The sequence below is a fragment of the Chrysemys picta genome, chromosome 16 (genome assembly GCF_011386835.1).
Source record: "Chrysemys picta bellii isolate R12L10 chromosome 16, ASM1138683v2, whole genome shotgun sequence".
NCBI classification, from domain to species: Eukaryota; Metazoa; Chordata; order Testudines; family Emydidae; genus Chrysemys; species Chrysemys picta.
In genome coordinates, this window is record NC_088806.1 from 9,140,439 (window position 1) to 9,211,789 (window position 71,351).

At 48.8% G+C, this 71,351-nt stretch overlaps 1 protein-coding gene and 2 non-coding genes across 9 annotated transcripts; 1 reads left to right on the forward strand and 2 right to left on the reverse strand.

The window, feature by feature from the left end:
• Positions 1-12,023: 12,023 nt before the first annotated feature.
• Positions 12,024-46,435, reverse strand: LOC103307133 (zinc finger protein 436-like). 7 transcript variants are annotated; one of them, XM_024113869.3, is made up of 5 exons: positions 45,936-46,422; positions 42,402-42,491; positions 41,585-41,711; positions 17,840-17,983; positions 12,024-17,556 (listed from the first exon to the last, which is right to left on the reverse strand). In XM_024113869.3, the coding sequence occupies exons 2-5, from the start codon at positions 42,480-42,482 to the stop codon at positions 15,860-15,862; spliced, it is 2,049 nt and encodes a 682-aa protein (XP_023969637.3). In that variant the 5' UTR covers positions 42,483-42,491; positions 45,936-46,422; the 3' UTR covers positions 12,024-15,859. The 7 variants fall into 7 exon arrangements, 6 of the variants coding, with proteins under 6 accessions (XP_023969637.3, XP_065425717.1, XP_065425719.1 ...); XM_065569645.1 differs by having other exon boundaries at positions 12,024-17,553; positions 45,910-46,422; XM_065569649.1 differs by lacking the exons at positions 12,024-17,556; positions 17,840-17,983 and adding exons at positions 29,459-30,080; positions 30,965-31,552 and having other exon boundaries at positions 45,936-46,435.
• A 17,780-nt stretch (positions 46,436-64,215) lies between these two features.
• TRNAC-GCA (transfer RNA cysteine (anticodon GCA)) lies at positions 64,216-64,287 on the reverse strand. Its single transcript has one exon. It is a non-coding gene; the product is annotated as a tRNA-Cys (tRNA).
• Positions 64,288-69,695: 5,408 nt separating this feature from the next.
• On the forward strand, positions 69,696-69,769 carry TRNAT-CGU (transfer RNA threonine (anticodon CGU)). The gene has a single exon. It is a non-coding gene; the product is annotated as a tRNA-Thr (tRNA).
• The last annotated feature ends 1,582 nt before the right edge of the window (positions 69,770-71,351 follow it).

A 71,351-nucleotide genomic window follows, 5' to 3' on the forward strand; every position in this document is an offset into this window, starting at 1 on the left:
AGCAGAGGAGGTGAGCAGTGGGTGGGGGAGAGGGCAGAGAGGGTCAAGCAGTGGACAGAGGGGAGTGAACAGGAGGCATGAGGTGGAGAGGGGGCAGAGAGGCACAAGCAGGACAGAGAGGAGTGAGTGGGGGGTGAGGCGAGATGGAGGCAGAGAGGAGCGAGCAGGGGCAGGGCCTCAGGGTGGAACACAGGTGGAGTGGGGGGGCAAGGGTTCCGTCCAGGTGCTGGGACTCCTTCTGAATGTAGCACCACAGTGTCATTGTAAACCCAGTACTAGTCACCGGCTCTGATCTGTCTGGATGGGAAGCATGGGTGGCAGGTACCATAGGCTGGGGGAGGCTGTGCCTCCCCAAACACCCAGGCATGGCCCTGCCCACACCCCGCCCCCAGTTTCCCCCCTTCCCACCCGCACTATGTGTGGCAGTGTGCAGCTCCAGTCCCCCTGTGTAGTGTCCCCGGCTCAGGCTGAGGGCATGCTGACCATCCTCCTGGCACTCCAGGGCTAAGGAGGCTGCGAACATGTGCTGCCCACCTCCCCGACACTCTGGGGCTGAGGAGGCTGGGGCCACTCTGCCTGCCCTCCTAATGCTCTGGGGCTGGGGGAAGCTGCAGACACATACTGCCCGCCCTCCCGGTGCTCCACAACTAGGGGTCTAGCCTGGTGCAGGGGCTGGTGGCTGCAGTGGGGGTGTGTGCTTTGGCCTCCAGCGGCGTATGTGTGCATGGAAGAGGTGGGGCCTCAGGTGTAAGGGGCATGGCTGGGGGCTAGCCTCCCTCAACCTGCTGTTCATGTGCCACCCATGATGGGAAGGTTGGAGGCAAGGGATTCTGCTGAACAGATGCTAGGGACTCATCTGCATAGAAGTGCTACATGCTCTCTCCCATTGGCATAATATATCCACCTCCATGAGTGGCGGTATCTATGCTGGTGAGGGAAGTTCTCCCTCCAACATAGTGCTGTCCACTCTGGGTCACTGTAACTTACGTTGCTTGGGGGGGGGGCAGGGGTTATTCACACCCCTGAGCGATGTAAGTTATACCGTAGTAAGTGGCAATGTAGATGAAGGTTCAATTTCCAGGTGGGAATTCTTCAGAAACTCATAGCATTGAATGTGAGATCTGGATTCTGGCTGATTTCTGGGGTTCCCTTTGTCCACTTCCTCCCCCCATCCTACCACCTCTCAACCTGCTGATTTCCCTTGTGGTAAAAGTTCTGTATATGGACTGCAAATGGCAACTCCGCCTAGGAGTCCCACTGCGGTAACACCAGGATCCCTGACACCACCAGCCAGGTGACGGAGACACAGCCAGGCCATTAGCTTCTCCACCCGCTGCTCTCACTCTCAATTCAGGGCCACAAAAGAGGAGGAATCACAACCCTAATTCACTTTACTTCAGAATCCCAGTCACTCTTCTTTAGCAGGGAGTGGGCAGGAAACTGACAGACCTCCCAGATGTGAATCCCCAATTACTGAGGGACTTTGGAAGAAGGACCCCCCCAATCTAGGGGTCTTAGGGGCCTCTGAGAGCTGTACAGAGATCTGAGACATCACAAGAACCATCCCACCCCCCAGCATCCTTGCCCCTCACTATATGCTCCAAACCCTCAGCAGGGCAGCCCCAAGCTGAACTTTGGCTCTGGAGGCTGAACTTCACTCTCCCCGAAGAGCTCCTGGCCTCTTTCCACAGGAATTGTTATTATTGGGGCTGTCAATTAATCGCAGTTAACTCAAGCGATTAACTCAAAAAAATGAACTCAATTAAAAAAATGAATTGTGATTCATTGCAGTTTTCATCGCACTGTTAAAGAATAATAGAATACCAATTTAAATGTATTTTTGGATATTTTTCTGCATTTTCAAATATATTGATTTCAATTACAACACAGAATACAAAGTGTACACTGCTCAAATTATTATTTGTTAGTACAAATATTTGCACTGTAAAAATGATAAACAAAAGAAACAAAAGTATTTTTCAGTTCACCTCATACTAGTACTGTAGTGCAATCTCTTTATCATGAAAGTGAAACTTACAAATGTAAGATTTTTTTGTTACATAACTGCACTCAAAATGAAAATAATGTAAAACTTTAGAGCCTACAAGTCTACTCAGTCCTACTTCTTGTTCAGCCAATCGCTAAGACAAACAAGTTTGTTTACTTTTATGAGAGATAATGTCACCCACTTCTTATTTACAATGTCACCTTTAGGGCCAGATTAACTTTTTGTGGGCCCAGCGCCAAACATATTTGTGGGCCCCCATTGGGGAAATAGGGCAGGTGATGGGGGGCGGTCCGCAGAGCGAGGGGCCGGTTGGGGGCAATGAGACGCAGCACAGGAGTGGCCCCACTCAGCCCAGCACAAGGGCACTATTTACAAACCCCAAACTACTAAACGCACACTGGCCTGCCTAGCCCTGCGCTGCCATTGTGCCCCTTCCACATTGCCACCTGCCCAGTGCCCTGCTCTTATGCCAGTGCCCCATCACCCACAGACTTCCCCCACAGATCCTTATGCCCAGCACCCCCTGCCTAGAGACCCCTCCCACTGACATCCCACCACAACTACACAGCACCCTGCACACCATACCCTCTGCCCAGCTCCCCCACCCACAGATCCCCTACTGTCCAGCACCCCCTTCACAGTCCCACCATCACAGCTGTACAGCACCCCATATTCCTGAGGGAATTCTGCATCAAATTCTGTGCATAATATTTTAAAATTCTGATTTTTTTATAATAAATAAATGTGAAAGCTCCACCATGGCAGTGGGGAGCACAGGCCACCGGCTGCATGGAGGTGGGAGATCACCCTGCAGCCTTCCCACTCCCCTGGGACAGGGACTTGGCAGTGAGGCTGAAGCTGACCCTGACACAGCACAAGGGCCAGGCCTGCCACAGAAACACCCTGGGGCCCTGCCCCTTTTGTGCCAGGCACATCAGATGTGGGCAGGGAGGCTCAGCCCAGCATCAGGATCCAAGTGCAGAGGGACTTAGTGTGGGGGTAGCCAGATGGGAGTAAGAGGGTTCTGTGGGGGGGTAAGAGGGTTCTGTGGAGGGCAGTCTGGGTGCAGGCAGCTCAGTGGGGGATCTGGATGCACAGGGAGGTGGCAGGTGCAGGGGCAATGGAAATCTGCAGGGGGGACCAAGTGAAAGTGGTTGGAGCTCAGCGGGGTGAGGGAGGAAGTCTGGGTGCAGGGGAGGTGGGGTTGTTGTACTTAAAGTACTGCACAGGATCTTTTCAGGGGGAATAAGGCAAATGCCACATTCATTGGTAATACATGCATCAATCAACACTGTATCATATGCATATGATCTATATTACACTCATGCACTCACATACACACACACAAACACACTCTGTCTTGTTTTTGTTACCAACTAGTTGCTCCCCTTAACTTCACTGGCCAGGTGAGTTAGATAGGTGGAGCCGGGCTTCTGCTGATCTGGATCAATGCTCCGATGTTGACAAGACCCAGGGTCCTCTGCAAGACACCTCATATTTATAGCAGCTTCCATCTCATGCAAATCTATGCCAGATTCAAAATCTGTGTCTGTTGGTCCTTTGTGCTGCTTCCTTCTGGGTGTTGTCCCAATACTGTTCAAAGAGGTTGTTTCCAAAAGAAGGTGCTGTTCAAAGAGAGTGTTTCCAAAAGAAGGTGCTTGACTCTAACTCCCCCCCCCCCCGAGGCTGTCAATATGTCTGCTCTTCTTTAGTGAGCCCACGTGACAAGTTTGATTGTCCTTGGATCTGGCTTCCATCCCCTCTCCAACTAGCTGTCTGGAGGTGCTTGCCTTCCACGCCTGCTCATTCACAACTCATTCATTCAACATGCCAATTGATTAAGGGAGTGTGGGGAGGGGGAATCTTATTCTACTCCTAGCAAAAATACATTTTTCTTCTACTTTAACTATCCTTAGGGGCTATAACATTATACCAAGGCTTAATACAAAGTATTCTATAAGTTTTTCTACATAGGGTCTGATACAAAGTTCCTATATCAAAGGACCTGATACAAAGTTGTATGAAAATAGCTTAATACAGAGTTATATGAAGAGGCATAATACAAAGTCATATGAAAGTTAGAGGTTATATATGGATAGACTTAATACAAGGTTATATAGAGAGGCATAATACAAAGTCATATGAAAGTTATGTGAAGATGCTTAATACAGAGATTTATCTACAGGCTGGGGTCCAGGTGCAGGTGGTTAGGGCTCAGTGGGGAGGGTGTCTGTGGGGGATAATCGGGGTGGTACAGATGCAGGGGAGGTGGGGCCTGTCAGGGTGAGGGTTTGATTGGCCTGCTTAACAAGGGAGCCCCAGCTGCTGCCAAGGGGATCCGCATGCTGGGACCCCGTTTTCCCTATCCCAGGGATTGGTAACCTTTTGCACGTGGCCCACCAGGGTAAGCCCCCTGACGTCCACAGGTTTGGCTGATTACACTGCTCTGCAGCCAAAATGCTTCTGAAATAAATGTAGTCAAACTTTACTAATTCTGGGTCACTGAGAATGAAAATGATGCTTAAAATTGTTGACTGTCTCTAGTTTTCAAGATATGCTATTGGGTCAGTATATACGACCCTTGACTTGGGAATGGCGGAGGATAAATGAGTTATAAAGGGAAGGGATCTCAATTTAAACCAGAAATGACTAAAATACATCTTTGACTGGATCTATGAATAAATCTATGACTGGGTTTGGACAGTACTTGCTTTTTAGGCAAAACAATGAATGATGCAATCTGAAGCTGGTATTGCGTCATACATGATATGAATTGCATCATGTTATTCCTAGAAGTCATGGATGATACAATCATAACGAAGCTTACATCACTCTGCTGAACAAATTGCCCTATATCAGCTCTAGAAATCATACAGTGTCGTGCTCTCTTATTTGTCAGTATTTGATTTTGCAAAGGGACACATTTCTGTTTAGCCAAAGTGAGCAGAGATGCCTCGTACTTGTGTGAACAGTGCAGATAACTTCTGCTATGTTTGTGGTGAAGTGACTTTTGCATCACAAAAGTGCAGTAAAACCACTATGGTTAAGAAATCCTATCACCTTTATTTTGCCTGTAAAATGGAGATCAGGACAAGAGGTGGGTCCCACACATATGCTGCAACACTTGTGCAACAAATCTTTGCCAGTGGTTGAACAGGAAAAGGAAATCTATGCCTTTTGCAGTGCCAATGATTTGGAGAGAGCCAACAGATCATACCAGCAATTGTTACTTCTGCATGGTGCCTCCAGTTGGGAAAGGTGTGTCAAAGAAGAAAAAGTGGACTGTGCATTATCCAAACATTCCATCAGCTATACGCCCAGTACCCCACGGAGAAGGAGTGCCAGTTCCTGATGCTCCAGAATCATTCTCACTTGAGTCAGACGAGGAAGAGGATGAAACTTCTGGTCCTGAACCATCAATGTCACAGGACCCACATTTTCTCCCATCCTCCTCCTCTGAACCACACCTCATAACACAAGGTGAATTGAATGACCCATTCTTCTTCATGGAAGGTGATCTTGTAGCCTGCAACAACATCGATGGTGTGATGGCAGCCCTCAACATCGTTCACGATCCAGATGAGTGGAGACTATTCACTGATTCATCGAAGACGAGTCTTAAAGCTGTTTTACTGCATAATGGCAATGTTTTGCCATCAATTCCAGTTGGTCATGCAGTCCATATGAAGGAAACCTATGACAACATGAAACAACTTTTGAGGTGCATAAACTATGACCAACATCAGTGGCAGCTTTGTGGCGATTTGAAGGTTGTTGCTCTCTTGCTTGGTCTGCAGACTGTATACACAAAGTACTGCTGTTTTCTCTGAGAATGGGATAGTCGTGCAAGAGATTCCCACTACATCAAGAAAGATTGGCCACTCTGACAGTCATTGGAGCTTGGGAGGAAAAGTGTTCAGCATCCACCACTTGTTGAATCAAGGAAGATTTTGTTACCACCCTTACACATCAAGCTGGGTCTGATGAAGAACTTTGTCAAGGCCATTGACAAAACACAAGCAGCTTTCAACTACCTCCATGGAAAATTTCCAAGGTTAAGTGAAGCTAAGATAAAGGAAGGTGTCTTTGTTGGTCCTCAGATTTGTGAACTTCTTCGAGATGATGCATTTGACCATGCACTGCGTGGCAAGGAAAAGAAGGCATGGAAAGCCTTCCAGTTAGTGGCAATAAATTTTCTCGGAAACAACAAGGCAGACAACTACAGGTTGTTGGTGGAAAACCTCCTCGAGGCATACAAAAGCCTTGGTTGCAACATGTCACTAAAGATACATTTTTGCACTCTCATCTAGATTTTTTTCCACCGAACTGCGGAGCAGTGAGCGACGAGCACGGCGAGCGATTTCACCAGGACATTGCAACAATGGAGAAATGCTATCAGGGAAAATGGAGCCCATCAGTGCTTGCAGACTATTGCTGGACAGTGACAAGAGATGCTCCATTTAATGAATACAAGAGACAAGCCAAGAAGTGCCGAGTAGACACTGAATAGGACTAAACTATGTACATAATAGTTTTTTGCCTTTTGTTTCATAAATTTTTTTATTTATATAACCCTTTTGCTGATTTTTAAAGTGTTACATAAACAGGACAGGTGAAATATTATCATGTAAAGCAACCATAAACACATGAAAATACCTAGGTTTACAATTTATGATTAAAACTCTACTATCTACACAATATACATAGACATAAAATGTAAAAACTTAAATATCTTAGAAACAGTAGCCAATCAGTTGTTTTAATTGTCATATTTGAATTCAGCACATTAAAATACATAATAAATAGCACATTTTATCTCTGAAGCAGATGACTTCTCAAAAATTGTAGACCCGTGTTATGGCTCCCACTGGCTGCGGTTTGCTGCTCCAGGCCAATGAGGGCTGTGAGAAGCCACTGCCAGCACATCCCTCGGCCTGCAGCCCCTCATTTGCCTGGAGCTGCGATCGGCCAAACCTGCGGACACAGCAGGTAAACAAACTGGCCCGGCCCACGAGGGGGCTTACCCTGACGGGCCACGTGCTGAAGGTTGACGATCCCTGCCCTATCCCCTTCTCTTCCCCATCCCATGCTCCTTCCTTCCCCACTGCCTCTGTCCCCCTGCCCTGCCTGCCCCACCATGGGCACTCACTGTTGTACAAGATGAAGGATGGCTCCCAGCACACAGAAGGGAGCTCAACCAGCACTAGAACCCAGAAGGTGGTGTCCAGCTGCAAAGTCCTGGGAGCTGAGCAGTACCTTCTTTTTTCAGCCTGGTTGTGCAGCTCTGCAGTCAGAGTAGGTATGCTCGTTCCACCCCCCTCCCCAAGACCCCACCTCCACCTCTTCTCTGCCTCCTCTCCCCTGGTGAACATGCTGCGGCTGTGCTCATCCCCCACCCTCCTGCCAGCAAACAGCTGATCGGCGGCAGGGAGGGGGAGGCCGGGAAGGGAGCAAGCTGTGAGAAGAGGCAGGGGAGGGGAGCTTGGCTGCCCTACTGCAGCAGGAGCCTTAGTGCCAGGAGCACCAAGCTTCTGCCCCCCGCAGGAGAGAGCGGGGGGCAGAGAAGAGTGAGCCTGGTCGGGGCCCCCCTGGAGTGTGGGCCCGGCTCCATGGAGCCAGTGTCTCCATGGTAAATTTGCTACTAGTCACCTGAAAGTGAGAACAGGCATCCACGTGGCACTTTTGTAGTCAATGTTGCAAGGAATTTATGTGCCAGATACGTTAAACATTTGTATGCCCCTACATGCTTCAACCACCATCCAGAGAACATGATTCCATGCTGATGATACTCATTAACAAAATAATGTGTTAATTAAATTTGTGATTGGACTCCTTGGGAGAGAATTGTATGCTTCCTGCTCCTTGGTTTTACCCACCTTCTGTCATATATTTTGTGTTATGGCAGTCTTAGATGGCAACCCAGCATAGAATATCAGGGTTAGAAGGAACCTCAGGAGGTCATCTAGTCTAACTCCCTGCTCAAAGCAGGACCAACCTCCAACTATTTTTTTTACCCCAGATCCCTTAATGGCCCCCTCAAAGATTGAGCTCACAACCCCGGATTTAGCAGGCCAATGCTCAAACCACTGAGCTATCCCCCCCAAGTGTTGTCTGATTTAAGAACACTTTCATCAAAGATACGACAAAATGCAAAGAAGGTACTAAAATGAGATGTCTAAAGATAGCTACAGCATTGGACCCAAGGTTTAAGCATCTGAAATGCCTTCCAAAATCTGACAGGGATGAGGTGTGGAACATGCTGTCAGAAGCGTTAAAAGAGAAACACTCTGATTCAGAAAATACAGAACCTGAACCACCAAAAAAACCCACAACCTTATATTGGTGGCATCTGAGGATGAAAATGAATGTGCGTTGGTCTCTACTGCTGTGGATCATTATTGAGTGGAACCTGTCATTGACATTGGTAGTGTAGCAGGGCTGTCTTTATGATTTATGGGGCCCTACACAGTACTATTAAACTGGTGCCCCTATACCTGACTTGCTCTTAGCAACACAAAAATAAGCTTACCGTATTGGAAAACTTGCCACATGCCCTTTATTAAAAACAATTTAATTGTGCTGCCTTCACCCCAACTTCTGCACAGTGCCACCTTCACCCCAACACCTGCATTTCCTCCCACCTGTGACCCTAAACCGGGCCCTGCACTGCCAGCATGCCCCACCACACCTCCCCAGTATCCCACGTTCCTTTATGCCCAGCAACTCCTATGCCCAGTGGCCCCTCACCCAGAGATCTCCACCACAGAGCCCTATGCCCAGCGATCTCCCCCCACAGACCCTGCCCAGTGCTCCTCTCACAGCCCCCCCCAACTGCCTTGCACCCCATATTTCTGAGGGAATTCAGCACCAAAAAATTAAATTCTGTGCACAGTATTTTAAAATTCTGCAAATTTTGTCAATAAATAAATGTGGAGGCTCCAGCGTGGCAGTGGCAAGCATAGGCCACTGGCTGCATGGAGGTGGGAGATAACCCTGCAGCCTTCCCCCTCCCCTCCTAGGATAGGGACTTGGCAGTGAGATACCACTGTGTTCATAGGCGCCAACTTTGTGGGTTCTCTGGGGCCGGAGCTCCCACAGAAAAAAATTGGTGGGTGCTGAGCACCCACTGGCAGCTCCCCATGGCCCTGCCCCACCCCCCTGCTCCAACTTGCCTCCGCCTCCACTGCAAGCGCGCCGCCGCATCCTGCTTCTCCTCCCTCCCAGCCCTTGTGCCATGACACAGCTGATTCATGGGGCAGGCAGGGAGTGGGAGGAGGGAGAATGCCACACACTGGGGGAAGAGGTGAGGCTGGGACGAGGATTTGGGGATGGGATCCAATAGGGGCAGGGAGGGGGAAGAGTTAGGGCGGGGACTTTGGGGCTGGGGTTGGAATGGGGGCGGGGCCAGGGGTGGGGATGGGGTGGAGTAGGGACAGGGCCAGGGGCGGGTGGGCACGGGCACCCACCGGTGTCAGAGAAAGTTGGCGCCAGTGGCTGTGTGGATGGCAAAAGGCCATAGGGAAATATTTTGCATGATGGCTGGGATGTCAGCCATGACACAAAATCCATTTGAATGACAAAAAAGAAATAGCTGATACCAATGGCTGAATCCAGCCCTCATCAAGGCCCTTGCCTGCCACTGCTCTGGGCCATCAACTCCCAAACGGCCTTTCCTTCTCCCTAAAATAGAGCATTTCCCTCTAATCCTGACAAGTGAAGAGGTGCTTGGGATTTGCAGTTTAATAAGAAAGAAATTATATTTAGGCACCAGTCTTTTTTTTCTGCTCTGATTCATACTCCTGGTTGCCACACATGGCTCAGTGGGTATAACTCAGCATGCAGTTTCAACAATGCTTCAAGAGTGGGCCTGGAGCCATAAGCAGCAAAGTCTCATTTGAGACTGCCAACAGAGGGAGTGTTATGTGAACATGCAATAGTGATAAACTTATAGTGCTTTTTGATCATTGACATAAATTTTGTTGAAAAAGTAGACAAGATCTTAGAGTTCTTTAGATTCTGGAAATATGCTATTGAGTGCCTTCCATGTGTGGATTTGACAGGTGATCAACACAGATATATATTGGGACACTTCTTGGAGTGCACAGGCTAGTAGTCACCTGCCACCAGCAAAGGGGAGTGTTGTCTGTGCCAGCTGGATGTTAGCATCAAAATTGAACCAGCCAGTCAGGCATTCAAACACCCTTCTCTGAGCTACACCAGCCCTGCTGGTTGATAAGAAATGCACCCCAGCCCTTGAGTCCATTCAATGCACCCCCTTCTGGTGATGAGCCCCTGTTCACCAGAGACCTAGAAAAAACCCAGATCCTCTGTTCCCAAAGCAATGGTGTATCCCAGGTAACTAATTTTATTGTAAACCAGTGCTCCTGTTTCACACATAGCACTTGAGTGCAGTTATAAAACAAAAGGAAATTTATTTAAGAAGGGATAGAGATTTAAACAGGAACAAATGTGAATGATAGAAAAAAATGGGTACAGACAAAACAAAATCACAAAATGTGACCTAGACTTACTGGTAGTTTACCTTTTATATCTAATAAAGTAGATTCTCACCCCTCACATTTCATTCTATTGCAGAAATTGCTGGTCCCTAGGAGCCATGGCCTTATCTTTCATGAAGCACCATTGCTTCTCAGGGATCTCATTGGTGAATGGACCCAGAGTGTTTTTCTCCATCATGTTATATACTGAATTAGTGTTTTTTCTTTATTCACAGAAAGGGCAATCCCCTCACTGTCATATCATCCTTTTCACTTCCAAATGGTTTCAATGTCTATAGTTTGTCTTTGATGGTTTCCATTGGCTTTTCTGGGTTGGTGCAAAGGTTGACAATTGAGCACCGCATCACATAATTGGCTAGCAACGGAGGGGTGACAATTTCCTCCCACTTGAATGGGCTGTCCTCACTGAAACATGATTGGGATGACTCACTTTCACTCCAAGACCAAATAAGCATAATTTTCAAAATAGTTGCATTATTCCTTATATATTACCCATACATACATCCTGTAGTGATCATGAGTATCAATAATTTACAAGCTTTCAGTAGATATCTCACATGCTCTCCTTCCTGGATAAATATTATGAAAGCAGTGTATTAGGTGTGATGAGTTTGTCAAGTCTGAGACATGATTTGCTTATGAAGAACAGAGACTCCTTTGCCAGTTGGCACCCGTGTTTCATCACACATGCACTGAGCCACACTGTCACACCCTGATATAATAGAAAGGTAGGACACCTCCCAGTTAATGAAAATAAAATATAGAGAAAGGATCAATAAGGTGCGAAAATGACAAAGGTTGGAACTCTCCTTTTCTCTTAGTCTTTGGATTCATGGGTAATAAGAGCTAAAGTTGCAGCTCAGGAACCAGAGGATCGGGTATGTCGCTCTGCACACCACTCTAGCACCTTTCTCACATATAGGGAGACAGGTCAAAGCTGGTGTTGACGTTATGACTTCCTTCCCAGAGGGGATAAATCTCTCAATGGTTATGTCACCACTTTAAATATTGGGAGTATTCTTCCAATGACCTAGCACTGTCTACACTGGGGCTCAGATCAATTTAACTACTTCTCTTAGGGAAGTGGATTTTCACACCCCTGAGACATGGCTATCTATTATAACTTTTCAGCATAGACCCTGCCAACTGATGTGCCAAGATTACTTCTGCCCCTGCTTTCCTTCTGCCAGCCTGGGAATCCAGCACCCTGTCTTGCTGAGCCAGACACACCCATCTGCTCCAACACAGACCCAGGGTCTGAACCAAGTGCCCAAAAGCTGCAGGCTTAACTGAAAGCAGCTCACAGAAGTGTTCTTGTCTTTAACACTCAGATGCCCAACTTCCAATGGGATCTAAACCCAAATAAATCCATTTTACCCTCTATAAAGCTTGTACAGGGTAAACTCATAAATTGTTCACCTTCTATAACACTGATAGAGAGATATGCACAGCTGTTTGTCATCCCCCCTCAGGTATTAACACATACTCTGAGCTAATTAATGAATAAAAAGTGATTTTATTAAATACAGAAAGTAGGATTTAAGTGGTTCCAAGTAGTAACAGACAGAACAAAGTGAATTACCCAGTAAAATAACATAAAACATGTAAATCTAAACCTAATACAGTAATATAACTGAATACAGGTAAAATCTCATGCTTAGAGATGTTTCAATAAGTTTCTTTTCTCAGACTGGATGCCTTCCTTGCCTGGGCACACTCCTTTCCCCGGTACAGCTCTTGTTCCAGCTCAGGTGGTAGCTAGGGGATTTCTTATGATGGCTCCCCCTTTGTTCTATTCCACCCGCTTATATATCTTTTGCATAAGGCGGGAATCCTTTGTCCCTCTGGGTTCCCACCCCCACCCCTCCTCACTGGAAAAGCACCAGGTTAAAGATGGATTCCAGTTCAGGTGACATGATCACATATCACTGTAAGACCCCAAGCCTTCATTCCTCCCAGCCTGACTCACAGCAAGGCCTGCCTGCAATCACAGCCATCTACAGTCAGTCGTCCTGGTTAATGGGAGTCTTCAAGATTCCAAACCACTATTAATGGCCCACACTTTGCATAATTATAATAGGCCCTCAGAGTTATATTTCATATTTCTAGGTTCAGATACAAGAGTGGTACATTTATACAAATAGGATGATCCCACTCAGTAGATTATAAGCTTTTAATGATACCTTACAAGAGACCTTTTGCATGAAGCATATTCCAGTTACATTATATTCACTCATTAGAATATTTTTATAAAATCATATTGACTGCAACATCACAATGGCTATTCCATTATAGCTTTTCAGCATAGATCAGCCCATAGATGGCTTGTTGATCTGAAAGGCAATGGACTCCAGCCTTTTCCTTGACATTGACGGTTGATGATTCCAGCTTACCTACTTAACAGTGCCTTCCCTGAGATCTGTGGGCAAATCAGGTTTGAAGTGTGCCTTGGATACAGACAATGTGGCCCAATCAAATTGGAATAAGGCAAAATTTGGCCTAAAGTCAGCTGTTTTACCCCAGAAGTTTTCTTAAAATATCTGGTATTTCAAACCACATTCAGTGTGGATGTGTGAACCCCCAAACTATCAAAATATCAAGAAAATATCAAAAATGAAAGAAAAAAACATGGCCAGTTTTGAGGAGGTTTCCATAGCCTGTCCTAATGGTTAAATGGCCATGTTCTAAGAGCTGGCCTCCTCAAAAATGAAAAGGCATCTCAGCACCCGTTAAAATAACTGGACACAAAAATTTGTGACAGAAAAACTGCATCATGCATCCATCACTATTCTTAAAAGTAAGTGGAGGCATCTTGTGACAGATGTCACATCTCTTGTTCGCAAAAAAGAAAAGAAAAGAAAAGAAGTAGAAGAAGAAGTGGGGAACTCAGTGACTTTGCAGTCCAACTGGGTAAAAGGTTATATGACTCATCTCCTCAAGTAGATTTCTTCTTAATAAAAATTGACTTTGAAGCTAATCAAAATAAGTTCCATTTGAAAAAGATAAAAATTAAATCTATACTGGGTCAGTATTCTCATATACACAATTTCTCACACACATTCCCCCACCCCAACCTTTGGAGTGAGGTTTTACATCAGGACATTTTAGGCCAAAGGGGGTAAATTACATCAAATTATCTTTTAAGGATTAGTCACCATTTCCTATATTACTAACTAACTTTAAAAAAGCAAAACTAAAAAACAATACAAGTTTTGTTCCAGTATCGTTCAGTTTATCACACAATTAGTCTCTCACTCTTTCATCCATAACTTCATGTTTAATTTCATTTTCATTGGTAAGAATAATCTACCCAAAGATTAAAAAAAAATCTTCTCATATATGTTAGTTTTCTTTTAATCCCCCCCCTTCCACCAGTGAACGCTTGAGAATAGTTGTGTTTAGGGATTAAATACAATCCTAGATCTAAATATCTGTAAGATAACAGACATAATGTTTCTATTTAAAAATAGCTATTTTTCTGCAGACATCTCAAATTCAACACTGATTTCATCTTACACACAATTATAGCACCTAAAAATGGTGAGATCAACCAAAACATCACTTCTATTTCCTCCACATCAGAATGGTTAAGGACACCATTTCTCAAATTTTAGGATTATTTTAAGAGACCTCTTGACTTCAAGGGTAGTGAAGCACTGGAATGGGTTACCTAGGGAGGTGGTGGAATCTCCTTCCTTGGAGGTTTTTAAGGTAAGGCTTGACAAAGCCCTGGCTGAGATGATTTAATTGGTGTTGGTCCTGCTTTGAGCAGGGAGTTGGACTAGATGACCTCCTGAGGTCCCTTCCAACCCTGATATTCTGTGATTCTATGAATTGAAGTATAGTGTGATCATTTGCACTTCCTTCAGTTAGTTGCACAGTTTGGGGTCTGCTGCTGTTCACCATTTCAAGTGGAAATTTAGAAACACAACTTTTTCTTTGATAATATGTCCAATAGCTTGGACTATTCGCTCCTGTTAATTGAACTGCACTTTAGTTTTTTTCATGTCATCATGTAAGGATAGGGGGAAAAACAAAACTAAAGTAAGAAATTATGATTGTAACAAATGGTGATTTGTCTGAACATTCCTAATAAATCTGAGCTACATTCTGTCAAACAAAACTAATATCCAGTTATACGACCAAACAGCTGTCATGAAAGATAGAAAAGCCATATCACAGTGAGGTAGAAGACACATTCATTTTCAAGTAAAGTGAAATTCCAGCGCCAGTTACACCTGATGACTCAGAATCAGGATGAGAGATTCCCCCATTGCAGTCTCCTCTGATCCATTGAAACCTGCTTCACTCAGTGCTGTCTCATTAGTGTTACTTACAAAAGTTTTAGCGTCTTCATAATGGGGGGGAGGGGAACAGCCAACCTTCACAGAAATGGCTTTGCCAATAGAGGGAAACTGGAATTTAAACTCTAAATGATCACACAGTGCTTGGGATCAATTTGAAATCCCCTTCCAGGTCTGTGACACTTCCATCTCCCACCCTAATGATTCTGATTTAGGATCAAAGACATTCAATCACCATTCCCAAGCACAGAGAGCTAAGAACACTACCTCATCAGACACTTTGGGAAGTGAAGGAAGGTAACAGTTATTGGGTGTGGGGAAGGAGTGAATCCCTCCAACACAATCTCTCTCTTTGCAGCACCACAGAGGTTGAAATGCCATTTATTTTCCCATCCCTGTCCTGATCTTGATATTTAAATGTAAAAAACCCTCAAAAACCTGCTGTTCAGCACAATCCAGGATAACACGAGAACAATTGGGAATGAGTCAATCTGTCCTCAAAGAGGAACTTGGTGACTCTAACAATAACTTTGCAGTGGGAGAAAGAGTATAAATGTGATGCTCCAGGTTTGTTTAGACTAGGAAATATGATGGAGTTGAGGTCAGATCAGGAGGAAATGTGCTAGATAAACCCAGCCACTATACAGGGCCCATGTCTTTACTGCAAGAATAGTTTTATTTTTACATCAGGAAAGTGAACTTAAGCTAGCTAACTCCATGGAAACCACAGTGATGAGGCCCAGGTAGATTTTACCTCGATGTAGATCGTTGAAGATATGCCCTATCTCCCCCACCTGGAATGATGGACAGTCCTGGTAGAGAGGACACATACACTGATGACTCATAGGAAAATGGAGTTGATAGAAGGGATCACAGGAGTCACACCAAAGAAGGGTAAGATTCAAAAGGCAAAAGTGGGCAACTCATCTGTGGGAGTTGAGGGACTACAGTGTGCAAAAGATGCAAAAAGTCTTAAAAGCCACTTACCTGGGAATTGTCAAAAGAAAGACTTAAAAAAATTGACAGCTCTAAACAAGGTTTTTATGGTATTTAGCTCCGTTACAAATTCTCTGATGATAGATAAGGCATGAGCTCTGAGTGAAGCTTTTCCCACTCACAGCATTCATAGGGCCTCTCTCCAGTGTGGATTCTCTGATGTGCAGTAGGGTTTGATCACTGAGTGAAGCTTTTCCCATGTTTACTGCATCCATAGGGTCTCTCCCCTCTGTGTATTCTCCAATGTCTAGTAAGGGCTGAGGTATGATTGAAACTTTCCCCACACACTCGGCATTCATAGGGTCTCTCTCCTGTGTGGATTCTCTGATGCGCAATAAGGACTGAGCGCTGAGTGAACCTTTTCCCACAGTCACTGCATTATAGGGTCTCTCACCTGTGTGGATTCTCTGATGTACAATAAGGTTTGAATTGTGAGTGAAACTTTTCCCACACTCACTGCATTTATAGGGCCTCTCTCCTGTGTGGATTCTCTGATGTGCAGTGAGGTTTGAGTTCTGAGTGAAGCTTTTCCCACACACACAGCATGCATAGCGTTTCTCACCTGTGTGGATTCTCTGATGCGTAGTAAGGTCTGAGCGCTGAGTGAACCTTTTCCCGCACTCACCACATTCATAAGGTCTCTCTCCTCTGTGTATTTTCTGATGTGTAGTAAAGTGTGAATGCTGAGTGAAACTTTTCCCACACTGACCGCATTTATAGGGCCTCTCTCCTGTGTGGATTCTCTGATGTGTAGTAAGGTTTGAGCTCTGAGTGAAGCTTTTCCCACACACATAGCATGCATAGCGTTTCTCACCTGTGTGGATTGTCTGATGCATAGTAAGTTCTGAGCAGTGAGTGAACCTTTTCCCACACTCATCACATTTATAGGGTCTCTCTCTGTGTATTTTCTGATGTGTAGTAAGGTGTGAACGCTGAGTGAACCTTTTCCCACAGTCACTGCATTCATAGGGTCTCTCTTTCATGTGGATTTTCTGATGTATAGCAAGGTGTGAGCTACGAGTGAATCTTTTCCCACATTCACAGCATTGATAGGGTTTCTCACCTGTGTGTATTCTCTGATGAGTAATAAGCGTTGAGCTGTTAGTGAAGCTTTTCCCACATTTACAGCATTGATAGGGTTTCTCACCTGTGTGGATTCTCTGGTGGATAATAAGCACTGAGCGCCGAGAGAACCTTTTCCCACAGTCACTGCATTCATAGGGTTTCTCGCCTGTGTGGATTCTCTGATGGATTATAAGCGCTGAGCTGTTAGTGAAGCTTTTCCCACACTCATAGCATTGATAGGGTTTCTCTCCTCTGTGTATTTTCTGATGCGTAATAAGGACTGTGCTCTGAGTGAAGCATTCATAGGGTCTGTCTTTTGTGTGCATGATCTTATGTCGAATGAGAGCTGAGTGGTATTTGAAGTTATTCCCACACTCGCTGCATGTATTCTCTCTCTCTCCCCTGAAGATTTTTGCCTGGAATGTGGTTTCTTTGAGTTCCCTGTGAGTTCCTTGAAAACTAATGGGTTCATCCACTTTTTCCTGTGTCTGGTTTCCCTGATATCTCTCTGGCCTGTGGTGACTTTCACAAGCTTTCTCCCATTCATGACTACTGGAAACATTCCCTTTGGAACTTTGTGATAATGCCCCACATGCTTCCACTTGCTCAGCATCTTCCTGCTGAGGAATCTGCACTTTGTTCTTGTCCACCATCCCATAACCTGCTAGAATAGAAAAGAAATCTCAGAATTAGGGATGAAAGGGCAGAGAGCAAACTAAAATAAGTATTGGAGAGACAGAAAATAAAAATAAAAAATAAAAAGGGTAGGGGAGAGGGGAGGGGATGAATTTTGCCTCCAAATCCCATCCAAGCACTCAGTAGGAAAGGAGAACTAATGCCAGGTGTCAGTCATGATCTGTAGGAAGACATGAATGATATCTGCTGGGGACTCACAGAGCTCACAAAGTCTGTGCGGGTAATCCCAGCTGTTTCCCTTGGGCACTTACAGATTCTGGGTTGGTTTAATGTTTCCTCATCTGTGCAGGGATCTCTTAGGATCTCTTTTTCATCTGAACTCTGGAGATCTAGGACCCACAACTCTTCCCCTTCTTCCAGCTGGGAGACCACATCAGGTTTGGAAACAGGAAACCCTGTTCAGGGGTAAGAAAACAAGGGAGATCAGGGGAGTTAATGGGAAATATGTAATAAAAAGCATTCTATTAGTTTAAGCCCAGTTCGTTTTCAACAAGTAAAATTGCAAGGCTACCTCCCCTGATGCTCAAACGTGATGGACATAAGCTCTGCTTATGAAGCATTTAACTATGCACATCTCTGCTAGGAAAATACACAGCCAGACACTCATTATCAAAGAGGTGCCTAAAACACAGAGAATGGAACTGCATATCCCAGAAATTGAAGACTCCAGAGAGAGGACAAGTCCCCCTGGAATTGCACAACTGACAGAGAGGTTCAGGGACAATGAGAGAATCCTATGGAAGCTGATAACAGTAAGCATGGGCTGGTGGGGTTCAGTGAAAAAAGGAACAGGAGAGGTAAGGATATCACAGAATGCTGAGCTCGGTGTGGTACAGCAGGGCCAGAGAGCACCAGGAGAGTGGTCCTATTGGGTTGTGGGAAGTGGGTGGGCACAGGCATGGGCTAAAGGACACTCCCCCAGCCTTCGGGGAGGATCCACAAGATCCATGAACTCAAATAACTATGGGGGACAACCAAAAATATAACAGGGACAGGTGTGAAGGTCAAAGGGCCAAAACTAGGGAACCACAAGGGGACACTGAGTAGAGAACCCTGGACAGCACCCACTGCTCCTCAAAAGCATTGAAGGAGCCAGAGGATGCCAGGGGAACTCTGCCCGGATGTGTGAATGGATAAGGAATGAAAACAGGCCCCACAGTCACAGTGCCCCCATCCTCAGCCAACCTCCTTTCCCTGGTGTTGTAAATGGCCACCTTGGCCATAGCTAGGAGGAGGTCGATTTTGTGGTGCCACAGATAGGGTGTGCATTAATAAAAAGGGGCGGGGAAAAGTGCAGCCAGAACCTCAATAAGAGGTTCTGGAGCAGCCAGAAGAGTGGCTGCAAGATGGCTGCAGATAAACATGTGCCAGGGTCTCCCTCACACTGCAAAAAGGGCAGGCATCAGGAATGGGATGAGCCATGCCAGGTACATGCCCATGATCATGGCTCCATGAAGGAGCCACCAGCTAATATCCCCAGCAGGCCGTGGAATCAAAATGGAGTAGAGGCTGGCACACTGGGGTCCTCACCCTTTACAGCTGGAAGAAGGTCCCACCACTTGGTGTCGGAGCAGGACACGAGGGTGGTGAAGTGAAGAGTGTGGAGCATGAGTGTGTAAAGATGGTCCCATGGCACGGTTCAGAAGCAAACCAGCCGCAAATCACACAGCCAGCTCAGGGTACAAAGGTGTGGGGGCTGAGAGGGCTCACAGGGGCAGGGGACCAATGCAGAGATCCGGAGGGCCTGGGGTAAGGGACAGGCAGGGATACCCTCTCATAGGACCTGCTCGAGGAAAGACCAAGAAGTGCGCATTAAGGCTGCCTCCACCTCCTGAATTACATGCCGGGGGGTACCAAGGGCGGAGAACCTCATGTGCCAGCCAAGTGCATAGGGATCCACTCAGTCCCCCCAGTCGTAGCCCAGGAGGTCTCAGATTCTGGTAACTTCTGCCAGGACCAACCTCTGGTGCACCAAAGGTGACTCTGCCACCTGCACATGAAGATGAGGATTGTGTAGCAGGGGCTCCTCAAGGAGATCTACCCCCATCTGTGGCCACCATGGACGTGGTTGCCGAAACCAGCTTCCAGGTCTGGAGAAGGTCCTAGTAGAAGACTGGGAGCTCAGAGAGGTCTTGTAGAAGACCTCTCAGATGGAGATGAAAAAGCTGCCAGTCATATCAAAGCCCTGGGAGCCGGTGGAGGAAGACATAAGCCAACATACTCCATGCCAAGCTACCTGAACCATAAAGGAGTCTCTGCAGGGCCTGGAGGTGGAAGACATGGACCTGAGCATGCAGGCACACCAGACCCTGTCCTCCTTCCTCCAGGGGAAGATGCAGAACCCCCACAGAGACCCAGTGCAGCCCTGGCCAAAAGAACTCCAGAACCAGCTTCTGGAGCCGGGCCAGGAACCCCAGGGCTGGGCACAGGGTGTTGAGCCAGTGCCCTCCCCTGAAGGGAGAGGCACCAGAGGAGTCCTGCCCACTGCCATAGCTGCTCAACTGTCATACCCTCATGGCCCCCTCCCTCAGGGGGAGATACATCAGCACTGCCTCTGGCTAACGCTGTTGCAGGCATCGCAAAGCATTTTGGGGAGGGTCAAAGGTGTGAGTGTGCAGTGGAAGGTTCCTTTACAGGCTGCGAGAGGCCAAAGGGGGAGGGAGGAGCAAAGCAGAGAACGGGTTAACTCAACACTTCAGCTAGTTCAGCCCGAAGATAAGACACTGGCCCCAGTCCAAAGTCACAATGCCCAATGAGAAGTCTGCAGCTGTGCTCATATCTTACCCTATGCCAGCAAGCCATGAGAAAAGGAGAACTAAGCTGAACAGGACTGCCGAGATTGCAAAAACAAGCAATATGGCAAAGGCCAGCAGATGGGGGGGGGGGGAGTTTTGCGTCCCTGGAACTGGTGTGTTTTGTGAAAGCTGAGGAGGCCACAAGACCCAGTTTGTACTGGTACAAAGGGCATGGGGAACAGAGGTCCCTGAACAAAATGCCCCTAAAGAACCCGGGACTTAAAAACCCTCCTGGGAGCTGGAGTAAGTTGGAGATCAACAGCAGATCCTGGACGACCTATGCACAGGACCCATCCACCCCTCCCCGTCTTCTTCTTACGTTACACCCAGGCTTGGCCAGCCTTGAGTAGTGTGGGTGTAAGTATGAAAGTGGGTTAGGGCTTTGGGCACTAACGCTTTCTTCCTTCCTCTGAGTGATGTGGGGAACCCCAGCACTCTCCGCTGTTATTTTATTATTTTATTAGTAAAGCTTTAAAACTTAGATACTTGGTGTGCTCCGTCATCTCCTCCCCTAATGATCCTGCAGCCTCAGCCTCATCACCTGATGCCTCAGGCAGATTGGTAACAGAAATCTACCACACAACCACCCTGCCCTCCAAATCGTGCCAAATCCAGCAGAGAAGGATGCGTGGCAGAAAGATAGATGCCAAGATAGAGCAGTGGACCCACGCCCCACCAAATGGCCCGAAGGGCGGGTGGGAGGGAGCTGGCCTGCCATCCATCCTCGACCACCAAGCCAGAGCTCTTGACCCAGCTGACCCGGGCAGAGGAGGCTGCCAAATAGATCACTTGGCAGGCCTCCACCTGCACCAGATCACCTGGGTCCTGGACCACGAGAAGCATGTCATCGGCATATGCCGACAGCAAAAGCCGCATCTCCAGCTCATGGACCACCATTTCCATCAACCTCCAATAGAGGAGACAAAGGAAGGGCTCAATGGCCACAGTATACAGCTGGCTTGACAGCAGACAGCCCTGTGATACCCCTCACCCAAAGTTGACAGGTGCGGTCAGGGTCCAGTTGAGCCTGATTAAACACTCTGTGGAGGCGTACAGCACCTGGCAAAAACCCATGAACTGGGGCCGGAGGCTGAAAGCCCGCAGTGTGCCCAGGAGATACCTGTGGTCCATCTGGTCATACGCCTTTTCCTGATCCAGAGACAGGAGGGCGAACAACAGACCATCCCCACACCCAAGCTCAAGGAGATCCCAAACCAAATAGAAGTTGCCAAAGATGGTCCAGCCCAGGATGATGTAGGTCTGGTCAGGATGGACCATGTCCTCCAGCATGGACCCCAGTCATAGCGAGATGACCTTCACCCTGACCTTATAGTCCGTGCTGAAGAGCGAGATAGGACACCAATTCTGGAGGTCCCTCTTCTTCAGAAGCAAGGTGAGAACAACTCACCAGCATGACAGAAGAAGGACCCTGCTCCCCAAGGACTTGGCCCAGATGATGGCAAGGTCCGGGCCAAGAACATCCCAGAACAGGCACTTATTGGTGGCCATGAGATGGAGGGCTTCCGAGAACTCAGCCAGAGTGAGAGGCAGCTTCAGACAGTCCTGGTCGCCCACGCTGACCATTGGGAGTTCATTCCAGAGCACCTTACAAGTGTCACTGTCATTCAGATCCGGGGAGAAGAGGTTTGGTGTAGAAGGCCCTGGCCCTTCCATGCAACTCTTCTAGATCCGTGATGGGGATGACGTCCTCTGCCAAAAGGCAGATGACATGGTTCTTAGCCCCCCTCCTTTTCTCCAGGGTATAGAAGAAATGGGAGCCGCAATCCATCTCCCGGAGGAGACAGATGCGGGATCCAACAAATGCATCCAGGGCCCGCCGGTCCTCAAGGGCTCGGAGCTCCTTCCCCTTCTCCCAGCATGCTCCACAGAGGGATGGATCCCCGGGGCTGGTGACCAGATGCCTCTCCAGCACCAAGACCTCCCGCTCCAACTGCTTTATTGCCGCATCCCTCCACTGGCTAGCACCCCAGGAGTAGTCATGGCAGAAGATCTGGGTGCGCACCTTCCACACATCCCACCATCATCACACTGAGGGAAAGACACACCTCTGCCTCTGCCAGGCCAGCCAGAAGTCCTGGAAGGACACTATAAAGCCCACATCCTCCAGCAGGTTATTATTGAAGTGCCAGTAGGCCAGCCCCGGCCTCTCAGAGGTAAGAGAGGCTGTCACAGCCACCAGATGGTGGTCCAAGAATGGGGCTGGCCAAATGCTGGAGGAGTGGGTTCACAAAAGATGATGACAAGAAAAATAAATGCAGTCCTACCAGGAGTGGTGTGACCAATTTTCCTCCACCTGGACATAGGTGAAGGTAGAATCATCATCCGGGTGGTGGTCACGCCAGACACCCACCAGAGAATGGTGATCTACAATCTCCCAGAGACATCTGCGGCAGCCAGGCTTGACTCAGTCCCCATGCAGTCCCACTCCTCGAGGATGCAGTTAAAATTCCTGCCCAGGACCAGGCACTCATGAGGATCCAAGGAGCCGAGGAAGGCGGACATCTGCTGGAAAAAGTGTACCCGTTCCAGGCCCGATGTCGGGGCATAGACATTAAGTAGGTTCAGTGTTAGCCCCTCCATATGGACTTGGAGATGTAGCAGGTAACCCAGCATGACTTCAGCAACCCCCAGCACCTTGGGCTGTAGGTCAGAGGAGAACAGGGTGGCCACTCCAGCTGTATTAACTGTGAGATAGCTTGAATACACCCTGTCCCCACACTCCAGCTAACAGCTAGCAATAGGCCTTATTCCCTGTGGACTAGGAAAAGGTTACTACAGGGTAATTGGAGTGCCTGGAGCCAATTAAGACCCTGCCCTAGACCTAATAAAAAACCCTGCTTCAGTCAGACAGGAGGAGGGAAGGACAGCTGACTAGAGTTTGGAGGAGTATTGCTGTTAACCAGAGGACCAGGGGAAGGGAAACCCTGCCTGAGCAGAGTGACTCCTTGGTACAGAAGACTAAGGGAAACCCTACCGAAGGGGAAAGAGGGTAAGAAGGCCGTGAAACTGAAGAGGCTGGGACTCCGAGTAAGGGGGCAGACCTGGGTCCCTTCCCTGCTCCCCTTCTCTCCCCCACCAGGGCACTAGCATAGCCCTCAACACTCAAGAATAGGGGCAAGGAGAGGCATCCTGACCTACCACACTACAATAGCTTCTGCTATTTGCCACATCAGCAATATCAGATATCGGGAAAGCCTATTTGGTAGAATTAGGGAGTTTAGTGAGTGAAGTGTAATGGGAGGCAATATGAAAATCCCAGTGTGTGGAGAAAGGTGGCAAATTACATGGTGTAGTTCAGGAGCCACAGACTAATTCTCCTGGAAAAGGAGAAAGTGAGAAATAAGAATCATGCCATGTGACTTCAGGAGGGACAAATTCACTAGGTTGCCTCCCTCATTCAGTAAGGGGCCCACACTTTCCTTGACTTTCTTCTTGTTGATAACATACCTGAAGAAACCCTTCTTGTTACTCTTAACATCTCTTGCTAGCTGCAACTCCAAGTGTGATTTGGCCTTCCTGATTTCACTCCTGCATACCTGAGCAATATTTTTATACTCCTCCCTGGTCATTTGTCCAATCTTCCACTTCTTGTAAGCTTCTTTTTTTGCATTTAAGATCAGCAAGGATTTCACTGTTAAGCCAAGTTGGTCACCTGACATATTTACTATTCTTTCTACACATCGGGATGTTTTTTTCCGGGAACCAAAATAGCTGTTTTATTGCTGATGCTATTGAAATTTGGAAGGCACTGAGAGAGATCTTAAAAAGAGAAATATGCAATGACAGTGTTAAATTCCAAGCATTTAAAAATGAATGGGACAAGCACTATCGCCAGCTCATTTTCTTGCAAATATTCTCAATACTCAGTACCAAGGTCAAACTTTAACTGCTGAAGAAAGGAGTTGGCTATGACATGGACATCCAGCAATCATCCCTCCATAATGCCAACTATAATAAACTTCAGAGCTAAGGATGAACCATTCAAGAAATATATGTTTGCTGATGATGTTTTAAAGAAAATCATACCAGTGAACTGGGGGAAGTAACTTACGCACTTGGATTCAGAGACTACTGAAGTGATAATCTCACTTTTAATAGCAGTAGCTTCTTCTGCCAGTGTAGAAAGAATATTTTCTTCCTTTGGACTAATTGCTTCCAAATTGAGAAATCATTTGGGACCTGAAAAAGCAGGAAAGCTTGTTTTTCTTTTCCAGATTATGAACAAACAGGAAAATGAAGGTGAAGATGACTGAGTTAGCTGCAGAAGCCAATATTTTAAGTTTCTCATGTTGACCCAGCTGACATAGTCAGTTTAATTTTTTTTAAATATTTCATTTAACTATTTTAGTTAAAAACAATTTTAACAAAAACAAACCTGATTTAAAAAAACTTGAATGTTTAACTAAATTCAAAAATTCATAAGCTTGTTTTGTTAAAATATTATATATTTACTGTTGAAGAAAAAAATCCAGAATACATAACATTGTTGTTTTAGTTAAATAAAACAATTTAAAATGTTTGTCTGGTGATGTTCTCCTCCTCATACAGCATGGCAAGAAAATCCTCCAAATATTAATGATTAACCTGTTGAATTGGAGATCGTTCACCTCCCAGTGAGTTCATAAATATCTGCTTCAATTACCTTTGGTAAATGAAATAACCAATCATTCATTTTCTGATATAGCTGTAAGACTAATCTGAAAAGTTTTCAAAATAAATCACTTTAAAAATGTATAGTGTGTACCTTCTAAAAATGAAACCTACATTTATCTCTGAGTTGTGAAGAATATATATTAAGGTTATAAGAACCAACAAGAATCGAGTCTTCCTGACTATTGATTTAAATCATGATTCAAATAAATTTGATTTAAATTAAATCCGCCCTGTTTTAAAATCCTTTTTTCTGTTATCCTTTTTCCTACCATAAAACAAACACTACTGTTTGTGCCACTTCCCACAGCACTCATTGGCCGGGAATGGTGAATCGCAGCCAATGGGAGCTGCGAGTGGCCATACCTGCAGACGCTCAGGTAAACAAAGCATCTCGTGGCCAGCCAGGGGCTTACCCTGAAGAAGCTGCGGCCAAAGTCTGAGAGCCCCTGGTTTAGAGGAGGCTGTTTTATCACTGTGCCCCACTGATCCCAGTCTGCTGAAAGGTGTCTGCACTCTCACCTGGCCTGATGGGTAAGCACAGTTGATACACAGGGCATCATGGCCCAGGGCCTGGTCTAGGAGCAGGATAATTGCAGAATTCCACTCCAGAAAAGGGAAAGACCTGACACCTGAGGGGCGCCCTGAGAGAGACCAGGAATGGAATAGGGTGCACCTGGCCCTGTCACTCACTATGACACCCACTCCCCTTCCTCCCATGGCTTTAAGCCCTCCCCTACCTTCTGGGGCCCTGTGATGCCGATCCAGCAGGAATTAACTCCACCCTATGGACCGAGGAGGCCATGCCCCCTTGGCCCTGCTGGGCATGCTCCAGCTGGAAATCAGATATAAAAGGAAGCAGCTCAGCTCAGTTGATGCTGACTGCTGAAGAGGGAGGATGCAGGCTGACAGCTCCAGCCTGGAAGCCGCAGACTCCGGAAGCCAGCCACACTGAGATGCAAGAAGATGCCCAAGACTGCTGAGAATCACTGAGAACTGCCCAAACCAAGGAACCCTGAGACACTGAGGATGCTAGGACCACCACATGAAGATACTGGGTAGGAAGTGACTGTGGGGGTATGACCCATTAGGCCGGATGCTTGTCAGGGTGTTTTGGCTGGATCCCTGCCACCACTGTCAGGGCCCTGGTGGAGCCAGGTTGGGTGGAGTGGGTTGGGCCCAGTTCCCCCTACCCCCTGCTACCACCCCCACTCCCACCCCTGGGGTGGGATCCTCCCCACCTTACACCTAGAGGCTTGTGTTTGTTTGCCATTCACCAGAGTTAAAACACTAGATCAATGGTTCTCAACCAGGTGTATGTGTACTTGTGAGGGTATGCAGAGGTCTTCCAGGGGGTACATCAACTCATCTGGATATTTCCCTAATTTTACGAAACACTATATAAAAAGTACAAACTAACATTTCATACAGATAATGACTTGCTTGTACTGCTCTATAGATTATACACAAATATAAGTACAGTATTTATATTCCAATTGATTTATTTTATAATTCTATGATAAAAATGAGAAAGTAAGCAATTCAGTAATAGTATGCTGTGACACTTTTTTTTTTTTTTTTTTATGTCTGCTTTTTAAGCAAGTAGTTTTTTAAGTCAGGTGAAACTTGGGGTATGCAAAACAAATCAGACTCCTGAAAGGGGTACAGCAGTCTGGAAAAGTTGAGAGACACTATGCTAGACTGTTTGGTGCTCTGACCTGTCTGAGGGCCTGAGCCCCCTGTTTGTTTGGTTCTCTGCCCTGCCTGAGTGCCTAAGTGTAGACTGTCTGATACTTTGCCCCACCCTGAGGGAGAGGGCCACTATACAGATTCTGGTTGACAGGCCACACAGTTCTGAGGGAGAGGACAGCCACAGTGACTTTGACCACTAGGCCACACCAAACCAAGACTAAGGGTATGTCTACACTACGAAATTAGTTCGAATTTATAGAAGCCGGTTTTATAGAAATCGGTTGTATATAGCCAATTGTGTGTGTCCCCACATAAAATGCTCTAAGTGCTCTAGTCGGCGGACCGCGTCCACAGTACCGAGGCTAGCGTTGACTTCCGGAGCATTACACTATGGGTAGCTATCCCACAGTTCCCGCAGCCTCCGCCGCCCATTGGAATTCTGGGTTGAGATCCCAATGCCCGGATGATGCAAAACAGTGTCGCGGGAGGTTCTGGGTACATGTCGTCAGGCCCCTACCCCTCCATCACAGCAACGGCAGACAATAGATTCGCGCCTTTTTACCTGGGTTACCTGTGCAGACAACATACCACGGCAAGCATGGAGCCTGCTCAGCTCAGCTGAGCTCACCGTCACCATATGTCCTCTGGGTGCCGGCAGACGTGGGACTGCATTGCTACACAGCAGCAGCTGCTAACTGCCTTTTGGCGGTAGACGGTGCAGTAGACTGGTAGCCTTCATTGGCAATCTGGGTGCTGGCAGCTGTGGGGCTGCATTGCACCAGCCCCTTGCCTTTTGGCAGTAGGTGGTGTATTACGACTGGTAACCGTCCTATTACAAGTTGGATCATCACACATTAGCAGAATCTTCCCTGAGCAGCAGATTGTGCAATAGGCCTGAAGGCCATCATAATACACTAACTGCCAAGCACCCAGAAAGATGCCGAGGGCTATCAGTCACGCTGCACCGTCGTCTTAAGATGTAAAAAATAGATTTGCTCTGTTATCATTTGCTTCCCCTCCCTCCTTCAAATCAACGGCCTGCTAAGCCCAGGGTTTTCAGTTTAATCTTTGGGGGGACCATTCTGTGTGACAGTTCTTTGTGTTTCTCCCTGATGCACAGCCACCTTTCTTGATTTTAATTCCCTGTACCTGTACGCCATGTCGTCACTCGGCCCTCCCTCCCTCCTGCCCTCCCTCCTTCTCCTGGTCCGTCAGATACTAGTTTCGCGCCTTTTTTCTGACCAGGCGCCATAGCTAGCACTGGGATCATGGAGCCCGCTCAGATCACCGCGGCAATTATGAGCACTATGAACACCACGCGCATTGTCCTGGAGTATATGCAGAGCCAGGACATGCCAAGGCGAAACCCGGACCAGCCGAGGAGGCGATTGCAGCGCGGTGAAGAGAGTGATGAGGAAATTGACATGGACATAGACCTCTCACAAGGCACAGGCCCCAGCAATGTGGAAATCATGGTGTCACTGGGGCAGGTTCATGGCGTGGAACGCCGATTCTGGGCCTGGGAAACAAGCACAGACTGGTGGGACCGCATCGTGCTGTAGGTGTGGGACGATTCCCAGTGGCTGCGAAACTTTTGCATGCGTAAGGGCACTTTCATGGAACTTTGTGACTTGCTTTCCCCTGCCCTGAAACGCCAGGATACCAGGATGAGAGCAGCCCTCACAGTTGAGAAGTGAGTGGCGATAGCCCTGTGGAAGCTTGCAACGCCAGACAGCTCGACCGGTCAGTCGGGAATCAATTTGAAGTGGGCAAATCTACGGTGGGGGCTGCTGTGATCCAAGTTGCCAGGGCAATGAAAGACCTGGTGATATCAAGGGTAGTGACTCTGGGCAACGTGCAGGCAATAGTGAATGGTTTTGCTGAAATGGGATTCCCAAACTGTGGCGGGGCCATAGACGGAACCCATATCCCTATCTTGTCACCGGAGCACCAAGCCACCGACTACGTAAACCGCAAGGGGTACTTTTCAATGCTGCTGCAAGCCCTGGTGGATCACAAGGGACGTTTCACCAACATCAACGTGGGATGGCCGGGAAAGGTACATGATGCTCGCGTCTTCAGGAACTCTGCTCTGTTTCGAAAGCTGGAGGAAGGGACTTTCTTCCCGGACCAGAAAGTAACCGTTGGGGATGTTGAAATGCCTATCGTGATCCTTGGGGACCCAGCCTACCCCTTAATGCCATGGCTCATGAAGACGTACACAGGCAGCCTGGACAGTAGTCAGGACCTGTTCAACTACAGGCTGAGCAAGTGCCGAATGGTGGTGGAATGTGCATTTGGACGTTTAAAAGCGCGCTGGTGCAGCTTACTGACTCGCTCAGACCTCAGCGAAAAGAATATCCCCATTGTTATTGCTGCTTGCTGTGCGCTCCACAATATCTGTGAGAGTAAGGGGGAGACATTTATGGCAGGGTGGGAGGTTGAGGCAACTCGCCTGGCCGCTGATTACGCGCAGCCAGACACCAGGGCGGTTAGAGGAGCACAGCAGGGCGCGGTGCGCATCAGAGAAGCTTTGAAAGTGAGTTTTGTGACTGGCCAGGCTACTGTGTGAAACTTCTGTTTGTTTCTCCTTGATGAACCCTCCAAACCCCCCACCGACCCGGTTCACTCTACTTCCCTGTAAACCAACCACCCCACTCCACCCTCCCCTCCCCAATTCAAGCACCGCTTGCAGAGGCAATAAAGTCATTGTTTTTTCACATTCATGCATTCTTTATTAATTCCTCACAGAAGTAGGGGGATAATTGCCAAGGTAGCCTGGGATGGGTGGGGGAGGAGGGATGGAAAAGGACACACTGCATTTTAAAACTTTAACTCTTATTGAAGGCCAGCCTTCTGATGCTTGGGCGATCATCTGGGGTGGAGTGACTGGGTGGACGGAGGCCCCCCCACCGTGTTCTTGGGCGTCTGGGTGAGGAGGCTATGGAACTTGGGGAGGAGGGCTGTTGGTTAAACAGGGGCTGTAGCGGCGGTCTCTGCTCCTGCTGCCTTTCCTGCAGCTCAACCATACGCTGGAGCATATCAGTTTGATGCTCCAGCAGACGGAGCATTGACTCTTGCCGTCTGTCTGCAAGCTGACACCACCTATCATCTTCAGCCCGCCACTTGCTGTTTTCATCCCGCCATTCAGCCCGCCACCTCTCCTCTCGTTCATATTGTGCTTTTCTCATGTCCAACATTGACTGCCTCCACGCATTCTGCTGTGCTCTATCAGCGTGGGAGGACATCTGCAGCTCCCTGAACATATCGTCCTGCGTCCTCCGTTTTCTCTTTCTAATGTTCACTAGCCTCTGCGAAGGAGAAACATTTGCAGCTGGTGGAGGAGAAGGGAGAGGTGGTTAAAAAAAGACACATTTTAGAGAACAATGGGTACACTCTTTCATTACAAGGTCGCATTTTTCCTCTGCCTGCCGGTTTGGTATGAGAGATCACTCACGCAGTGCCCCAGGCAACATATTTTGGCTTGCAGGCAGCCATGGTAGGCCACAGTCTTTTGGCTTTTTTAACCTTCTTAACATGCGGGAAAGGTTTCAAACAGCAGCGCATTTCCCATATCAAGGATGAATTGGGTTGGCCATTTAAAATGGGTTTTCAATTTAAAAGGAGGGGCTGCGGTTTCCCGGTTAACATGCGGCACAAACCCAAGTAAACCACCCCCCCCACACACACACCCGATTCTCTGGGATGATCACTTCACCCCTCCCCCCACCGCGTGGTTAACAGCGGGGAACATTTCTGTTCAGAAGAGCAGGAACGGGCACCTCTGAATGTCCCCTTAATAAAATCACCCCATTTCAACCAGGTGACCGTGAATGATATCACTCTCCTGAGGATAACAAAGAGAGATAAGGAATGGATATTGTCTGCATGCCAGCCAGCAAACACCGGGACCATACGCTGCCATGCTTTGTTATGCAATGATTCCAGACTACGTGATACTGGCCTGGCGTGGTAAAGTGTCCTACCATGGCGGACGGGATAAGGCAGCCCTCCCCAGAAACCTTTTGCAAATGCTTTGGGAGTACATAAAGGAGAGCTTTCTGGAGATGTCCCTGGAGGATTTCCACTCCATCCCCATACACGTTAACAGACTTTTCCAGTAGATGTACTGGCCGCGATTGCCAAGGAAAATTAATCATTAAACACGCTTGCTTTTTTGTGTGTAATGTTTACAAATATTTACAAAGGTACACTCACCAGAGGTCTCCTGTGTGCCCTGAGGGTCTTGGGTGAGTTCGGGGGTTACTGGTTCCAGGTCCAGGGTCACAAACATATCCTGACTGTTGGGGAAACCAGTTTCTCCGCTTCCTTGCTGCTGTGAGCTACCTACAGTACCTCCATCCTCATCTTCCTTGTTCCCCGAACCGTCTTCCCTGTGTGTTCCTCCATTGATGGAGTCATAGCACACGGTTGGGGTAGTGGTGGCTGCACCCCCTAGAATGGCATGCAGCTCCGCGTAGAAGCGGCAAGTTTGCGGCTCTGCCCCGGACCTTCCATTTGCTTCTCTGGCTTTGTGGTAGGCTTGCCGTAGCTCCTTAATTTTCACGCGGCACTGCTGTGTGTTCCTGTTATGGCCCCGGTCCTTCATGGCCTTGGAGACCTTTTCTAATACTTTGCCATTTCTTTTACTGCTACGGAGTTCAGCTAGCACTGCTTCATCTCCCCATATGGCGAGCAGATACCGTACCTCCCGTTCGGTCCATGCTGGAGCTCTTTTGCGATCCTGGGACTCCATCACGGTTACCTGTGCTGATGAGCTCTGCGTGGTCACCTGAGCTCTCCACGCTGGGCAAACAGGAAATGAAATTCAAACATTCGCAGGTCTTTTCCTGTCTACCTGGTCAGTGCATCTGAGTTGAGAGTGCTGTCCAGAGCGGTCACAATGAAGCACTGTGGGATAGCTCCCGGAGGCCAATAACGTCGAATTCCGTCCACACTACCCCAATTCCAACCCGCAAAGGCCGATTTTTTTATCGCTAATCCCCTCGTCGAAGGTGGTGTAAAGAAACCGGTTTAAAGGGCCCTTTAAGTCAAAAGAAAGGGCTTCGTTGTGTGGACGTGTCCAGGCTTAATTCGATTTAACGCTGCTAAAGTCAGCCTAAACCCCTAGTGTAGACCAGGCCTAAGGGTGATTGGGCAGACTTAGCTGTGGGGCTTTAACAACCCTTACCCTACCACAAAAGGGGATGGGGCACACTTGCTCCGTGAGAGAGCCCAGGAGCACCCACTCCTTGTGTTCTCTCCTCCCTTCCCATTTCCCACAGCCTTCCTCACTAGAGGTTCTTCCAAATTTCCCACTTCCCAACCATTTTCCATCTCACCTTCCCACTCTCCCAAGTCGTCTTTTCTTCCGACTCCCAGGAATTTCTGCTTCCCTTTCTTCCATTGCTAGCTCCCCCAAATCCTACACAGTCCCTATCTCCCCTTTACTCCCACCACCACCCCTCCCAGGTCCTTAACCCAACTCCCTCCCATTTCTTCTGGTCCTGCATTACACCCTAACTCTGATCTATGGCATCCCCTCTTCCCATTGCCCCCAGACCTCCCAGCTCCCAAACATGCTGTGCATCAGCCTACCACTGTGGAATCCAAATAGAAAGTTGGAGTGGGGATGAGGAAGATCATTCTAAGGACACACCAATGCCACGATTGGAGAAGGAGGAGGGTGTGACTTATGGACCTCTTGATGCCAACTGGCAGAGGGCAAGGGGTATCTATTGTATTACTGTGATTCCACAGACCAGATACATACATATTAGTTCACCTAAAGGTGGCACGTCAGGTCTCTGTCAAGACCAGTAGCCCACTGGTTATCACAATCATTGAGAAATCTGTGTAAGGAGAACATTTAAGAAGTTATGTATCTATACTGGAAATTACGTTCATAAAAACTGAAATAGATTCCTTTCAAGCAGGAGGTAATATACCTTTCTCTCTCTGTCTGGCCATGAGTGTACTGGGCATCATACGTCTCACAATGGGGGCCTGTTTGTACGCTCAGCCAAATGCTAATGAGAACATGAAATCTTCAACAGAGGAAATTTACGGGGGGGGGGAATAAAGAGCAGGATCCTGTTACAAGTGAAGACAATGGCATGTTGGGAGACATTTGGGGATGCGGCGGCAAACTCTGCATCTTCCACTGAAGAGGCAAGATGACAGCATGACTCTTATCTCATGAAAGGAAAATCACAGCCAAGCCTGGCTGTAAAATGCTGGAAGGACTTGCATGAGCTGTGCTCTATAATGTGAAAGGATCTAGTTATGCAAGTCTAGGTTCTAGAAAGCATGTTATGATTTTACTTGATGTGTAACCATTTGTTTCCAATACTTCTACTTCCTATCACTTGAATCTCTATTTTTGGTTGAATAAACTTTTACTTGTTTTCACTAGAAACATATCTGAATGCTGTGTGTTAAGCAGAGTGGTTGGCATGTACGATCTATTGAGACCAGTAGCCCACTGGTTATCACAATCATTGAAAAATGTATGTAAAGAGGACATTTAAGTAGTTATGTATCTATACTGGAAATTATGTTCATAAAGCCTCATACAGATTCCTTTCAAGCAGGAGGAAACAGACATTTATCTCTATCTGGCCACGTGCGTACTGGGCACTGTATGTCTCACAATGGGGGCCTGTTTGTACACTGAGCCAAATGCTAATAAAGAGATTGTGAAAACTTCAAGAGAAGAAATATACAGGGAAAAAAACATCCCAGGAGGATCCTGTTACAAGTGAAGATAATGGTATGCTGGGGTACATTTGAAGGTGCAGAGGTACACCCTGCATCTTCAACCACGGAGGTAAACTGACAGTGTGACTTGTCCCATGAATGGAAGATCACAACTGACCCTGGAAGGACTTCACAGGAGCATTGGTCTATGACATATACAAGGATCCAGTTATGTAAGTCTAGGTTTTAGAATGCCTGTTTTGATTTTACTTGATGTGTAACTATTTGTTTCCCATACTTCTGCTTGCTATTACTTGAATCTATACATTTTTAAATAAGCTTTTTTACTTATGTTCCCTATAAACACATCTGAGTGGTGTGTGTTAAGTGGAGCAGTGATCTAAGGTGGAACTGGTAAGCTGAGATGAAATTTTTCTTTGAGGGCAGCGAATCTGTGAATACTATGAGTGTCCAGTGGAACAGTGGCTGGACACTCCAAGGAGACACTGTGTGTGGGGGGAGGCTCAGTGGGTTTGGAGTGTGTCTATCACTAACCTACTGAGAGAAAGCAGTGCCTGAATAGGGTAAGATGGAGGGGACTTGTGCTGCTTCTGGCTGGTGGAGTCAGGAAGCTGACGCATGTCAGGCACAGCCAAGGCTCCCTCACACTAAGGGCTGGTGGTAGTGAGGACCCTCACCGATCTGGGTAGCCCTGGGCAGCATCACAGAGGAGAGGACAATATTTCAAGAAAAGGAGCATGGTGACAGGGATCAACGAGAGCTGACAGGTCAAGGAGGACAAAGATTGAAGTATTGGGCTTTGGCTCAAGAGACATCACTAGAAACTTTGACTAAAGCAGTCTCAGGCCTGGTCTACACTACGACTTTAATTCGGATTTATCAGCTTTAATTCGAATTAACCCTGTAACCGTCCACACAACGACGCTAGTTAATTCGATGTAAAGGGCCCTTTAAATCGATTTCTGTACTCCACCCCAACGAGCGGAGTAGTGCCAAAATCGATTTTAACAATTCGAATTAGGGTTAGTGTGGCCGCAATTCGATGGTATTGGCCTCCGGGAGCTATCCCACAGTGCATCATTGTGACCGCTCTGGACAGCAATCTGAACTCGGATGCACTGGCCAGGTAGACAGGAAAAGCCCCGCGAACATTTGAATTTCATTTCCTGTTTGCACAGCGTGGAGAGCACAGGTGACCACAGATACCTCATCAGCACAGGTAACCATGCAGGCTGATAATCGAAAAAGAGCACCAGCATGGACCGTGAGGGAGGTACTGGATCTGATCGCTGTATGGGGAGAGGATTCAGTGCTTGCAGAACTTCGTTCTAAAAGACGAAATGCAAAAATTTTTGAAAAAATCTCCAAGGGCATGATGGAGAGAGGCCACAATAGGGACTCAGATCAGTGCCGCGTGAAAGTCAAGGAGCTCAGACAAGCCTATCAGAAAACAAAGGAGGCAAACGGTCGCTCCGGGTCAGAGCCGCGGACATGCCGCTTCTACGCTGAGCTGCATGCAATTCTAGGGGGGGCTGCCACCACTAACCCACCTGTGTTCGTGGATTCTGGGTCGGGGATAGTCTCGACGCCTGAGGATTCTGCCGATGGGGTAGAGGAGGAGGAGGAGGAGGATGAGCTTGCAGAGAGCACACAGCACTCCATTCTCCCCAACAGCCAGGATCTTTTTATCACCCCGACTGAAGTACCCTCCCAAGCCTCCCAAGCCAGTACCCAAGACTCTGACCCCATGGAAGGCACCTCAGGTGAGTTTACCTTTTAAAATATAAAACTTGTTTTAAAAGCAAACGGTTTTTAATGATTACTTTGCCTGACTTTGCATTCGCGGTCAGTTCAGCTACTGGAAAAGTCTGTAGCTACTGGAAAAGTCTGTTAACGTGTCTGGGGATGGAGCGGAAATCCTCCAGGGACATCTCAATGAAGCTCTCCTGGAGGTACTCCGAAAGCCTTGCCAGAAGGTTTCTGGGCAGTGCATCTTTATTCCCTCCTCCATGGTAGGACACTTGACCACGCCATGCTTGCAGCAAGTAATCTGGTATCATTGCCTGACAAAGCCTGGCAGCGTATGGTCCCAGTGTTTGCTGGCATTCAAGCAACATCCGTTCTTTATCTTGTTGTATAATCCTCAGGAGAGTGATATCACTCCTGGTAACCTGGTTGAAATACGGGAACTTAATTAAGGGGACAGAGGTGGCCGTTCCTACTGGGCTGTTTGCCTGTGGCGGAAAATAAATCCTTCCCTGCAGTTAGCCAAGCGCAGATGGGAAATTGGCCCTGAGTTTTTCGCGTTTGGCTAGCAGGGATCTTCCCTGTTACCAGCCACGCGGTGGGGGGAGGGGTACTGTGATCATCCCAGAGAATTCATGGCGAGGGGGGGGCGGCGGCGGGGGGAGGGTTAGTTTGGTGCCTGTAGGGATCTTCCCTGATACCAGCCACGCGGTGGGGGGGGAGGGGTACCGTGGTTAGTTTGTTTTCTGGTGCTGCTGAATGTTAACAGAAAAACCGCAGCACTCTACTTGCCTGAAGGGGCCCAGACAAGCCCCACCACACTGCCCCCCCCCCAACTGGCTGAGATTGGCCAGGCTTCTGCAGCACTCTACAAGCTATGCTTGGTATGTGGGAAAGTAGGGCGCAGAAGCTGTAAGAGAATGGCTTACCATGGCCGCATGCAAGCAGAATTCTGTTGCCCAGACCTGTGATCTCTAGCAGCAAAGCCACAGGCACTCAGCATTAAGAGGCAAAATGCGACCTTGCACAGAAATCACATGTGCTATGTAATGTGAACAGTGTTGGTCACCGTGAAAGAGTATAAGCATTGTTCTGCAAAATGTAGCTTTTAAAACAATTCTCTCTTTTTTCCCCTCCCTACAGCAGCTGCAAATTCCTCAAGCCTCCCTCCTCCATCCCGAAGGTTATCACAGATAAGGCGTCGTAAGAAGAAGACGTGAGAAGAGATGTTTTCGGAAATTATGGAATCCAGCAGAAGTGACAGAGCTCATCTGAATGAGTGGAAGGAAACAGTTTCAAAGTATAGGAAAGAAGTCAGTGAACGTGAGGACAGGAGGGACCAACGTGAGGACATGAGGGACCAACGTGAGGAGAGGAGAGACCAACGTGAGGAGAGGAGAGACGCTCGAGATGAGAGGTGGCGTCAGGAAGACCAGAGGATGAAGGAAGCAACGCTGGGGCTGCTCCAGCGTCTGGTGGAGGTTCAGGAACGGCTGCTGGAAAACAGACTGCCGCTTCAGCCCCTGTTCCACCCTCCCCCCTCCCCATGTTCCGTATCCTCCTCACCCAGACGTGTAAGAACGCGGGGGGGGAGGCTCCGTACACCTTCCCATTCCACCCCAGTAGACAGCCCAAGCAAAAGGCTGTCATTTTTTTAACCTTTTCTTTGTGGCTTTTTCCTTCCCAGTAATCCTCCTCCCAAATACCACCCGGGTTCCCTCCCTCTTTTTCTAATCTATTAATAAAGAATAAATGATTTTTAAATGATAGTGACTTTATTTGGTTTGAAAGAAAGCTGGGGGAAGGGGCAGGGTGGGTTCCTTACAGAAAATCAGTCAATAAAGGGGGCGGGTTTTCATGAAGGAGAAACAAACAGATATTTCACACTGTAGCCTGGCCAGCCATGAAACTGGTTTTTAAAGCTTCTCTGATGCACACCGCTTCATGGTGTGCTCTTCTAATCGCCCTGGTGTCTGGCTGCGCGTAATCAGCAGCCAGGCGATTTGCCTCAGCCTCCCACCCTGCCATAAAGGTCTCCCCCTTACTTTCACAGAGATTGTGGAGCACACAGCAAGCAGAAATAACAATGGGGAGATTTCTTTGGCTGAGGTCAGAGCGAGTCAATAATGATCTCCAGCGGCCTTTTAAACGGCCAAATGCACATTCTACCACCATTCTGCACTTGCTTAGCCTGTAGTTAAACAGCTCCTGACTCCTGTCCAGGCTGCCTGTGTATGGCTTCATGAGCCATGGCATTAAGGGGTAGGCTGGGTCCCCAAGAATAACTATGGGCATTTCAACATCCCCAACGGTTATTTTCTGGTCCGGAAAGTAAGTCCCTTGCTGCAGCCCTTTAAACAGAGTTGTGTTCCTGAAGACGCGAGCGTCATGAACCCTTCCCGCCCAGCCCGCATTGATGTTGGTGAAACGTCCCTTGTGATCCACAAGTGCTTGCAGCACCATTGAAAAGTACCCCTTGCGGTTTATGTACTCGGTGGCTTGGTGCTCCGGTGCCAAGATAGGGATATGGGTTCCGTCTATCGCCCCACCACAGTTAGGGAATCCCATTGCAGCAAAACCATCCACTATAGCCTGCACATTTCCCAGAGTCACAAACTTTCGTAGCAGCACCTGAGTGATTGCTTTGGCTACTTGCATCACAGCAGCCCCCACAGTAGATTTGCCCACTCCAAATTGATTCCCGACTGACCGGTAGCTGTCTGGTGTTGCAAGCTTCCACAGGGCTATCGCCACGCGCTTCTCAACTGTGAGGGCTGCTCTCATCTTGGTATTCTGGCGTTTCAAGGCAGGGGACAGCAAGTCACAAAGTTCCATGAAAGTGCCCTTACGCATGCGAAAGTTCCGCAGCCACTGGGAATCGTCCCAGATCTGCAACACTATGCGGTCCCACCAGTCTGTGCTTGTTTCCCTTGCCCAGAATCGGCATTCCATGGATAGAATCTGCCCCATTAACAACATGATCTCCAAAGCACCGGGGCCTGTGGTTTCACTGAATTCTGTATCCGTGTCCATGTCCATGTCCTCATCATGCTTGTCGCTGCGCTGCCGCTGCCTCCTCTCCTCGTTTTTCTGGTCCTGGCTGAGCATAAACTCCACGAGAACGCGCGAGGTGTTTACAATATTCATGAGTGCTGTCTTGAGCTCAGCGGGCTCCATGCTTGCCGTGGTATGGAGTCTGCAGTGTTCACCCACCCAGGAAAAAAGGCGCGAAAATGGTTGTCTGCCGTCCGTTGCTTTCATGCAGGGAGGGAAGGAGGGAGGGAGGAAGTGAGGCTGTACCCAGAACCACCTGCGACGATGTTTTTTGTCCCATCAGGCACTGGGATCTTAACCCACAATCCCAATGGGCACGGGAGACTGCGGGAACTATGGGATAGCTATGGAATTGCTACCCACAGTGCAACGGTGCAGAAATCGACGCTAGCCCCAGTACTTGGACGCACACCACCGAATTAATGTGCTAGTGTGGCCGCATTCATTTCGACTTTATACAACCTGTTTCTCAAATCCGAATTATCTAAATTTGGATTAATCCCGTAGTGTAGACATACCCTCAGTGGAATGCCCCATATCTCTGCCTCCCTGAAACCTTCCCTTCCCACTCGCACAAGACCCTCCCTGCTCCCTAGAACAACCATTCCTCAACCCCATCCCTCCTCCTCCTCACTATCCCTAATGTTCCCCAGTCCCCCGTAATCCAGATCTCCTACCTAATCCTCCCCCTCCTACAGAACCAATGCTGGGCCCGCCACCCTTTTTCCTCATTCCCAGTTTCCCACAACCTCTGTCCACCCTAATACCTGTTCCCAGGAGCTCCTGTCCCTGATTCCTCCCTCCTCTTGCTTCCATTGTACCCAAGCCTGACTGATTCCCTATTGTCCTAATCCTCCACACACACCTCCCCAAGAGCACCATGTCAGGAACTGGGGCATGAAAGGTGAGGTCCAGTGGTTAGAACCATAAGTGGTCAGACCTGTGTGGTCAAGAAAAAAATCAAGTGCCAGGGTCTGGCTCAAAATACCGGGAACCATAGAGCTGTGTGACAAGGCAGAGACCAGGAAAAAGGCGTGGTCTATCTCAGCAATAGGTCAGGAATCTGCCTTCCTGCACAGACAGCTTCCTGGTATTTCCCAGTTTAAACAGGAAATCTGGATCAATCAGAGGTCATGGGAGGAGCTGCCAGTCATCTCTAGTGTGGACAGCACTTCCTGCAGTGACTGGTTTCCCAGGATGTGCATCGCCAGCAGCTCTGCGAAGGCTGCCCTGTGATGGAACAGAACCGCCAGCCACCTGGGACTTTATAGACACATATTCGTACCCTAGTAATCTTCATGCACCAGCCCTGCATCACCTTCTCCCAAGGAAGGAACCTCCCACTGTCTCCTGTCCGATGAGTCCCCTTGACTGTCACACCCTTCATGCACTTGGGAAGCTATTACAGCAGAGCACCAGTTCTACCACAGGTAAAGTTCAACATTACATTCTGTTTAAAGGTCAGCTATTCTAATGGCTCTAACATCCCTCTGCTTATGAAGAATCTCTTGAAATTTGTCATGGGGGTGCCGACCAGGGCTAGTGGCCCAAATATGGGGTGATTTGTATGAGAGGGTCCTGAGCTATATTGCTCCCCAAAGCAGCTTTTCACATTATCAGCTGGCTCTTACAATATGTTCTGGGGCTGAAATTATGCTTCTGATTATCCACCAGCTGACCTCAGTCCCTTGGCCTTTATCTCTGCTGGTACATGGCACCCAGTGCCTCGCTGGGGAAGCAGAATCATGAAAGTTAATTAACTGTAGAGGTTGGAATTTCAAATTGGTACAAGGAAAAGCGCTGAGTCAAAGAGACTGAAATGCTCATGAAGTGCAGCAGACTCTTGTTAATAGTCAGAGGATTTCCAGCAATCTACTCTCACAGGAATTGACTGGCTCCAGAGAACATGCTGTGGCCATTGAACCTGAGCTCCACCCATGCCTTTGAGATAGAGCTCTACCATTGATACCTTTCACACAATGTGTGTTGTGCATTTTTCTTGCATTCTGCAGGAGTTCCTCTTGAAAGTTTTGCCCTCTGATACCAAAATTTCTGGTTAAGAGGAATATTTTCAAGTGTTCTAAAATCTGCATGCAAACTCCGACCTGATTTACTCTTAAAAAGTTTTGCCAGTCCAGCTCTGATGTTTAAGGCTCTGAAAAAGCACATCCCTCTTCTGCCCCCGAACATAGCTCTGCTGGCAAAAGCTCAAGTGTAGGCACAGTTATGGTAATAAAAGCATCCATTTTTTAAAAAAGGAAACTAAATTCTCATAAACTACATTAATGTAGAATTAAGGGTGCCCAGTGCTGTCTCCTGCCTTACACCGTATGGACGTTAGCTAAACTTAAACCTTTCCAAACCAGGAAATGAAGAGTTACTGTACATGCCAACCCTGCAAGGCAACCTTAACTCTGTCCCCAACACATAACTATGCAGCTGGCAAGAACAATTGGGAATGGATATGTATGGGTGGTGCAGAGGTTAACAATCTGCCACAGGAATTCAGCTCAATGCAGCAGTAATGGGATGAAGTTCCATGGTGTGTATACAGGACATTAGAGTAGATGACCTAATAGTCACATCTAGCCTTAAAATCTATGAACCTATAATCAATACAAGGAAGGACTAAGAGAATGTGCTAGTGTTTGTGTTGTGTTCACAGATGGGAATACCAGCATTTATTCGCATGCCCTCCAGCTGTGTGCACTGCCAGCTGTAGCTGTAATTGCATGATGGAGGGATTAGTTGGAGCAGCTTGGCAGAGCTGTTACTGTGGTATGCAGAGAGGTGCATGTGAACCTTGGAGGACCAAGTCTGACTCATTACTGTGCCAAGTGTGACAGGTTGTGTCAGTGAAGTTGCACAAGGGTGTGTTCTTCCCACAGGGATTGTCAGCAGTCCGGTGGCATACATGTTAGTGGTCTGCAGGGCTTAGTGAGGGGCAAGTGAAGGCAATGGCTCAGAGGGAATCCTCAAAGTGAGGGCAAAGGAGTGGCAACTTTTTGAAAGTTTCAGGTGGTTCAGAAGGTTCAGTATTGGAGTGAAGGCGAAGACAGGCAGCTTCTGTTTGCTGTGATGGAAATAAACCCAAATATTACCTTAGCAAAGAGAAGTGGTTAAAGTTTGTGCAGTATTGCTCCTGTGCTCTGCTCCCAAAGTGTTCTGTAGCAGGGGAGGGCAGAGGGCTAGCATGTGACTCCCTGGCATCTTGGGGTGATGCTGAAACAGTGCAGAGTAGAGGTGGCATTGTGGGAGTAATATGAACATTAACTCTTCTTTTCCCCTTCTAAGAACTGAGGGGACAGGAATCCTTACCCAGTGAGGTCACATTCTCATAGTTCTCCTGCATGACGTCCCTGTAGAGAGCTCTCTGAGTGTGGTCCAGCAGAGCCCATTCTTCCCTGGTGAAATACACAGCCACCTCCTCAAAGGTCACCAGCCCCTGCAAGAGAAAGAGTCCAACACTCAGTACCTTCTGCCCCAGTCAGAGTCCCACTGTTCATGGGGGGAAAGGAGCCAATCAAATGGAAGCTCTGAGAGAGAGACAGTCAGCAGAGTCATATCCCCATATTGCTGAGAGCAGCCAGAAGGCATCTGGGTGAGGGAACAAAGATAGCCCCTTGTCTCTCCCAGCAGATCCATCACACACCTACTGAGGCTGATACAGGAGATGCAAGCCCCCAGTAGGGTCCAGGCACAGCCTCATGGTAGGAATCCCAGCACCCTCCCCACTGCCAGCAGCTGGATGTGAGGAGTCGGGGCATCTTCCCTACGCCTCCCTGGTGGGTGCCCCCTTTCCATGTCACACCAGCCTCTGGCTAGCAGGCTGAGGGTTCAGCACTGGAAGTCTGGTCAATTTTCCCAGCCCTGCCCAAAGAGTTGGTTTCTCTGTTTCCTGTTTCACAAATTAGGGAATTTTCTCCCCCAACACCCAAGCATTTGTTCTGAGGATCTAGGCCCACGTTAAACAAGTCCCAGCAGGTTTGTCACACTCTGTCCCCCTCCCTTTCTTCACCCAGCATATTCCCTGCCCCCCTGCAGACCTAACTCCCCAGAAGTTGCCACCTTGTCAGTATTTACTGCCCCTCTCCCTCCAGCAGGAACCCACCAGCAGCCCCCTGACAATCCCTACCTGAGCTGGCTCCACTGCAGCCATTTCTCTTCCCTGTCCCATGGGAGGCTGGGATGAACTGGAGTGAAACACGGACCTCATTCTGGCAGCCTGGCAGGGCGAGAAGGGCAGTTGTGGAGGTTTCAGAACAGGCTTTAGTTCATTTCATGTCACAATTCCCCCCAGGATCTTTCCCTGCAGACACAGATTGTAGATTCTGCCATGGTGGGAACATGCTCAATCCCTATATTGCAGTACAGACCTTGCCCCTGTCCCCCCATGCACTCCCCCAAGCAGTAGTAACAAACCAAGATATTTTCAAACCCTCCCAGCAACAGTGTGTGAATTAGGGTGACCAGATGAGGTAAAGCATCTTGGGGAGGATTAGAGGGGTGTGAGTGGAGAGTGGACTTTTCCTTTGTAGGTACAAGAGGCCGAAAGGGAAGAAGGAGAGCAGAAAATGGGTTAATTCAACACCGTAGCTAACGAACTCTGTCCGAAGATTAGACGCTAGCTGCCGCCTAAGGACATTGCTCACAGCCAACACTTGGCTGACAGCTGAGAAAAACGGGGCTTGAAAGTTGTCTGGGCAACCACGAGAAAGGAAGATTCTCAACTGAACAGACACAGAGCTGTAGATAACAACAAACACAGTGAAGGCCAAGACAGAAAGAAAAACAATCTCCAGAGTGGGATTTTTTGGGAAACCGGGGAGGCCACAGCAACCCTGTTTGGACTGATAAATGAGCACCAGGAACAGAGGACCCGGGACAAAAACACCCCGAAAGACGCCCAGGACTTAAAACCCTCCCAAGAGCTGGAGCAACTTGGAGAGCACAACTGATTCTTGGACAGGCCTGGGCCCAGGACAGCACTCCCATCCACCTTCCCCCTCCCTTCTTCTGATGTTACACCCAGGCCTGGCCTGCCTGGGTAGAGTATGTGTAAGTATGAACGTGGGTTAGGGCTTGGGGTTCTAATGCTTTCTTTCTTCCCCTGAGTGATGTGGGAATGGTCCCAGCACTCTCTGCTGTTACTTTATTATTTTGTCAATAAAGCTTTTAAAATTTAGATCCTTGGTGCGCGTCATCATCTCCTCCCCAAAAAATCCTGTGGCCCCAGCCTGATCAACTGACGTTCCAGGCAGTTTGGTAACGAAAATCTCTCACACTTTTGGTGGAGAATTGTGGAGGGGGGGAGCCCTGCAGCACGCGCTAACGGTTCTACCCTTGGTATTTCATGTTTGCTCTGTCTGGCACTGTTGGTATTTCATGTTGAGGATTTACAATTACAGGTGTGCCCACTCTCAGTTGTAGCATAGCTGAGAACTGGAGAGAGGTTTAGCATTCCGCTCTCCACCCTGGTCGGCGGGGAAAGGGTGTTGGCGGGTAAACCCCTGGTTGTAGGAGTGCTGGGTAGAGGGGGACTTAGAGATCCTCGCTCCAGGAGAGAATCCTTGGTCCCTACGCCCTCAGTAACAGAAGAGCTGAGTGAAAGAGGAGAACTTAGGGTTTCTCGCTGTGCCCCTGGGAGGGGTTTGTGTATTTGGTGTGTGGACCCTCGGTGGTAGAAGGCCAAGCAATATGAAGAGAGGCTTAGCGTTTCTCCCTCTGGCTCAGCGGGGTAATATTGGAAGCCCCGGTGCCAGCGTGAGCTACATAAAATCTCAAGTAATTAAAAAAGTTTCAAGTTGTACTGAAAAATTGTAACAGCATGTTCAGGAAACAGAAGAAGTCCCACAGTCATGGGAGATGGTATCACGGAGGGGTTCAAGCCTAGACGTACGGGCAGTAGGGAACATGGACACGGTCCAACTGCCCAGTTAGCTGGTGTCACGGGAGGCTGGTGAACCTAATGCTCGGGCCTTGGGAGAGGCGGCGCAGAGGGATAGGACCCTGCTTCCTCTTTCAAAAGGGGGGGATGATCTCTTCCGGCTGGAGAGGGCTCTCACCAGGGTGGGATACAATCCCTGGGGTTCCATGATGGAGTTTCAGAGGAGGGTACATTCTTGGCAAGATTTGTTAAATGTGTATACTAAGTATGAAAAGCAGAAGAGTAAAAACCGAGGGGCAGCTGTGGGAGTAATTTGGGCTGCAGCTGCCATATACTATCAAATGCTGTCAAAACAAAAAAATATTTGAGAAGAAGGGAGGAGGTGTGTACCTGACAGCTGGGGGGGAAATAAAAATTAAGCAACTAAAAGCACAAAGTATTAACCAGGCTGCAACCCAAGCCTATGCCCAGGACAAGTTGCAAGCCTTAAGACAGGACTTCCAGGCAAAAAAGGCGAAATGCAACTGCCTGGAAGCACTGGTTAAGCAAGTATTGGTCCTTCAGGGACTCATCAGAAATTTGACCATTCGTGCCCAGCATACGCTGCAGTGGCAGTGTGCTCGCCATAAAAACAAAATCAAGCAGTTGAAATGTTAATTGGCCATGTGTTTGGTCCAGATGGTTAGTCTCATGGGGGATGAATCGGGTGACCCTTGTGAGGGCTTTGACCTCTCCCTTTGGGAGAATTCTCAATTTTGGGTGGAACCTTGTTGCACCCCTATAGCAGCCCTCATTAAGACTGAGGAGAGGTCCAGCGGGTGAAGGGGGGGGAGAAGGTTGTATGTATGGCACCCCCAACTATGAGGAAAGCACCCTGTGGGGTAATTATGAAAAGGAAAGGGACCAGGAGGGGTGTGGGGTAGTTAAGGAGCCTACCCTTCTTGCTGAATTGGTAGTGGAACAAAGCCTGTGCCCATGGAAAGAGACAATACAGAAAAAAATTGGGCCCAAACAAGCAGGCAAGCAACAAAAAACAAAAAAAAATTAAAAACAGACTTAAGAGCATAATGGCAAAAATAAAAAAGTACTAACAAAAAATTAAATCTCTAAAATAATTCTTAAAATAGTAAAATCTAAGTTAATTAAAATGTTATATTAAAAAATAAGTAATTTTAAAAAAGTAAAAAGTTAACTCTGCAAAAGCTAAAAAACAAAGCAATAAAATGTTGTAAAAATGTTTTTTTTTTTTTAAATCCTTGGTTTCTTTGCAGCTATTCTAAAGGAAAATGGGCCCCAGGGTAACACACTCCTGCAGCAGGGGAAACAGGGAGTCAGGGGCTGTTTTTTCCTCTCTCTGCTCCTCACCTTGTTCACAGGAAAGTGACCCTGTGCAGGGATGCTGCAGTGAGTGTGCCTGGGGGGTCAGAGATCTGGAAATCTGTTCCCACCCTCTCATTTCTCCTGACACCCTCTTCCTCCTCTTACTCCCCTGGTTGGGAGAGATGGTCACCATCCCATTTCTGGGGGCTTTCTCTCTCCCGTGGCTGGCCCCGCTCTGCACGTGCGGGGAAGGGGTTACCAGTCAGAGAGACCTGCTTTATCCACACAAGTTCCTGGACACAACAGAGAGCCAGTGGGAGCAGGTCAGACTCGCTGATAGAAGGATCCCTTCTGGCCTTAATGATGGCAGCAGCTCTGGGCTCTCGGATACCCGGGGAGCAGAGATGGGGGGGGGGCACTGTGCAGAGTTAGTTACCTGCCCAGAACCAGGGTCTCAGTCACCTGGAGTCTCAGCTCAGGAGTTGCCGTCAGCAGAGTCCGGGGCGGTTTCTAGCCGGAGAAGGTCCCCCCGGCCGGGCACGGAGGGGTTAATGAGGGGCTCTCCGCAGCACAGATCCCGCTGGGGAAGCAGCAACTGTTCAGCTCTCAGGCCACAACGGAGGCAGCAGCGTCTAGTCTCTCAAGAGCTGCCCGGGGTCTGATGCTCTCGGTTCTTTGTTCTCCCGGTTCCTGCCTCCTTCCTCCCGGCACCCACCGCTCCCAGCTGCTCCAGCCCCTTCCTGTGCCCTGCAAACCCCACCCGGGCTGCCGCGCTCGCCGGGGCTGTCTGCAGTGACTGGGACTCGCCCCCCAGGACAGCCCCGGGCTCTGCTGAGCCAGGCCCCCCCGGGGATGGAGAGAGAGCCGGGGGAGGGGCGCTGGGGGCGGGCAGGGAAGTGACTCTGCACAAGCGGCCCCTCCTCAGCCCATCTCTGCTCCCTTGTGTCTCTTTCTCCCAGCGCTGCTGATCTCACTGACACCCCCCCCCCCCGGCTCTGGCTCCCCTCAGGAGGGGCCGATCCAGCTCCAGGAGAACACGTGCCCCCCGGGAAACGGGACAGGGATCAAGCCAGAGGGGGAAGGGGGCAGAACAGGAGTCTTCAGGCTGAGGGTTACAGTCCCCAGTTATGTGGGGGACACAAGCCCACCCAGCTCTGCAGGCAGCAGCAGCAGCACAGAAGTGAGGGTGGCAATGGAGCACGAAGTCTGCTGTGAAAAGTGGTATTGACAAATGCCTTCGCACCCCCAGTATTAAACAGTAACTATTAAAAAAAATCCTTTTCTGCTTATAATAATAATTCAATTAAAGTGTGTTTTAGGCTTAATATAAAAGTGGTGAGAAAAGGTAAATTCATTTTAAAGAATAGATTAAATAATAAATTAAGCATTTAAAATCAGGATAAATATAAAAATGTGTTTTGAATTGATAAGGGGGTCACACTCAGAGGCTTGCTTTGTGCAAAGGGTCACTGTCATGGACTCACAGATCATGCCCACTCTTGGCCCCATGCGGGGAACCTCCTGGAGTGCGACAGCCCTTCTCCGGTGTCCACTCTCTCATGGGGGTTAAGCCCCTCCACTTCCTGGAGCCACACCTCTCAGAGCCTTACCATTCCTGTCTCTGCTGTGGGCCCCCTCAGGAAGTCCACTTGCTCTGGACCCCCAAGGCTTCCACTCCCAAAGGGAATAATGCAATCCTGAGCTCTAGCCTGGAGCTGCTGGCTGGTGGTACCTCAATTTCCCCCACCTTGGGACGGAGGCTCTGGCCCAGCCCTGTTGAGCCCTACCCTTGGTGCTTCGGTCCCCCCGTTCAGGAGGTCCTGCATCCTTCACTGGCTCTGGCTCCAGGTAAGGACTAGGGCACTCTGAGTGCCATCTGGCCAGTTCTCCAAGTCATTACCTATTAGAACCTCAGTAGGCAGGTGATTGTGCACTCTGACCTTTTTGGGTCCCTCCTTAACCCCCCATTTCAGGTGTATCCTCGCTACAGGCACCTTGACCCCTTAGGGTCATGTAGGCAATGGGCACTAGCTGGTCTGGGCCCACCACCTCAGACCATACCAGTGTCACCTCTGCACCTGTGTCCCAGAACCCCTCAATGCATCTTCCCCCCACCTCAATGGGGATGATGTGGCAACTGTCCCCCGGGGCCTGTCCCAGGCTCACCCAGCAGATTGAGTACGGGCGCTCTGGACCTGGAGCCCCACCTTCCCCTGCTGGCCTGGCCTGGCCTGGCGGTCCGCTCCCCCTAGCATAGCCCTATAGACTGCGGCCCCCTGGACCAGCAGTGCCCCCTCTCTGTGGGCTTCTACCTAGTTGACACCCCGCAGGTTCTGCTTGGCCGCCATTTCCTTTATCTTCAGGCATTGCACCACCTTCTGTCCCTTTTGGCCACAGTAATTACATTTCAGGTCCCTCAAGTCCCACAAGGGGGGTCGGCTTGCCCTGGCATTCCCGGGCACCCCTAAGCTGGGCTTCCTGGAGTCCCACCTTTGACAGATCTCTGGGTGACTCTCCTTCTGAGTCCCCGATGTGGGTCTCCCTCCTACCCCATATCGGCTGTCCACAAACTCATCCACCAGTGCACCTGCACTGCGCAGATCTTTGGGCTTCTGGTCCATTAACCACATCTTAAGGTCTGGAGGGCAGATGTCATACAGCTGCTCCAACCCCACCAGGTTATACATGTCCTCTGTGGTAGTGAACCCTCTGCCCTTTCCCCACTTACAGAGATATTCCCCCAGCAGGTTGGCGACCTCTTGTAAGTGACACCTGAGGTCTTGCATACACCCCGGAATCAATTCCTGTACCCCTCGGGGGTCAGTTCAATCTTCAGCAGCAAAGCCTGTTTGAACAGGTCATAGTCCCCCATCTCAATACCATCCATTTGGCTGAATGCCTCTATGGCCTTGGGACCCAGCAGGGGGGTCAGACAGTGAAACCTGTCTGCAGGGTCAATCTGGTTCAGATCACATGCCTTCTCAAAGGCTGTGAGGTAGACATCAATATCCCCCCCCTCCTTAAACTGGGGCAGCAGTTTGGTGTCGAGATTCCTCACAGCACTGGCGTCTCGGGGCCCTTCCCCACTTACCCCCTGGCAGGCCCTCTTGGCCCGCCGCTCCTCCAACTCCAACTCATGCTTCTGCCATTCTGCACAGTCCACCAGCCTCCACTCCTCCAGCTCCAGCACCTTCACTTTCAGCTTCAGCTCCAGCCTCTGCAGCTCCTCCAGGGAGAAACCTGACTTGGGTCCCCTCGTGCTGACTGGGGAGTCGGGTCTGATACACTCCTGGTTGCTACACAGTCTGCCCCCATGGCTACTCCCCAGCTCCCCGGGCACCCCAGGAGCCCCCCCGGGGTCTGCAGCCCGTTCCTCAGACTCATCAGTCTCTACAACCTGAGCAATCAGCTGCTCCTTAGTGATCCTCCCCACGCTCAGCCCGCTCTCCCTGCACTGATGTGCCAGGTCCCTCTTATGGAGCTGGTTCTAGGCCATTTCCATGCTGGTTCCTTTCAATGCCCTAGTTTTATCACTGGCAACCACTCACTACAAAGCACCTGCACTCGCAGCCAACCGTCTACAGGGTGCATCCACCAATTCTCCTCTGCTACCATGTTGTCACGGACTCACAGGGCTTGCCCGCTCTTGGTCTTGTGTGGTCTGTGGGCGGAACACCCTTGAGTGAGACATCCTTTCTCGGGGGTGCACTCTCCCGCTGGCGTTAAGCCCCTCCACCTCCTAGAGCCGCACCTCTCTGAGCCTTAGCATGCCTGTCTCTCGCCCTGGGCCCCCTCAGGGAGTCCACTCACTCTGGACCCCCAGGGCCTCCATTCCCAAAGGGATAAATGCAACCCTGTTCTCTAGACTGGAGTGACACTGAGCCAGCACAAAACAGAAGGGTTTATTGAGCGTTTGAACACAGCATAGGAAACTCTCTAGGCTCTCAGTCCTGGCCTCCCTCAGCACAGCAAATCCAAGTCTCCCTTGCATCCAGGTGGGCTCTGCCTGCTCTGCCTCTCCAGCCCAGAGCCCCTCTCCTTGGCATCTGATATCACTGGCCCTAAGCCCTACCTCTGTCCATTGTCTTCTCTCCAGGTAAACAGAGTCGCTTAGGTCTCCTCTCCCCTCTTCTGTCCTCTGGCCCCCTCTGCCTGGAACCGGCTGGTTAGGTCACCGGGGTCCTCTCTTCACAGCCCATTGTCCTCCCACGGGCTAGAACCAGTTGCAACTCCTGAGATGGTCCTTTGGGTCATCAGGTCACCAGTCGCTGGGGTCTCCATTGTCCAGGCCATTGGCTGGGGTCTCAAGTTCTCTTGTTGGTCCTCTGTAATGACAGACTCCCTCTCCCCTCACCTCGTTAAACCAGTAATATTCATGGAAACCGAGTCCAAACCCCCTGCATGAAAACCAATGGAAAAAACAAAAAAATCCCCCACTTCATCACATCCAGGAAATACCACACTGCTCTTCCAGGAAAAAAGACCCTGCTGCAGAAGAAACCTTGTGACTGGAGTCATAGTTAAGGCTATGATTTAATTACAGGTATTTTTACTAAAAGTCATGGACAGCTCATGGGCATGAAACAAAGGATCTATTCACTGTGCAGCTCACAAGCTGTGCACTGGAGAGTTGTGCCCATGGGATTTAGACGCTTTAGAGGAAGATGATTGTACATGTGTTAAGTATCAGAGGGGTAGCCGTGTTAGTCTGAATCTGTAAAAAGCAACAGAGGGTCCTGTGGCACCTTAGAGACTAACAGAAGTATTGGGAGCATAAGCTTTCGTGGGTAAGAACCTCACTTCTTCAGATGCAAGTAATGGAAATCTCTAGAGGCAGGTATAAATCAGTCTGGAGATAACGAGGTTAGTTCAATCAGGGAGGGTGAGGTGCTCTACTAGCAGTTGAGGTGTGAACACCAAGGGAGGAGAAACTGCTTCTATAGTTGGATAGCCATTCACAGTCTTTGTTTAATCCTGATCTGATGGTGTCAAATTTGCAAATGAACTGGAGCTCAGCAGTTTCTCTTTGGAGTCTGGTCCTGAAGTTTTTTGCTGTAAGATGGCTACCTTTACATCTGCTATTGTGTGGCCAGGGAGGTTGAAGTGTTCTCCTACAGGTTTTTGTATATTGCCATTCCTGATATCTGACTTGTGTCCATTTATCCTCTTGTGTAATGACTGTCCAGTTTGGCCAATGTACATAGCAGAGGGGCATTGCTGGCATATGATGGCATATATAACATTGGCTGGCACTGCATTTAGCCGTATGGAATGGAAATCTATCAACCTCATGAAGAAACTTGCACAAATACAGACAGATATCATCTTCCTTTCCAAATGCAAATGGATGGACATCATACCAAATGGACTGAAGGTGAAAAATCCATTGCTATCTACATACTGCACAGACCACAGTGAGAGATTATGCCATACATTATCAAAGAAACTGAGGAACCACCTGATCAGCATCCTATACAGCAAACAGAAAAACATCAAGAAAGAGCTCTCCAACCTGGAGACTTTCATAAATAACCAACCCTCCACACAAATGGACTTTACTAAAATAAGACAGGAGATCTACATTACACACTTCACCTCTCTACAAAGGAAAAAGGACCGTAAGCTGTCTAAAATCCTACCTGCCACATGGGGCCACAACAGGGGTACCCCTAACTCACCCAGCAATATCGTCAATTTATCCAGCTACATGCTCAACCCAGCAGAAGAGTCTGTCCTATCTCGGGGACTCTCCTTTTGCCCCAGCACCCCCACGAACATGATACAGTTCTGTGGTGATCTGGAAGCCTACTTTCGCCGCCTCCAACTCAAAGAATACTTTCAAGATAACACTGAACAGTGCACTGATACACAGATACCCTCCCACCAACAACACAGGAAGAAGAACTCCACATGGACTCCTCCTGAGGGTCGAAATGACAGTCTGGACCTATACATAGAATGCTTCCACCGACGTGCACAGGCAGAAATTGTGGAAAAACAACATCGCTTGCCTCATAACCTAAGTCGTGCAGAACTCAATGCCATCCACAGCCTCAGAAACCGCCCTGACATTATCATCAAAGAGGCTGATAAAGGAGGTGCTGTTGTCATCATGAACAGGTCTGACTACCAGAAGGAGGCTGCCAGACAACTCTCCAATACCAAATTCTACAGGCCACTTTCCTCAGATCCCACTGAGGAATACACTAAGAAACTGCACCATCTACTCAGGACACTCCCTACACTAACACAGGAACAAATCAACATACCCTTAGAGCCCCGACCGGGGTTATTCTATCTACTACCTAGGATCCACAAACCTGGAAATCCTGGACACCCCATCATCTCAGGCATTGGCACTCTCACTGAAGGACTGTCTGGATATGTGGACTCCCTACTCAGACCCTACGCCACCAGCACTCCCAGCTATCTCCGTGACACCACATATTTCCTGAGAAAACTACAATGTATTGGTGACCTCCCAGAAAACACCATCCTAGCCACCATGGATGTAGAGGCTCTCTACACAAACATCCCACATACAGATGGAATACAAGCTGTCAGGAACAGTATCCCTGATGATGACACAGCACAACTTATTGCTGAGCTCTGTGACTTTATCCTCACGCACAATTATTTCAAATTTGGTGACAATATATACCTCCAGACCAGTGGCACCGCTATGGGCACCCGCATGGCCCCACAATATGCCAACATTTTTATGGCTGACCTGGAACAACGCTTCCTCAGCTCTCGTCCACTCATGCCCCTTCTCTACCTACGCTATATTGATGACATCTTCATCATCTGGACCCATGGGAAGGAGACCCTGGAAGAATTCCACCATGATTTCAACAGTTTCCACCCCACCATCAACCTCAGCCTGGACCAATCTACACGGGAGGTCCACTTCCTAGACACCACCGTACAAATAAACGATGGCCACATTAACACCACCCTATACCGAAAACCCACCGACCACTACGCCTACCTTCATGCCTCCAGCTTCCACCCTGGTCACACCACACGATCCATCGTCTACAGCCAAGCACTGAGGTACAATCGCATCTGCTCCAACCCCTCAGACAGAGACCAACACCTACAAGATCTCCACCAAGCATTCTCAAAACTACGATACCCACACAAAGAAATAAAGAAACAAATCAACAGAGCCAGACGTGTACCCAGAAGCCTCCTGCTACAAGACAGGCCCAGAAGAGAAACCAACAGAACTCCACTGGCCATCACCTACAGTCCTCAGCTTAAACCTCTCCAACGCATCATCAGTAATCTACAACCCATCCTGGACAATGATCCCACTTTCACAGACCTTGGGAGGCAGGCCAGTCCTCGCCCACAGACAACCTGCCAACCTTAAGCATATTCTCACCTTCAACCACGCACCGCACCATAACAACTCTAACTCAGGAACCAACCCACGCAACAAACCCCGATGCCAACTCTGCCCACATATCTACACCAGCAACACCATCACAGGACCTAACCAGATCACCTACAACATCACCGGCTCATTCACCTGCACGTCCACCAATGTTATATATGCCATCATATGCCAGCAATGCCCCTCTGCTATGTACATTGGCCAAACTGGACAGTCATTACACAAGAGGATAAATGGACACAAGTCAGATATCAGGAATGGCAATATACAAAAACCTGTAGGAGAACACTTCAACCTCCCTGGCCACACAATAGCAGATGTAAAGGTAGCCATCTTACAGCAAAAAAACTTCAGGACCAGACTCCAAAGAGAAACTGCTGAGCTCCAGTTCATTTGCAAATTTGACACCATCAGATCAGGATTAAACAAAGACTGTGAATGGCTATCCAACTATAGAAGCAGTTTCTCCTCCCTTGGTGTTCACACCTCAACTGCTAGCAGAGCACCTCACCCTCCCTGATTGAACTAACCTCGTTATCTCCAGACTGATTTATACCTGCCTCTAGAGATTTCCATTACTTGCATCTGAAGAAGTGAGGTTCTTACCCACGAAAGCTTATGCTCCCAATACTTCTGTTAGTCTCTAAGGTGCCACAGGACCCTCTGTTGCTTTGTACATGTGTTGTGTCACATCTCCAATGCTGAACTGAAATGTGGTCGCTCAGTCTCAGCTGGGGTCTCCTTAGACTAATGATTCAGCAAAACCAGCCCCTTCTCCCCTTGCTTTTCTCCTGGTAAGATCCAGCCAGTCTCCTGCCCCTCTCCAGGCTGAGGAGGGTTCCCCGATTCCCCAAGTGTCACAAACACCCTGCGAGGATCCCAGCAGGGCAGGGCCAGGCCTGAGAAGGAGCCACCCATTCCTGCCCCCCACCCCCAGCCTGCCCCTTTGTGTTGGCAGCCAAGCCATGGCTGGGGCTGGGAGCGCAGCGCGGAGGCTGCTCCAGCCCTGCAGCCCGCGGGGCAGCGCTGTGAGTCCGGGGACTGCGAGGAGTGGGCAGGGCCCAGGTGGGTGACAGAGACACGCATAGGGTGGACACGCTCCTGCTGGGAGGGGGCGGGCTCGGCTGCCTGGTTCGCCCCTTGCCCGGGTGGGTCCCCGAGCTTCCCGTGGCTGGAGAAGGGCTGCGGGGGGTGAGTGTCCTGGACGGGGCAGAGCAGCCCCTGCTGTGGGGCAGGTGCGATGGAGCCCGGGAGCAGCTGGGCTGGGAGCTGCAGGAGGGGCATGGAGCACGGCTCGGCTGCAGAGCTCGGAGCCCAGGCTGGGCCCGGGAGTGAGGGGTTGGGGGAGTGGATCTGGGATGTCAGAGCCGGGCTGTGGAGTGGGAGAAGCGGCTGGTGCTGGGGACTGGGGCTGCTGGGAGTTTGGGATGTGCTGGGGGGTCAGGGCTGGGGATTGGGGGATGTTTGGGATCATGTTCAGATCTGGCCCTGCGGGAGCTTTGCGGGCTGGAACTGGGGAAAGTGGGGGACTGTCTGAAGTTGGCTGTTTGGGATGTGGGTGGGGCTACACTCCTGTCACTGCAGCCTGGGGCGCTGCGTTTCTTCTGGAAAAGCTGCTCCCCATTTCACCCTCTCCTCTCAGTCTGAGTCCCAGGGCTCTGCACTGGAGTCTGCAGGGCAAAATGGGCCCTGAAATCTGGCAGCTGGGAGGCCGTTTCCAGCAGTTTCTAACCCTCCCATCCCTGCTTCTTCCAGGAGGTACCACAAAAGCATCTGGCCCCTCTGGGAAAAGAGACAAGCAGCCAAAGCTGAGGAGGAGTGGCAAAGCAAGGAGCTGCTGGTAAGTGCCCAGAGCCCCCCGCCACTTAGGTTTCCCTGGCATAAGAATGACATGGTGAATGCAGGGCCCACCCTGCCAGCCTCAGCCAGGGAACCACTGGAGCCCAGGGAGCCTGCAGGGTCAGACACGTGGGTAACATGATGCCCTTAGGATGCACGAGGCTGCTGGGCAGGAGAGGGTCAGTCTGTGTTAGCTGAGAGACACTGCCCACAGGCCGTTTGGATGTCACAGTGACCAGGGATCCTTTCTAATTCCAGGGCTGCCTGGGGGGGGCAAGTGGGGCAATTCGCCCTGGGCCCCACAGGGCACCCCACAAGAGTTTTCAGGGGCCCCCATGAGAGTTTTTGGCTGGTCTTCGGTGGCAGGTCCTTCAGTGCCGCCAAACACACCCGGAGTGAGTGAAGGACCCCCTGCCAAAGACCCAGAACTTCTTCCACTCCGGGTCTTCGGTGGCAATTTGGCGGCGAGGGCTCCTTCTGCTCCGGGTCTTTAGTGGCAATTCGGCGGTGGGTCCTTCACTTGCTCCGGGACCCACCACCGAAGTGCCCTGAAGACTCGGAGTGGAAGGACCCCCGCCGTCGAACACCCCAGCCCCCGTGAATCCACTGGGTGTCCCTGTCTAGCTCTTAGGGGGGATGGGGAGGAAGGAGGTGAAATGTGGGCTGCAGAGATGGAGGATTTGGCTCAGTGCAAGTTGATGAGGTTTTGGGGAGAACTGTCCCTCCTGGTGGTGATGTATAGCTCACCTCGGCCCTGAGCCCTCCTCCCTTCTCAGGATAAATGAACTTCCCATCACTCACCGCAAGAGATCTTGTGTTCTGGTAAATAACTCTGCCACCCTCCCTGAGGCGCATTTATGATTTTCCCCAGTTACCGAGCAGATAAATGTCAATGTTGATAAATGCAAAGTAATGCACATTGGAAAAGATAATATCAAATACACATAAAATGATGGGGTCTAAATTAGAAGTTACCACTCAAGAAAGAGATCTTGGAGTCATTGTGGATAGTTCTCTGGAAACATCCACTCCATGTGCAACAGTTGTCTAAAAAGCAAACAGAATGTTGGGAATCATTAGGAAAGGGATAGATAATAAGACAGAAAATATCATATTGCCTCTATATAAATCCATGGTGCGTCCACATCTTGAATACTGTATGAGGATCTGGCCACCACATCTCAAAAAAATTATATTGGAATTGGAAAAGGTTCAGATTAGAGCAACAAAATGATGAAAGGTACGGAACAGCTTCTGTATGAGGTGAGATTAATAAGACTGAGGCTATGGCTACACTATGCAGCTTTTAGCAACATGGCTGTGCCGTTACAGCCGTGCTGCTAACAGGCGCGCAGTGTAGCTGCTGTTTGTCGGCAGGAGAGACGTTCCAGTGTAGACAAAGCCTGAGACTGTTCAGCTTGGAAAAGAGACGACTAAGGGGGGATATGAGAGAGGTCTATAAAATCATGACTTGTGAGGTGAAAGTAAATAAGGAAGTGTTATTTACTCCTTCTCATAACACAAGAATTAGGGGTCACCCAATGAAATGAATAGACAGCAGGTTTAAAACAAACAAAAGGAAGTATTTCTTCACAGAATGCACAGTCAACCTGTGGAACTCTTTGACAAAGGATGTTGTGAAGGCCAAGACACTTACTGGGTTCAAAAAAGAACTAGAGAAGTTCATGGGAGATAGGTCCATCAATAGCCATTAGCCAGGATGGGCAGAGATGGTGTCCCTAGCCTCTGTTTGTAAGAAGCTGGGAATGAGAAACAGGGAATTAAGCACTTGATGATTCCCTGTTCTGTTCATTCCCTCTGGGGCACCTGGCATTGGCCACTGTCAGAAGACAGGGTACTGGGCTAGATGGACTTTTGGTCTGACCCAATATGGCCATCCTTATATTCTATGCTCCCTAATTACTGAGCCTCTCCCTGTTGCAGAAACAGACGGAAGCTGAGAGGCAGAAGATCATCTGGCAGTGGCAGGAGCTGCGAGGGTTTCTGGAGGAAAAGGAGCAGCGGCTGCTGGCCCGGCTGGAAGAGCTCGAGAGAGCCATTGTCCAGAGAAGGGATGAGGGCATCTGCAGCCTGTCCTGGGAGATTTCCCTGCTCACTGAGAGGGGAGGAGAGAAGGGGCAGCAGCCGCTGAGCCAACAGCTGCAGGTCAGGCTGTCATTGCAATGATCATATGCAGCATTTATATAGGAGCTTCTGAGCCCTAGAGCTCAAAGCACTTTACAAAGTGGGGTCAGGGGCATTATCTCTATGGGACAAATGGGGAAAGTGAGGCAGGGGGAGGGGCAGAGCCCTGCCCAAGGTCACACAGTGAGTCTGGCAGTGGAGCCAGGGATGGGTCCTGGATGCTGCAGCCCCAAGCCCTTGTCTCCTGGAAATGTCTGTCTGCACTTGCACTTGGAAGGCTAAATCCCCTTCCCCACCATGCTGAGGTCCCAAGCCAGGTCTAAGGCCCCTCTCCCTGCAGGTTTAATGGGTTTAGTGGGGCCAGGGGCTTTCTGGGTCTCTCAGCACTGGGGGGAATTTGATTCTCAATGCAGAGAAATATCTTCTGCCAGTAAAGTGCCTGGGGAAAAGATTTCCACAGTGGTGCCCTTCCCACAGGGATTGCTGGGGCTGCATAGGGGAAAGTCCCTGGTAGGGGGTGGCAGCTGCTCTGGGAATGTAAACCTGAAATTCCCCTACTGCGCGAGGCTTCAATGGTGACCCCTGCAGAGCAGGAGGCCTCCCCACCCAGGGACACTCCCACTGATTGCCTCCTCTTTGTCTCCCTCTTTAGGGTGCTGGGAGCACTGGGGGCAGGTAATTCCTGGGCTCCATTTCGCTCCCCCTCATGTGCCGTTAGGTTTGATAACTGCACTGAATAGGAAGCTGCCCCCTGTCCTTGGAACCTGTGATTCTGTCTCCCCTAGTGGGTGACTCGGGTAGGAGAAGAGCCGTTTACAGTGAAGTCACATCATAGTTCATTTAACTTACGCAATTTTAACTATACGCACTCGGCAAAACAACAAAAAAAGAAAAATAATTTAAATACTGTACCTGTAGTGCAGGCGATTCCGCTCCCCATTCCATTCAAGCATTTGACTATTCGTGATTTTTGCCTTACTCGCTGACTTTAGAACCTAATCCCCGCGCAAGATGCAACTCCCCTGTATTGTCGGATCACTAATGAGGTCACAGCAGGGCTGCTAAACCCAGGGCCAATGGGACAGACCTGGCCTGTCTCCCGTACTGATGTGGCCGTGTCACGTACTCAGAGGGCGCAGAATATCAGCTTTCACATTTTTTAAAGTGAGTTGCTGGCCCTCAGCACCTTCCCAGTGTAAACGGAGACAGTGTTGCCTTGCTGGGGCTGCCAGCATCCTGAAGCCGTAGCTCAGAGAGCGTGAACTCTCCTGTCCCCTGTTAATGTCATCGAAGTGTCAACTGAAATCTGAAGAAGTGAGGTTCTTACCCACAAAAGCTTATGCTCCCAATACTTCTGTTAGTTTTAAAGGTGCCACAGGACCCTCTGTTGCTTTTTACAGATTCAGACTAACACGGCTACCCCTCTGATAACTGAAATGACCACACTTCGATGTCAACATTCAAGTTCCCTGGCTGATCACTTGAGCAGGTGGAACGGGGAGGGGGAGGGAGTGAAGCCTTTGTGGGGTGGGAATAGGAGGTTGCTGTAGGGAGGGAAGAACAGAGGAGAGACACAACGACAAGGAAGCAAGAGAAGAATGGAGAAAGAAGGGTGGGAAAGGAAGGGAAACACAGGGAAGAACAAGCAGGGGCCCTACAGGGGTGTCCGGGAGGGGGCTGTTTTCCTCCTGAGTGACACTGAGTGTGACTGACAAAGACTTGGCAAAATAATAAGAAGTAAAATTTTATTTCCTATATGAAGGGCAGATTCTCCCCTTGTTCTTTGTACGTGGGTGTCCCATGGAGAGCAGTGGGTGTTCTGCTGTGAATGGAGCAGGGCACAGTGTCCTAAACTGATGCCCTGGGCCACTGGCCGTAACGGACAGGGAAATATGGTCCTCTCTGCCAAATGAGCTGGACTCCTGAGAGTTACCGCTTCAGCTGAACGTGGCATTAAAGGGCCCACGTTCATTCCCTGCTGAAGACCTGGGCTCTGTCTGTGGCCACTGTCAGCATGTAGGACCTGCCCATTCTTTGGTCTGTGTCTCCTCCCTTTCCACATAATCCCAGTACTGGTGCCCCTTGTTACTACAGTAAACCCACGTGGAAGGTGGCTCAGCACCCCACAGAACCAGAGTGTCCCCGAGAAAGCTCCTGAACAATGTCTCCATTTCTTGCTCTAGTGTCTCTCCACTTTTCATCCCTGTGCTTGTTAAGGAAAAGGCTTCTTTCCAGAGGAGCGTTGGAGAGAATCAAATCCTCAGTCTGGAGTTGATGAAAAGGCTACTGGCATTGGCATCGGCAAGGAGGTTGCTCCGGCTGCAATTTGCTGTGAGAGGAGAGCCTGTGTTTTGCGTCCATGCGATTCGCTGGGGATAACTCTGCACAGAGACCCTTCTAGAGGGTTCTCTGCAGGCCTTGCAGGAAATGGAGAATTACTGTCCTTTCACCTTTCATATTGTTTTTGTTGATGAAAAATGGAGCATTTAGGGGAGAAGTCCCAGAGAGTGGCACCGTGGCAGAGCTTGCCAAGAGACCTTCTGGATAAAGAGCAGATTCAGGATCCAGCATCCAGTGCTGCCTTGCTGAACGTGCCTCCTCTTGGTCAATCTTTTTTCTTAACAGAGAAGCCCGACTCTGGCTAGCCATACAAATGCTTACAAAAGAAACAGGTCTTTTTGCTGACAAGTGTAGAAAGGAGGCATCGGATAAACGTGGAAACAAGGTCAAAGTCGCTGTAACTCATCTTGCATCTGCAGCTGTTGAAGCTACAAGATACTAAGTAGAATATTACCAGGGCTCGTCACAGGAGGGTTTCTGTGTGGTGGGATCCATGCGGAACAATCCCAAACTTGGGACTGCTCTGTCCTTCTCTCTCCAGCCGGGACTGTCTCTTACAATACTGCACTAGTGGCAAGCAGCAAAAGCCCTCCTGGTGCTGTGATCACTCAGCCAACAACATGCAGCAATGCACCCAACTAAGTTGCATGAATGCTCTATAAGCCACTCCTCAATTATACATAGAGAGACAACAGCATATCTCCCCAGCCTTCAGCCTTGCACCTCAGAAATGTACCATCTTACACTGTTCAAAACCTCTTGAAAAGTGCAAGCTCATTAATTAATTCACCACTTCCTCAAAAAGAAAGTCAACATGCACCAGCCTTTTTAATCTGAGCAGCTTTCGCTATCACTATGGACAATTTCACAAGTAAGAGTAAAACATTAAAATAAGTTTATTAACTACAGAAAGATAGATTTTAAGTCATTATAAGTGTTAGACACAGAGGTCAAAGTTGGTTACATAACAAATGAAAATAGCATCTCAGTGTAACAGTCTATACCTTTGGGGGAGCGTGCTGTAACCCCCATATTCCTCATTTTCATATAATCGTGATCTTACATATAAAACATGACTTGTAAGGTATCAGGGGAAAGGATATGATCTGCTGAAAGTCATTTCTCTATCCATATATGTATACCATTAATGCATATGAAGTTATGAGAATTGTGTAGTATGGTGGACACCATGCTGTAAGTTGGGGGAATCAGCCAAATATTAGCTCCCCAGTGGCAATAGCAAGGAAAGTAACCAACACCCGGACAGGGTGTCAAACAACCCATCAAAAGCCATTGTCCAGCAAAGGAGCTACAATTTAATGACTCACCTGCATGAGGCCACATGAGGGAAATTGCTCAACCTTGCTTGGAGAGACTCAGTAATGCTCACCTGACTCAGAAGGGGGGTGGAAAAGCCAATAGGGAAGAAAGGACATTATAAGAGGGAGAGACATTTGCCATGCTTTATCTCTCTCTTCCCTCTACATCTACAGACACCACCCCACCAAGGAACTGAAGCACTGATCAAAGGGGAGAGCCTGGCTGAAAAGCAACCAGCCCGCCTGTGGTGAGAAGCATCTAAGTTTGTAATGACATTGAAAGTGTTAAGATCAGCTTAGAATGCATTTGCTTTTATTTCATGTAAACAATGAGGATTTGCCCACTCCAAACTGATGCCCGACTGACCGGTTGCTGTCTGGCATTGCAAGCTTTCACAGGGCTATTGCCACTCGCTTGTGAACTGTGACGGCTGCTCTCATCTTGGTATTCTTGCGTTTCAGGGCAGGGGAAAGTAAATCACAAAGTTCCATGAAAGTGCCCTTATGCATGCGAAAGTTTCGCAGCCCCTGGGAATCGTTCCAGACATGCAACGGTATGCGGTCCCACCAGTCTGTGCTTGTTTCTCGGGCCCAGAATCGGCGTTACACAGCATGAACCTACCCCATTAACACCATGATGCCCACATTGCCAGGGCCCATACTTTGAGAGAAGTCTGTGTATATGTCCTCATCACTCTTGTCACCGCGCTGCCATCATCTCCTCACCTGGTTTTGCTTTTGCAGGTTCTGGTTCTGCATATACTGCAGGATAATGCGCGTGGTGTTTACAGTGCTCATAATTGCGGTGGTAATCTGAGCAGGCTCCATGCTTGCCATGGTATGGCGTCTGCACGGGTAACCCAGGAAATAAGGCTTGAAACGATTATCTACCGTTGCTTTCATGGAGGGAGGGGGGGCCTGATGACATGTACCCAGAACCACCCGCAACAATGTTTTTGACCCATCAGGCATTGGGAGCTCAACTCAGAATTTCAATGGGCGGCGGAGACTGCGGGAACTGTGGGATAGCTACCACCGTGCAATGCTCCGGAAATCGACGCTAGCCTCGGTACTGTGGATGCACTACTCCAAGTTAATGGTCTTAATGGGGTCTTGGTGTGGAGACACACACAATCGACTGTATAAAATTGATTTCTAAAACATTGACTTCTATAAATTGGACCTAATTTCATAGTGTAGACATACCCATAGAAATAATAAGCCATGTTCTTGTTCAATGTGCATTGAAGCTAAAAAAGGAGATGTTTTCTCTTTGACCTCTAGGCCCCCACTGTAATCCAGTAGGCACCCCTTTCTTCCCCAAGCCAGGAATAGAACCCAGGCGTCATGACTACTAATCCCCCTTGCTAGCCCACAAGCCCCTTCTCTCTAGGACAAAGGTGAAACTCTGAGACCCATGGGCTGTGTCCTCACCTCCCTGCCTGTGGTGCCCTTGAAATACAATGGGGATTCCTTAGGCAGTTTTGAATCTTGCTCCCAGGAAGGGTGTAATTTTAGGTGAAAGTTCCAAATAGTGCAATTAACCAGCCAGAAGGGGCAGCAGATTTCAGTGTAGGAGCCATTGAAATAACTCTGCACTTACTTAGATGCAGACACAACCAGCTCTATGGTTGGTAAATTTACAGAGAGTCTGCTGCTGATCATGAACTAGAAGCACATGTACTTTAAACAGCTGCCATTTGAATGCATCTGAATGTTACAAGGAACAACGATCTGTGTTAAAGGAAGGTTGCCATTTATTTAGAGTCCGAATTCATATTGTGTGCACAAAGAGAGGTTTGAATATGTAACAGGGAGTTTGGTAAAACCTGGTGATTTTAGTTTTGTAACAGGCTCCTGTCCACCTCCAGTAGAGTTTTCAGTCCCAATGGCAACTTACTTACCAAATATATTACAAACTAGTCCCAGATGACTGGAAAAAGGCTAATGTAGTGCCCATCTTTAAGAAAGGGAAGAAGGAGGATCCGGGGAACTACAGGCCAGTCAGCCTCACCTCAGTCCCTGGAAAAATCATGGAGCAGGTCCTCAAGGAATCAATTATGAAACATTTAGAGGAGAGGAAAGTGATCAGGAACAGTCAGCATGGATTCACGAAGGGGAAATCATGCCTGACTAACCTAATTGCCTTCTATGATGAGATAACTGGCTCTGTGGATGAGGGAAAAGCAGTGGATGTGTTATTCCTTGACTTTAGCAAAGCTTTTGATACGGTCTCCCACAGTATTCTTGCCGCCAAGTTAAAGAAGTATGGGCTTGATGAATGGACTGTAAGGTGGATAGAAAGCTGGCTAGATCGTCGGGCTCAACGGGTAGTGATCAATGGTTCCATGTCTAGTTGGGAGCCGGTTTCAAGCGGAGTGCCCCAAGGGTCGGTCCTGGGGCCGGTTTTGTTTAATATCTTTATTAATGATCTGGAGGATGGTGTGGACTGCACTCTCAGCAAGTTTGCAGATGACACTAAACTAGGGGGCGTGGTAGATACACTAGAGGGTAGGGATCGGATACAGAGGGACCTAGAGAAATTAGAGGATTGGGCCAAAAAAAAAAACTGATGAGGTTCAACAAGGACAAGTGCAGAGTCCTGCACTTAGGACGGAAGAATCCCATTCACTGCTACAGACTAGGGACCGAATGGCTAGGTATCAGTTCTGCAGAAAAGGACGTAGGGGTCACAGTGGATGAGAAGCTGGATATGAGTCAACAGTGTGCTCTTGTTGCCAAGAAGGCTAATGGCATTTTGGGATGTATACGTAGGGGCATTGCCAGCAGGTCGAGGAACATGATCGTTCCCCTTTATTCGACATTGGTGAGGCCTCATCTGGAATACTGTGTCCAGTTTTGGGCCCTACACTACAAGAAGGATGTGGAAAAATTGGAAAGAGTCCAACGGAGGGCAACAAAAATGATTAGGGGTCTGGAGCACATGACTTATGAGGAGAGGCTGAGGGAACTGGGATTGTTTAGTCTCCAGAAGAGAAGAATGAGGGGGGATTTGATAGCAGCCTTCAACTACCTGAAGGGGGGTTCCAAAGAGGATGGAGCTCGGCTGTTCTCAGTGGTGGCAGATGACAGAACAAGGAGCAATGGTCTCAAGTTGCAGTGGGGGAGGTCCAGGTTGGATATTAGGAAACACTATTTCACTAGGAGGGTGGTGAAGCACTGGAATGCGTTACCTAGGGAGGTGGTGGAGTCTCCTTCCTTGGAGGTTTTTAAGGCCCGGCTTGACAAAGCCCTGGCTGGGATGATTTAGTTGGGAATTGGTCCTGCTTTGAGCAGGGGGTTGGACTAGATGACCTCTTGAGGTCCCTTCCAACCCTGATATAACTTAGAGAATTTTTCACTTGACCACAGCTCAAAGAGCCGGGAAGCTCTATGATTCTATGATTCCTCCCAAGTGGATGTGGTTCTTGTTCTTCTGCACATTGTAGCTCATGGAGACCAAGGACCTGCTAATGTGCCTTCATATTATACCTTTGTTTAATTGATGAAAACATAAACTGGACAGTTAGGGGACTGGAACTGATTGCAGCTGAGGGACATGTTTGCTAGGTTTTTGTGCATTTGCACAGGAAAATGTTGAGTGTGTCCATACATTTCAGGCATCCCTATTCAGTGGAACTCCTGAACATAATGAAAATGGATATGCAATTAGTTTTGTTAAAGGAACAGGTTTATAAGGGAGCACTTGGATTTGAACCAAGGACCACTTGATCTGCAGTCAAACACTCTACCACTGAGCTATACCCCCATGAGAGGTGCATGGCCAAGTCAGTGATCTTAAGGATTTTAAAGGACAGGCCCTGTCGCAGAGAGCTCCTTTTCCATTCCCAGATCACAGCGGCTTTAAAAATGGGGTTTGATTAACCTTTACATATACACATGTGGACACCACACCTTGCACACCCACCAACATAGCTTCAGCGATGAGACTCCAGTACATTTTAACAGGAAGAAAATCTCCTCTATTCTGGTCTAGCCCCATTTGACTCCTTCTGCCTGTCTTCTCCCCCCTTCAGTCTCTTTCCTCCTCCATTGGGGCCATGCAGAGAGGAGCCCCAGTCAGTCTCTGTCATAGAGAGTCTGTATCCCATAAAGGGAGGGAGTGGTCCCTCTAAAACATTGATAATGGGGGGGAGTGGTGTGCGTGGTTAGGGGGAGAAAGGATGGAGAACTAACTGTGGGGCCCAAAGAGATTCCCCCAGATTGGGGATATCCTCTGCTGCCCACCATCAGCCAGCTGTGGGAAGAACAACTTGGGATTGCTTGGGGAAGCCACCTTTAAAAATACAAGTGTAACATGCTAATTATATTTTAATAAGACCAAAGCCTCCTCAAACCCAGTGTCACAATCACTGGAATGACTTTGTCCTGATATTTTACTGGTCGCAGCCATAAAGCGAGTCAAATTACAGTTTCCGTTCGGAGTCAGTGCATACACAAGAAACCGGAGGCTCTTAATACCTTAGGTTCTGCTGCGATTTCATTTCTATCCTGTTCCAAGATTAATCATTGAGCAAAGCAACGTTAGGCCCTTGGGAGTGTCCCCCCTGGTCCCGCCTTCCACCCCTGGGCAATTTAAAAGGGCCTGGGAATGCCCACCACCACCACCAGCAGCATAAGGGGGCTAAGGCAGCTTCCTGCCCGCCCTCGCTCCATGTGGCACACCACTCCCAGAAGTCGCTGCAACGTCGCTGCAGGCCCTGGGGTGCGGGGGTCTCCACGCACTGCCCCCGCCCCGAATGCCAACTCTGCCAACTGTGGCAATGGGAGCTGCAGGGGTGGAGTCTGCGGGCAGCGGTGCAGAGAGACACCCCTGGCCCACCTGCTTAGGGGCTGCTGCCAGAGGGGGTTGTGGGTCACTTTCTGGAGATGCCCGAGGTAAATGCTGTGCCCTTCACCCTTTCCTGCACCTCCAACCCACTTCCCCAACCCAGACCCCACACCCAAACACCCACCAAGAGTCTGCCCCCCGCACCTCCTCCTGCAACCCCCTGACTGAGCCCAGACCCTGCACCCAAACTCTCTCCCAGAGCCTAATCCCTCTCCCTCCCACACCCAAACTCCCTCTCAGAGCCTTAGGCAGTTGTGTGGGGGTGGGGCATAACTTGGTCCCATTCTGGGCACCACCAAAAATTAGACAAACCTGCCACCCCTGGCCAGCCCTATTTTCTCTTGATGCACCGTAGCCCACACCCGTGCAGGGATTGAAGCTTGCATTACTTAAATTCCAGGACACTGAGGGATTTCAGCTCCCCTTATCCCAGAGGGAAACGTCACCCCACTCCAAACCAGATTCTTGTCCAGGGGATCACTGTAGGGGGGCTGGGTCCCTCTGTGTCTTTTCTCTCTCTACGACAGGCCAGGGTGCAATAACTGGGGCATCTGAGCACCCAGGACCTTCTGTGGGGCTGCCATTCCCCTTCCCCTTCTATAGTCTCATCTGTCATTGACTCCAGCCTTTTTTCTACCCATCGTCAGCACCATCCCAAGCAAGATGCACTCACGTCAAAAAGACAGTGTCCCCTGTTGGGTGAAAATCACTGACCTCTCTCCTCTCTGAGCACTGACTGCCCCTTTGCTTCCTTGCCTTTCAGTCTGTGCAGATGGGACCTTTCCTTCCAGTGCTGGAGGATTCGCCCTTCTCATCTACCATTGTCCGAAGCAACAGAGCAGGTGGGAATCTTAAATGTACTGATTTCAGAGTAGCAGCCGTGTTAGTCTGTATCCGCAAAAAGAACAGGAGTACTTGTGGCACCTTAGAGACTAACAAATTTATTAGAGCATAAGCTTTCGTGGACTACAGCCATCCGAAGAAGTGGGCTGTAGTCCACGAAAGCTTATGCTCTAATAAATTTGTTAGTCTCTAAGGTGCCACAAGTACTCCTGTTCTTTAAATGTACTGAGGTGACTTAGAAGCAGAAACCCCCACAGACCTTCCCTGCAATTGGCACTTGTCCCTCCCTGAGCAGGACTGAAACTCATGCAGGGAGACTGCTGGGCCATATCCCCTCTGGGCATGAGCAAAACAGCAGTGTAAAAGGAAAACCTGGAGATGCAACCCAGGGCCTCATACATGCAAAACATGTGCTCGACCACTGAGCTATATCCCCAGCTGTACTGGGTTTGCTATAGGTTACATTCAGAGCCCCCCTATTTCCAGAGCATCCAGTGGCCTAAAAGCAGCATTGGGGACACATTCCCTGCTCTCAGGGCCAAACCTGCTGTCCTGGAGGTTGCTGGTTCGTAGGGGTCAATCTGCAGCAGGGCCAGATTCTATGTGTGGGGCAGAGAGAGTGTGTGCCCTGGACTAAGGGTACAGAGATACACTTAGCCCTGTCCCCTGCATTGGGTGGGTTGTGCTGCAATCTCTAGCTGCAAGGTCATAGTGGTGGGGGATGCTGTGAGTAGCTCCACAGCTCACCCTTTTGGCAGAAGTGGTGTGGGAAGCTCCAGGTGTTTCTAAGATCTGTTATTTCCACCTGCCTGTAAAGTCCAGCTTTCCCCAGCACATTAACTGCAGTGCAGTTGGGTCACTGTTTCCATGGCTGAACAGCAAAGAATTACTCCCAATTTCCCTTCTATCTGCAGCACGATTAGCCTGTGTCAGTGATTAATGAGGTGGATCTAGTTGTAGATTCTTATTCATTCCCCACCTTGAGAATTCAGACAGTCCCTTTCCTACGCAAATCCCCAGCACCTCAGTGACCCCGGTAGCAGGGGTTGGGTTTTCCCTGAGGCTCTGAGATTTTCAGGGTTCTTTTCCCCTCCACCTGGAGTGAACTCAGCTTTTTCCCCATCCCAGAAATTCCATGAAATAACAACAGGAGCATTAAGAAAGAGAGGAGGGAACATCTCATGACGGGGGTGGATGTGCCCAGCGCCCGCTGCTTGTCCATTGTTTCCATGGAATTTGGCACCCTGCTTTGCACAAGGGACAGAGAAAGATCTTGCTGTTCCTGTATCTGTGCAAAGAAAATTGTGCTTCTGTATGAAAGAGAGGTGGGAAATGACCCCATGATGGGACAATATCCTCAGGATTAAGACCTAAGGACTCAGGCTGAGAACTGATATAACTCCACTCATCTGGGATTTAACAAATTGTCTTCCATGGAGGCACTGGGAACTTGTGACATTGATCCAGACTGTGGGGGTTCCAGCTGCTTTAACTCTTGGTAACAACGTGAACTTGATTCCAAGAAGGGAGAGAGGAGAAGCCTGAAGCTGACTTTAGTGCCAGGCTGTGGTCTCCTGAATGGGTGGAAACTTCCTTCTCTGCTACCAGGGGACAACAACCACTGGAGACATACCAGGGTTCAGATGAAAGGGGATTGTTGCATGGACTTTATGCGTACAGGGCCCCACTAAGGGCACGTCTTCACTTACCGGAGGGTCCGGCGGCAGGCAATCGATGTTCTGGGATCGATTTATCGCGTCTGGTTAAGACGCGATAAATCGATCCCGGATCGATCCCGGAAGTGCTCGCCGTCGACGCCGGTACTCCAGCTCGCCGAGAGGAGTACGCGGCATCGACGGGGGAGCCTTCCTGCTGCATCTGGACCCGCGGTAAGTTCGGACTAAGGTACTTTGAATTCAGCTACGTTATTAACGTAGCTGAATTTGCGTACCTTAGTCCGAAGTGGGGGCTTAGTGGGGACCAGGCCTAACTCTAAATCCTCCACTGTAGCAGGAACTTAGAAAGTCACACCTGGGTCAATGGTAGGACTGGGGTTTGAAAAAGTGATTCTTTTTTCCTCCCCTTTATGAGAAAGAAAGTAAGAGCTGGCCACTCAGGTGCAGAATATCACTTTTTCCTCTGGCTGAGGAGCTGGAAACCAGGCACAGATGACTGGTGTCTCTTGAAAGAGGCCGGGGGAGCACAATTTCAAGGTTCAGCCCCACCCCCTTATGATCAACAGCCCCCCCCCAGGTGTGTACAATGCAGGGAGAGGAAGCAGTAAAGGCAGCCCCTCTTCACTTATCCCTCCAGCAGCTGCTGTGTAGGGAGGGAGCCTGGCAGCACCACATGATGTAGCAGGTGATTGCTAACCCAGGTGGGGCACATGACCCCACACACCGCCCTCTGCAAGTGTTGCCTCTGAAACTAGGAGAACTCTGGCGTTCAAGGGACAGCTGCACACCCAGAAGAAAGCCCAGCACGAGATGCCCAGGGTGAAGGGGGTGCTAAAGCTTGGCATCAAACCAGAAACTTTCAGCTCTTCAATTTAATGCACTCCCAACTGAGCTACTTTGGTAACAACTTGGCCAAACCACGAAGCTTAATACACGATCCACAGCACATGCTAGGAAGATTTTAATCTTGATGTCACAATGCAGGAGGCGAGCAGTGGATTTGGCCCCTGTGCGGTAGGCTGGGGTTTGGGGCAGGTGCTGGCTTAAGTGAGTGGGATACAGGAAACCACAGCCTACCTCACAGGGTCCAGGGGACAGCGCTCTGATGCCTCAGAAAATGTGTCTCTCTGAAAGTCTCAGATCTGCATCCCCAGAAGGCTCCTGCACGGCCTCTGCCCCTTTTACATTCTCTAGAAAGGAGCATCATCAAGGGTCAGGGATGAGCCATAGGGCACTAGGTGGGTGGCAGAGGCTTCAGGAATAAACCCAGCACCCAAAGCAGAGGGGGAATATAAGGCTTTTTCTCTTTACTTAGCCACGGGCTATAGCTCAGAGAGCTCTTTTAAATGTCTTCCCCCCCACCCCCAGGAGTGCTTTCTCCTCTGTGATGACATGGTTGAATTGTGTTACTTTACTATGAGATAAAGCTTTAAAATATCCTGCTCTAATTTCAGGATGGGTCTGTAACCATAACTGATCTCTGTGGGAAGTGGCCTCTAGATAGTGATCTTTGGGAAGAGCTGGATGAAGAGCCTGGAGCTTATGGAAAGGTTACCATGACTCAGAGTTGAGCTGAAGGTGCTGTGACTGAAACGCAGAGCACTAATCAGTATATGATCACAGCAGCCTGTGGAAGAAGTGCATGTTAGAAGCCCTCTGTCAACTCAGCTGTGGCTTTCTGTGCACAGAGCCAGAGAGCAAAAAGTCTGCAAGTCTTGAAGGAAATGGGGAACATCTGTACTTTGGAATGTGAAGGTGTTGTCTTGGACCGTAAAGGGGAAGAGTTGCAAAGAGACTATTGAGGAAGGCACCATGGCTTAGTAGGCTAAAGCACCTGTTTCGTAAACAGGAGATCCTGGGTTCAACTCCCAGTGGTGCCTTGTTGTATGGTTTTTGTCTCCTCTGTTCACATTTTCCTCTGTCTTCCTAGGAAACTGAAGAGACCTCCTTTCATAATTCCAAGTAATTGCTTGTTAAGGAAAAGGCTTCTTTCCGGAGGAGCGTTGGAGAGAATCAAATCCTCAGTCTGGAGTTGATGAAAAGGCTACTGGCATTGGCATCGGCAAGGAGGTTGCTCCAGCTGCAATTTGCTGTGAGAGGAGAGCCTGTGTTGTGCGCCCATGCGATTCGCTGGGGATATCTCTGCACAGAGACCCTTCTAGAGGGTTCTCTGCAGGCCTTGCAGGAAATGGAGAATTACTGTCCTTTCACCTTTCATATTGTTGTTGTTGATGAAAAATGGAGCATTTAGGGGAGAAGTCCCAGAGAGTGGCACCGTGGCAGATCTTGCCAAGAGACCTTCTGGATAAAGAGCAGATTCAGGATCCAGCATCAAGTGCTGCCCTGCTGAACGTGCCTCATCTTGTCACCTTTTGATCAATCTTTTTTGTTAACAGAGAAGCCTGACTCTGGCTAGCCATACAAATGCTTGCAAAAGAAACAGGTTTTTTTGCTGACAAGTGTAGAAAGGAGGCATCGGATAAACATGGAAACAAGGTCAACGTCATTGTAACTCATCTTGCATCTGCAGCTGTTGAAGCTACAAGACACTAAGTACAACATTACCACGGCTCGTCACAGGAGAGTTTCAGTGTGGTGGGATCCATACGGAACAATCCCAAACTTGGGACTGGTCTGTCCTTATCTGAAGGACATAAATCCACACTGTGTAGAGGTTAAAGCATAGGGGTTTATTACACACAGCACTGGCGGAGTGTCACCTGGCTTATTAGGCTCAGAGACACTATCAATTCATTGATTACAATGGAATATATAGATTTTTCATGGGTGGTGGAAGGTGACGTGGTAGGCAGTTCCAAACCCCAGGATAGGTTTTGCAACAAGACAAGATAGCACAATAGCCAATGGTTAAAAGATTACACAATGTCTCCGCCCATGGTCTGAAGTTAGCAAGTTAACATTTAATTAATACTTTGATAGTATAAAATATATATGTTGAATTTTGATTTGGGGTCCATAGGAATGGAGCAACTTCTTTGATTGTTTGACAGGCACATGTTTAGGGGATAAAGCAAAGAAACAGTGAAAGCATATGGAAATAGAGATCGTCTCCTTTATGTCTTAAGGCAGGGCATGTGTCCCTTGGAAGGGAGGTGGAAGAATGCCATATTATTATAGTGACATGTGCCAATATTTCATAAACTCAAGGTTGGATTTGTGGGAAGACTGTTTTCCCTTCAGGAGAAACACAATAGGAACAGGGATTCTTTGTTTAATTTGAAACATTGGATGAAACATAATTATTCAGTTATTGCCTCAACATCTGGCATTTTTACTGACCAAGCATATTTTAGCAAAGGCAATGTTATTTTGTTTATTTTGTTTTTCTTTTAGCTAATTACTATTTGCATGGCTTCTGGTTTTTACACCAAACTCTGGACTTTGGGTTTGAGAAAGAGCTGGCAAATTTATATACCAGGCTGTTATATAACATGCACATGG

Bases quoted from the DNA above. Each gene is read 5' to 3' on its own strand.
- LOC103307133 (XM_024113869.3), bottom strand. From the start codon at position 42,482: ATGAGGTCCGTGTTTCACTCCAGTTCATCCCAGCCTCCCATGGGACAG. The intron at 17,984-41,584 runs GTAAGGATTCCT...ACCCCTGAACAG, and splicing joins TGAGAATGTGACCTCACTGG to GGTTTCCTGTTTCCAAACCT. The intron at 17,557-17,839 runs GTAAGTGCCCAA...TTTCTATTCTAG, and splicing joins ATTAAACCAACCCAGAATCT to CAGGTTATGGGATGGTGGAC.